This window comes from Pyxicephalus adspersus, chromosome 2 (genome assembly GCF_032062135.1).
Source record: "Pyxicephalus adspersus chromosome 2, UCB_Pads_2.0, whole genome shotgun sequence".
In the NCBI taxonomy this organism is placed as follows: domain Eukaryota; kingdom Metazoa; phylum Chordata; class Amphibia; order Anura; family Pyxicephalidae; genus Pyxicephalus; species Pyxicephalus adspersus.
The window spans coordinates 36952143-37015679 of NC_092859.1; the positions used below are offsets into that span (position 1 = coordinate 36952143).

Sequence of the window (63537 nt, forward strand, 5' to 3'; positions counted from 1 at the left end):
GCACAAGAAGCCAATCAGTTGTGCTCCTGTGCTAATAAGGAACATGCTGATGGAAGCACAGAGAAGACTTGCAGGAATATGAGCTCATTAGTCTCTGCATCCTCTTGCACTGTCCAGTTACAGGCTAGGAAAGACAAGACCTGAAAGTGTAACTTTTCTGCAGTAGAAAGAATATAATGTTCTCTCCCCAGCCAAACAGGACTGTAAAGTGTAGCTTTGTACTATGTACATTTTAGGAGTGGATAGACGGAATTCACTGGAATCATTAGCTCTACTAACACCATATAGCAAATTAGTTTGTCAGGCATTAGATGTAAGTGAAAAGCTTTTCACCAACAATAGCTCTGCATTCACCTCTGTGGCTTAGCAACTAACTACTGAAAAAGCTTGACTGCTTGACATGACCTTAGGGGTGGCCATACATGTTATGGCTAAATTTGGTTTCTTTTTTTTTCCTTTCCCCTGCTGATCCTGCCAGTAACACACTCTTATCCAAGTGACATCACTAACTCACTGTACAGAGTTGTTAATTGAGGACAGAAAGGACAATAGAACCCCTGTTGCTCTCCTCATTTCCATAACATGGGATGTGTTCTTTAGTTCGCAGGGGTTAACTGGGCAGGACTGAGTTTGGGATGATGCTGCAGAGTATACAGAACATTATGAGCTCACTGGATTACAGAATAAACCAGATTTTTTAACCCTTATTGAAAAAATATAAAAGCTTTTAAGAAAAAAAGAGGTTTATTGTTTACATGCACTTTTAGTGCCCTTGGTTTGTATTGCTTTGTATTCTAAGAACATGATATTCTCTATTCTTTGCATTCATTACAGGATAAACCAGAACCAGAGAACTTTGCATGTCGAGAGCTTTGAACTTGTTTGACATATTCAGAAGTTTTGTCTTCAAGCTTAAGAAGGCCTTTTAAACCTAACAAAGGACAGCAAAACTGTATGATTCCTTCACATGCTCTATACCTGCAAGTTGATAAGTGAAAAATAGGTATCTACCAACATATGACCAGAAAATGGGACACCATGCAGCACAAATAAAGTGAAGGACACCCCATACTGCTACATGGGTCAAGAAAAAAACAAACAAACAAATAATTTCCAAACTTTCTTTACCCCATATTAACATATCCATTGTCTCTCAGCAGAGTCAGAATATTTACAATGGCAAGAGCCCAGGATTCAGTTGATTTCAACAGAACCCAACTGCAAACTTCTCCTACAGTAGACCAGAGATAGTACAGCTGGTCAAAGTTTTCATTTTAATATATCACACAATAGCCACTAGAGATATAGATCCACTTTCTGTGCACAATATAAAAATAATTATAATTTATTACAGGAAGGATTCCTGCACAAAAGCAAAATTTAATTTATGTGCATAGATCTAGATGAAATAAACAAAGCACCCCACCATTCAAGTAGTAATACACATGCTTTGTATTTAGACAATATTTGCTCATCTTGAAGTTAAACTTTAATCCATCTCTGACTGAATGGGGAGACTATGGTTGAAAAACAATTGTCATCATACAACACACAGAAAAAGCGGATACAACCTAAATTCATTGATTTAACCAAAAAGTGCTTTTCCTCACCTCTACTTCTTCTTTTATAGGTTTAAAAATACCAAAGACAAGAGTTTAGAAGTTGTTTGAAAGGTGTAAACAGTATCCTGTTCCTGGGCAGAAAATATTATTGCTTGCTGGTTATAGTGTCTGATTGTTGTTGTCTTCTCTGATGATTGTAGTGCTGTATTTTCACACATGTGAGATAAAATGTGTGCCTATGCTATCACATACCTCCCAATTGTCTTTTATAACCAAACCCCTCTGTCCTTGTTTTCTCCCCAGTAGAAAGTTATACCTGTTTTTGTGTAAATTTATATACCTCTAAAAAAATATTATTTACTATTAAAAATGTTATTTTGCACTTTCATGCAGCCTCTGAATTATTCCAAAGGTAATATAAAAGGAAGCATAGTGGTGAAAAAAAGAACTTGTCAGCTTAACCCAGTGTTTCTCATCTTGGGTTCCATTGAACCTTAGGGTTTCTCCAGAGGTTGCTAGGGGTTCCATAAGCAATGAGCAATTTGTGTATTCCCAGTCAGTTTAAGTGACACCAATTATCTTTTTGGCTATTAGTAAGCGTGGCATTCTTCCCAATGAGCAGCAATGTAGGAGGCATTCTTTTTACTGACCACCAATCTAATATACTGTGAGCTATGGATATAGTAATTTAAGAAGGGGTTTCCCAAACCTGAAAGTTAGACATTTTTTAAGGGTACCCCCGTATTAAAAAGGTTGAGAAATGCTGGCTTAACCAATTATTTTTTTGTGTAATTTTGTATAGTCCTCAGAATTGGGGTGTGTCATTTGGCTGCATACTTTGAGCTAAAACGTGCCCTTGTTCCCTATCTCCAAATGTTGGGAGATGTGCTGTCATGTCCTGGTATATATCATCCCGTAACCACATGGGAATGTGACAAAAGTATTCCACAAAAGTTCATAGAAACTAGATAGTGAAGACTTCATGTAAATAACCATTGCACCCAAAATAGGAAATGGGAAAAATCTGGGCTTCTGCACACAGCCTCAGGTTCATCAACACAATCTTCCACTGGCGTTTAGTTTTTCTGCTATAACGGCATGTTCAGACTAGTGTAATACCCAGGGGGCATTTTCTTCCCCTGGGTACCTAGTGTTTGACAGTACGCACTCAGGAGAGGTAAACACTTCTGTAAAATGCTAGGTTTTTTCAGGCTTCTGCATGTGCCTATAATGGCATTTGGAAGCAGTTCTAAAGGCTAACAAAACAGTTCCTTCTTTTTATTTTTTTTAGAAATTAAAACCACTTGTAAAACTCGCTTGTCAAAATGTGTAGCTTCCCACTGCCTAGGATAATAGCATATGAATCTGAAGACACAAGCACTAGGTTTCATCTATAGTCTGCGTACACTTATACAAGTCTTAAAAAATATATTAAAAAAGCACAAAAGACAACTTAACAAACCAGATATTTATTATTAGCATACAGATCCAGGAAACACACATTGCTATTCTGTGGCTGGAGGTGTTTTTACATTATGAAAAGAGATAATAATCAAAGAGCAAAGAGTGGCAACTTGTATTCCAGACTCGGCTAGAGAAAAAGCCCAGTCACCAGTCATTTATTTTTTACCTAGCCATACTGCCAGTAACAAACTTCTAGGCCACTCACTATAGTGTATATATTGAGAAACCTGATATGGACTACAAACACTTCCCCTACCCTCATATGGGGTCAGTATTATTGCTTTGCAGCTTTGGGATCCCAGGTTTAAATTTCAGCTAGGAAACTATATAAATGGAGTTCATAAATTATCTCTGAATTTGTATTGGTTTCTTCTAGGGATACCAGAGGGTTAATTTGCCCTCCCCATCCTAATAAAACGCTGTATTGTTAGAAATAGGCTACATACAGACTAACAATCATTATCACCTGGGGCAAAAAGCTAGCATGTATACAGTGTGTCAATCATTTATCTGTCCTGGTGGATAATTAAACGACTGAGCGGGGATGACCACTGTACTTTCCTATAGAGGAAAACACATGCAATGTCACTCACTGATCTCCCACCCTCCTCTCCCCATAAAACACAAAAATACTGTGTGTACATTACTTATTCATCCTCCTGTTAATCTAATATGCGTACAGGGCTATAGACTATGGCAGGAGCATTAGGCTGTGAGCCCTTTTGAGAATCAAAACTCAGATATCCCACCACCAACATCACGCCTGTTATGACTGGGGATCAGCAGGAGAAACTAGAAATGGATGTAGGGAACCAGGGAATTGACCAGAAGTGTCTGCTTTCCTAATATATTTATAATTATTTGAGCAGAAGATTTCTTATCATCAAAAAGTTCTCCAGCAGCAGAAAATATAATCCTCGTCCTTTACATGTTTTTCTGGACTCCAATTATTTTATATGGACACAGGGTTGCTTTAAGGGAAACGCTGAAGTTTATTTACTCATACCAGCGTCCAAGTCACAGCTGTTGAGGTATTATGTGATGTGAAAGGACTGCAATGTGCAGCCGGTCTGCCCCATCTTTGTCTTTCAGGCTGATTAGTTAGTAAAAGCACACAAAGACACAAATGGCGAAATCTCCAAACCCACAGAACATCTATGCCAGGGGAGCCCACACTTTTTGTCTTGCAAGCTACTTTTAAAATGACTAAATCAAAATGATCTACCAACAAAAAAAAGTTAGACTTAATAACTCCTTAATAACTCTACTCGCGTTGCCTTTGAGATCCACCGGTAGATCACGATCCACCTATTGGGCGCCCCTGATCCATGCACTTACTATGTGCAATCCCATGATTTTTTCATCCAGACACCTTTTTGGTGCCCCCTGTTATCCTTTGCACAGATATCAGCAATGAGAAATTTTATGATGCAGATATAATGAGATTACTCACACTAGAATGTCCAATACAGACAAACGCCATTCATGTGCACAAAGTGAAAGTTATAATAATCCGTCATTTTTTTATCCCTGTCTGTAACTCAGCAGACAGCTAAAGAAAGGGCTTGTAAAAACTGTCACAAGGCTCAAAGTAAATACATGCATTGCAGTGTACGGTCCTAGGACTTTGGATGCACAATAGGAGCAGACAGACCTTTCAGCACTTAACACTTAAAGCTGAACTCTAGACAAATACTTAATACACAGATGAAACACATATCTTGAACTGCTTTGTTTGCCAAAGGATTTGTATTTCTGCTCATTTGGATCCTGAGATTTATAGAGCCACAAACCAAAGTTTTGTTTGGCCTTTTTCTGCACTAATTAGGTTACACTGACCGAGACAGATATTGTCCCTTCCACACCCTGTGACTGGACAGTGAAAAAAGAAGTTATACATAGATAGGCTTGAACGGCAACTTCTACAAATAGGAGTCATTTTTGGATCATTCATTTTTGGATCAGTCCAAAAGCTTGAAGGACACAGAAAGCTGTGGAACCAGGTGAATGAAGTGGCAGGGGAACACAGGAATACGTGGTTGGAGGATGGATTGCTTTACCAAGAGAACCTGTCCCTTTACCCTGAATGCCTTATTCAGTGATACAGCACTGCATAATCCAATGATACCTACCAAAATACGAGCACCAAATCTAAGTATATCATACAGACCTCCCTAAATAAAGCTAACCACGCAATCACATGTATGCTCCATCCAATCACTTTTTAATTGGTCCTTTGAAAAACAATGAATAAAGAACCAAAAAAAGAACTTGGCTTTACCTCATTAGTAAGCAGGGATAATTTCTCGGTGTGAGGTCCTTTCAATGAAAGACGTTATTACATGTTGCCATGGTGACACAGTTAAAAGCTTGAAATACATTTCACCCTCAACTCGTTATAACATTATTATTTACTATCATAGGCCGATAACATATTATTTAATAAAATATTGGAGTTTACCTGAAGAAAAAGAGTGGATCCCAACAATTCCTCTCAGTGATCTTCTTCACAAGGGAAGGATCATCGAATTTTCTAAGATACAAGAAAAAAGAATCTGTTGTTATAAAATAAGAATTAGACAAAATTTTAGTCTAGTGCTCTCTTTCTCTCTCTCTCTCTCTCTCTCTCTCTCTCTCTCTCTCTCTCTCTATATATATATATTTATACTTATAAAAACATATTATGTAAAAAGTATCACACCAATACAGAAAATTGTTATTATTACAAGAAGAACCAATTTACAGCTTCTGATTGGAATTCTGACCTAGAAGTTTCTCAAAATGGGTTCCTTCAGAGGTTGCTAGGGGTTCCATGAGCAATCTGTGCCTCTCAGGTCAGTTATCACTGACACCAATGATCTGTTTGGTTATCTGTAAATGTGATATTCTTTCCACTGGACAGCAGTATAAGAGGCACTGCAGGTAGTTTGCATGGGTTTCCTCTCACAACCCAAAAACATAGTTAGGTAATTGGCTTTCCCTCAAAATGTGTCCTTAGGCTGTGTGAATGACATATGACTATGGTGGGGACTTAAGATTGTTAGCCCCTTTGTTGGACAGTTAGTGATATGATTACAGACTTTGTAAAGCTCTGGCTAATATGTCTGAAATATGTAAACAGTATACTATATACTATAAAATATAATATGTCATAAAATGATGTTCACTTAGTAAAAAGAACAGCCCCCTTGCAAGGGATATTTCACTTGGCTTAATAAATAAGGTGACGCTCTGCTGACTTTAACAGTTTAATCATGTGCAAGTAAAATCATGTTTTTTTAGATTTCCTTTCTTAGGGTATTTTTTGCAATTTTCTTTGAATTATCCCCTGAACGTAATAATTCTCCTTAGTAACTCAACAGCCTAAGTTCCTCCTAAAAATAAAAAGTGGGTCAGAACCGGAAAAAATGGATCATTTTCCTGGCCATTTAAGTCCACTGGACTTGAAAACTGACATAAATAACAGCTTAAAAGAACCACTGCTTTCAAAAGTATTCCTGTCTGCCTTTTTTCAAATCCAACCAGAAAAAGTCCAGGTCATGATAGTTTGATCTCCCACTTCTATAACAAATAAGCCCCAATTATATTACCCAAATTTCCGCTCACCCAACCTATGCATTATTCACACTGCCTGCTTGAAGCACACATTACAGTATTTATCAAAGTGGTATAGGATCCCTAGTACTGCCCTAATAAGAAACCAATCTCCGTGTTACATGTCAAAATCTATACCAAAATACTAGTCTCTGGCTTCTATCTTTAATTGCTTAAATTGTTGAGTCAACTTAATGTACAGCGCTGTGTAATATGTTGGCGCTATATAAATCCTGTTTATTAATAATAATAATAATAATAATAATAATAAGTGGGCTTTTTTTCTGGCAGAGAAGCCCAAACACCACCATGAAAGACATACATCCTACACACTTGATGTCCACAAAAATGTGAATGATTTCTGCTGTTGATCTCCTTTCAACTGGCACAGAAAAGAATTCTGGGATTATATTTACGTTATTTTACAGGAACTGGACATTATGCCCCTGATTCATCAAACAAAATCGGATTATCGGTCGCGCATTCGTATTAGCGATCCGGAATCGCGCGCGCGATCGCGCTATTCAACAACCGGAAAAGCTCGCGCACGGAGCCGCGCTTATCCGACAGCTTTTTACTGGCGATGCATGGCAGGAATCCGGCCGGCAGATTCAGGATGCGAGTGGACGCGCGCACTCGAGTCCCGGACCGCGGTAATCCGCGATCGCGGGTCGCGCGTATTATCGCGCTTCCCGCGATCGCGGATTTCAATGATGAATCAGGGGCTATGACTCAAATGTTGGTCAGGATAAAGCATTGTACTTAAATCCACAAGCTGAAGTTCAGGTAAATGAGCACTTATCAGACCCCTACATTTGGAAAGCAGGAGTACCCTCTGCCATCTTTAACCTATGTGTATATACTCTTTAACTTAACTTTAACTCCTTAGAATAATTAGATCCAACCCAGTTATTTAGGGTCTTAACACCATATTTAAGGAATACAAAATAGCTTCCTTTATGAATGACCTTTTGCCTTATATAACCCAAACTTTTGTTTTTAAATAACCCTTCCTAACGCTCTTAAGGCCTTTGCTGAATAAAGCAATAATTCCAATTTTAATATCAACCTTGGCCCTCAACATTAACCTCTTCTTATAAATAGTGGGACAGTGAAGGAAACCAAAATTTACCCACTACCTATGCATTAAAAAGACTAGCAACTTTTCAGAGAAACCTTTGCCCAACTCCAAACTAATGTGAACTAACGACCAATCATCCGATAATTGTTAACAAAAATAGTAAACGACTGGCCAACAACGAGGAATGTCGCTGGAAATGAACGACTGTCCTGGCCGATGGGATTGGGCAATGATCGTTCGCTGTCTATTGTGTGTACAGTTGGTCAGTAATCGTGGATTTCTCCTGTACACTCATGTCACTTCCTGCATCGTTCAGACGATCATATCTAGTGTGTGTACATTATTGATGAGTTATATCTGAATGATGGTATTGTTTCAGTATGTGCAGAACTGTGCACAATACGATCGTTCAAAATAATCGTGAATATTGGTTGATAGGTCGTTAATCAATTTCTAACGACAATTATTGCACGTGTGTACGTAGCCTTATTCTTTTGAAGGCTTCTTTCTCAAACAATATTGTTCAGTAGCTTTGTGGTAATGAATCTCAAGGATTAATTATTTGCCTTAACCTCTCTTAAACATAGTGAAAGTTTGGGATACCCAGGCATCCAAAAATATTATTAAGTGTCCAAAATCACAGGGTTAATTGATTGTTTATCCTGAATACAATATTTGGATTAGTGTAGAACAGTGTTCCAGTGATCCCTCCCTTGCAACCCTTTTCTTTGTCCAACAGCTGTTCATCTGCTAATAGAAGCCATACTAAAAACATTCCATTTACCAGTTTCATTTATAACATATTCGTTCATGTTCCCTAATACCCTAGTAAGTGGGAATTTATATGAAGTCTCTCCTCCTCATTTGTTAGAAAACAAAAGAAAAACTATATTCTCATGGCATTGACCTTTTTCAGACAGGGCGAATACCTCAACCATGTTATGAGCTTTATGAGCTGATCAGCAGTAAAGCTACGTACACACGGCAGATTTTTATCGCCCGATAATCGGCATCGGCCAAATCTCGGGCCGTGTGTGCCGTGTGTACAGTCGGTGTCGTCCATCGTCCGAACGACCGACCTGCCGGATCCACGGACGATGGACGACGACCGATCCTAATGAAAGGGAAGGGGAGAGCGTGCAGCAGGGTGCCGCTCCGTCGCTCTCCCCCTCCCCTCTCCATAGAGCATGAACGGTGCTGTAGTGCCGCTCCGTCGCTCTCCCCCTCCCCTCTCCATAGAGCATGAACGGTGCTGTATGTACAGCACCGTTCATGCATCGTGCAGTCCCTTGTCGTTGGAAAGGAAGAAAGGATCGTGAAAGAAAGTTGGAAAGGATCGTGAAAAAAAGGATGCGTGTGTACGCAGCTTTAGCCTATTACAATATAGACACATTTACAGATCAGAAACTTCCTGTTTCAGTTTCTTCCTCACAATCACAATTTTCTCTGGTGCTCATGGTTAGTAGGAGAAAAGAATATAACCCACCCTTGGTAGAAGCCACATTTCCCAGAAGCGTTAGTCAGTAGGAAACAATGCCATGGAACATTGGCCAGTTCTTTTTTTTCATTATCATTGATTGATTTTTACTAAACAATAAAAAATTTGCAGGTTAAATTTTAATACATAAACTTGCCTCAAAGAACAGCATTAGGTAGATGCATATTTGTGAGGTTTTGTTGAGCTAAAGTGTTAAAATGTATGCCTTCCAAAACATTTTTTTAGAGTTTTGTTCAGGGCAGTGAATGACTACAACTCCTATTATGTTATGTGTTGCTGTCTGCAACCTGCTAGGGAGATTTCTCTTCACTTTCTGTCCTGAATACATAACAGGAAATGAGAGGAAATTGTTTGAAAATGCACAAACATTTTATTCCAGAGAGTTGTACCTTGAATTAGTGTCCCCATTGAAATATTTTACTCCACCTATCGCTCTGATGACAAATTAATATGTTGGATTTTCCACCAGGCCACTAGAACAAAAAATGGGTGAAAGTCTCATCCAGGGACAGAGAGAGAAAGCATAAACCTTGCTAAAAATAGTTTTTTTTAGTTTATCCAAAATGTACATATACTTTAACAGTGCACCTAGGTTTCCAGAAGAAGGTAGGCTGGCAGTTTTCCTCATATCCAGTAGAAGAAGTGCCAGTATTTCAGACATGTCTTTCAGGGGTTTTATGGAGGTGATTGGCTCAGTTACTGACAGCCTAGCAAGCTGTTGATTACAGCATGTGGCCCTGTATGTGTATGGTTCCTGTGGCCCCACAGTGGGGGGATTGTGCCCCAGTGTCACCCAATGTAGCACCACCACTTCTTCACATATATCACCATGATTGTTTCAAACCACTGGATAGAAATAAACCTTTTCCAGTAGGGTCTGGGACCCAGATAGGGACATTTCTCTATTTCTCCCTATCCCTTTATATATATTTTAATTCTACTAATTGTACTTTATTAAAACTCATTTGATTTGGAAACTTCTACTTTGTGATAAAGAAAAGTATTGTGTAAACTTGAAGACTTGCTAGCGCTTACAAAGTGCTAGGGACCCTCTTAGCCCCTCATGTGACAGCACAGTGTTTTGTGGTTTGCTACGGCACTCTTTGATGTATTATTGGATGGGAGTGAGCCACATGTTCCCCCATACTCAGAAACCTGATTGGCTGCAATGCAGGATCACTTTAAGTGATCTGACTGTAGCAGACTGGAATCGCTTTTCTTTAGGTTACAGGAATAGGTTTATCACATTCACAGCTTTGCGTGCTAGCTGCCATGGCAACTTGTGTGCTTCCCCAGCTGTCTTGAAGCCACAGGGGCACTGGACTACTATAGATTTCAAATGGACCTATTTGACTTTGCGAAGCTGCATAACAAAGACAAACATTCCCCTAATTTCCCCGAATTGTGCTTTCTATAAACAACAATGGCAATTAAAATGCAAACAACACACACGGCACAGTTTTAAGTTACATGCAGCTATAATTACATATAAGACAATAGAAAGCTACATTTCCTTCCTATATCTATACGGCTGACCACGACAGGCCCATTATTGTTTTTACCTCTCCTTGGGAAGGGGTGCAATAGCCCCAGCTTGGTGTGGGTGGATGTTTCTGTCTCAGATGCTGCGGATGTAAAAGCTGTATAGAGATCAGTCAGCTAAGCCTAGCTAAGCCCAACCCTTCCTGTCTAAGCACCTGCTGCACAAGTACAATCATCATACTACATCATACTATTAATACTAAGGCAGCAAAACACTGCCTGGCCTACTGCATTTCACTACCACAGAACAACATGGTAACACACCAGGACAGAAGGAAAAAAATACAAGCTTCTGTTTAGAGTAGATGTATGCAATTTAAATCACACTAACAATTGCTAAGGCTGGATTCACACCTTTCTATGCAGCTTTTTCATGTGTTTATTAGTGTTATCAACATTCACTGTTTTCATTATCAATAAACCCTACAACATGAGTAATGCATTGGAAAACATGGTTTGTTTTGCAGACGTGAACCATGTAAAACCATGGTTAGCCTGAGAACGTGTGTTAAACACATAGGTGTGAACAGGCCTGAAGAATAGCAATCAGTTGCTTAACATTTAAAATATATGGCTTGCTAAGGCTATGCAGATGGATTTTTAATGTGCACCAAGAAATACATTTTATCATATAGGTCACTTGAATGTGAGTGTTCAAATTCGATCTTTAGGGCCTTGTAAGGGTTCTTTTACAACAGTGCATTGTAGTAAAAAATTATATGCTGTTACAATACATGGTAATGCATCAAGCACGGAACATTGCTTTCTGCTGCCATTCCAAGAGGGATACTGGGAAATTATACGCTTTGATTTCATTTTGTATGGCACCTTACACACCTACAAAAAACAAAAATGTGAACTGTCTATGCCAGAGGGCCATTTTTCTGGAAAACATTGGTGCAAGTGCAATTTTAGTGGGTGGTGGATCTTTGGCTACCAATTGAAAACCAAAACGAGTAGGTTGCTTACTTTAAGCATAAAATACAGAATGTAAAATGCGTCAGCTAAAAAAAAAAACAGTGGAGAAGTGAAGAAGAAATAAAGAAGAAGTATTATTGATAAGGAATTCATTGAAGTTCTTATTTCTAACAACAAGGCCACATAATGACACCACTAAATATAACCCACAAACTGTGGCAAGTAAAAACCAATGTGTTCCAAAACAAGTTCAAAGCAAAGCACTGATTTTTTTGTTCAACTGCATAGAGCTAGTGTAAATTGGAATATTAATAATAATTTAGTAATCATTTAGCAACAGTGATCTGATCACTAACTACCTGCCAGCTTTATGTACTGTGATTAGGCTACAAAAACATCATAGCTTAATCAGATGGTGAGTGTATGCCAGTAGGGTTAGAAATCGAATTGACACCTTTTAGATCCCCAATGGACCGAAAGAACAAAATTGTGTCCACTTTGTAAAAGGCTGCATTCACTGACTTCAAAAATGGACAGTCAATTACCAGCATCCTCTTTCAGCATCCCATATTTATTGGACCAGAAACAGTATTGAGCTGAGTGGCGGAATGAGTATGCACAAGCATCTAAACAAAGTGTTTTGCTTCCTACTAAAACACATTAAAATTAATGTGACTTTTATGGTTAGGAGTGTGGCCGATGCTGCACACCCATATGTTCTTCAAAGTGAAAGAGACGTGCTGGAAGGATGGACAAATGAAAAGTCCTAAAGCTCATTCAAAAAGTAAGTTATACAATCCATGCTGCTTGCTACCTTATACCAGGACCAAACGGCTGCTTTCAGTATATATTTTTTTTGTATGCAAGTTACTTTTTTAGCCAAATTATTATCAATATTTTTTTTATATTATATAATTTAATTCTGTATTGACATGACTGTAATGTCCCAAATTTCTCTAATCGGGACACAGGCAAAAAAAAAAACTTTAATTCAGCAGTGTCTAAAGTTCAGCCTGAGAGCATTGTGTGGGAATTAAATGACCGCTGCAGGCAAGTGGAAGCATTTCCTCAGTCCTTTCCTTATCTGTTTAGGTTCTGCCAGGTCATGTAAAAGAGAGGATGACCTAACGGATGTGCAGAAGGTTTGTCCAAACTCTGGTGTGTGTGAGCCCTGGTCCAAGCTGAAAATTTCTTTACATTGTAACTTGAATGACAGTCCAGATTCTGGCTGTGCTGTAAACAATAGATTAGTTGATCATACCTGGCTGAACATGGGGAGCATGGGACCGAGTCCTCAGCCTTCTGTAAGCTCAAAATTCCACAGTATTAGTGGCTGGGAGCCCTGGGATCTAGATGTTGAATTAGAGAAATCGTAGAAACTGATCTTGCATCTTGTGATATTAGGATTAATGGTAAATGAGTATAGAAAAGGGGCATCCTTATCATATGCCCTGTAGTATGGCAAAAAAATCTGAAAGCTGGGAAATCTGTGGGTGATTGTTTATAATTTGGAAGGCCTTTTGGACAGGTCTTCTGATTCTGAAGTAAGGCAAAATCTGCTCTAAAAAAATCTTACTAACCATGTCAAATGCTCAAGCAATATCTAAATCAAGGTGCATTTGGGATAATTTAGAAGTTTTAGCATGAGATAAAATATTCATGATCTGTCTTATAATATCTGCTTATTACAGACTATTTGGCCATTGGAAGTTAGTTTGGGAATCAGCGCTGCAATTAGGATTTTGGTAAAGATTTTGTAGTCAATATTTATAACTAAAATTGAGCAAAGGTTAATTGGAAGAGTACAATCTTTACATAGCTAGAGAAGCATGAAGCTTACAAGAAAGCTGGTTGCTTTTTCCAGGTATACAGTTACTTCTAAGAAAACAGTAACCTGTCACACAATCCTCAGAAGCCACAGGCTATAAGACAATCACTTGGTTGGTGGATGCTATTAAAAATGAAGGGAACTGGTACACAAGGTGACTGAACTAGATCCAAGGAAAATAAAGGTCTCATCCAGAACCAAGCCTTTATAATGCAATAACAATTTGACAATTTGCTTCTTAAACATGCTATCTTCATCTTTAATATTCTGTCCTCACATCTTGTGATGCGGTCCCATCTCTCTCTGGCCTGCCCTGCTATATGAAATGAATATAGGCCAAGATACAACCACTGTACAGCAGTTCCATAAGATGATGAACAGGTATAACTACCTGAATGTAGCCCTAGATAATATCCCTGATATCATCCTCCTCCTAAAGAACCCACCCTGGGTCATTCATACTTCTTGGGTGACCCTGGGTGCACATGTGCAAGTCTGTAGTCACCCACAGACTACAGATTTGCAGTCTAGCAATATTATGTACCTAGGTACTTCACAATGCTATGATTCATATCAGCACTGAGCTAGAAGTTTGGAAAACACTTATATAAACAGAACTGAACCCTGAATGGATGAGATTTAGTTTGCTAAAACCATTCTTTCTACTCTTTATTGTTTTTCTAATCATAATGTTGCTGATTTCCTCCAAGCATATTTAGTCACTTCCAGTCCACATGTATGTATTAGGTAGGCTTCCTGATGGTGATAACAGTCTGTGTAATGGATGCCACCATGGCCGCTTGTAATCTCCAACATTGATTTTAGTGATTGGGTTTAAATCTATTGAGGACGTGCTGAGCTGGAATACAGCCAGAGGTTGGAAATATATTTCCCAAACCAAGACAGATCCTACGCACATCCCAGCATGGTAGATGACAAGCACAAAATGGCATTGCAATAAATAAACATATCTGGCCTCCTACATGTTGGCGTAGGTGCAACATCACACTACGCCTAAAACTCAGGGTGGAATCTGGAAAGGCAGATCATGTGGATTTAGATGATTCCATCTTGAATGTCGGCATCTAGCAGCACACATGACATCATATAGCATTGCAATAGGATGAATGGAAACCCTTGATACATAATGAATGATGGAGAACATGGACAGGGTATGATGGACATTGCAGGTTTTCTGCTGAATGGGATCACCCTACACATCCCTTCCTTGCCATACACACAGCAAAAAATACAAATAAAGCCATCAGTGATGGGAGGGTAGGGATCAGGGCCAGCAAAATGCAGCAAGAACCTCTATGACAAGATGATGTCACTTACCAGCTCAGCAGCAGCTCATGGTCCAGGGGAGGATGCAGGAGGATGCTGAGGAGGTCAGGTGCAGGCGGATGCTGCTGGCCTTTTCTGCATTTATTCTATTTTATTCTATTATTATCCAAGCGCAGTCACAGACTAATGTCTCCCACCATCCTCCGGCTCTGATCAGCTTGTGAGTCTCTCCCCTCCCCTCTCTCCCACCCCCTCACAAAGAGCCCAACATGGCTGCAGCAGCAGCAGATGGGAAGTACTGCTATATGTGCTCCCCCTCCCTTCCCACTCACAACCCCCCCAACAGAGGTCATATTATTACAGAGCATTTTATTCTAGGCATAGAACACAAGCTCATTGTGACTCTTTCATGTCCTGGTGACACAAGCAATAATGTGCATTCATCTAGACATTTATTTTATGTGCTTATTCATTGAGGACGAATAGTTCAGGTTTTGGCAGCCTGAAACCGCCGGTGAGTTTCCTTCATCTCATGGGGATTTCAGAGGAGGGTTGGATGTATTTATGATGCTCGGTTTCTGTAGATAAAATTACAATCATTTTAGAAATGTATGCCTTTTTAACATGGGGGAAACCATTGAAAAAACTTCCAGGTCTTAGGGGACCCCGGCTATTATTACTTTATCCACAGATCACAGTATATTAGTTTGGTGATCGACGGGAGGAATGCCACCATTACAGATAGCCAAAAAGATCATTGGTGTCACCAAAACTCACTAGAGAGGCACAAGTTGCCCATTGTTAAAGGGATCCCCAGCAACCTCTGGAGGAATCCTAGGGTTCCATGGAACTACTTTTGGGAAAACAAAGGAGGTCAGGTTTGTATTGCCATCTGTTCTCCCGTTGGGGAGATTCACCCTATAATTTATATCAGTGACCATTGAGGGGAAATCCAAAATTTTAGGGATGCCCTCAAAGCAAGAGGTATGGGGAATCCAGTGTTCCACTTGGGATCCCTATTCTTGAGAACAACTGTCTAAGAGAATTTTCCCTTATTTGGGCGATTTCCTTTATTTTCTGATTTTCCGGGGCAGTTTGTTTAAACCTTTTTCCTTCTTAACCAAAAACCAAAATAAAAGTGTTGTATAAATACCTTGTACTTGATTTTACTGGCTGCAAGCTTGTCCTGATGGCTTAGAGAATAATAAAGTCAAAGAAAGCCAGGCAACTAGCATTTTTAAAAAGGCGTTACTTTTCACCGTTCCCTAGCATGAACTTTGTGAAATTTTGGTCTCTTCTTTATGCAAAATTCCTTCAGTTTCAAGATATTTTTAGATTTCTTTTTCTTTTTTTAATGATATTTTTTTGTTGAATGATGGTCCTTTCTCTTGTCTAGTGGCAGCAAGGGTGAACTGAATGGTGGTGGTCATGTAATGATATGTGAGTACTATTTAGTAGAGTAATGCAATTATGCAGAAGAAGGTTTTTTTTTGCAGCCTTAGCTCATAGGAAATTGGTTGAACATTGAACAAATTTTATTACATTTTATTTTTCTATTACTGAATTATTTTTTCCTTTTAGGCTTTATACATATGTCAATTCTTAGTTGTTTCAGGTGCATGACCGCGCTCATCTGGGGCAAAAATCTGACATGTGTGGAGTGGTCTCCTGTTGTTGTTCATTAATCCGCCCTGACAGATTGGGGAATGAGCAATCATGAACAACCAATGTTCATTTCTATTGAAGAAAGCACCAAGGGGTTGCCACTCATAGTCCTTTACCCTCCATTGAAACAGAACACCACTGTGTGTATAGCGCTCATTCGTTCATATGTCATATGTCACAAACGATCATGAAAGATGACAGTAATCTTACTTGTGTACATAGCCTTCATCTACTTGGAGTTCACATATAAAAGATATTTCACATTTGCTGAAATAGAACCGATGAACTAACCTCCTTCATGCTCCCAACATTGAAACTAATGACTCAAACTGCTCATTTGAATTAGCCCTAAAGATATCAGTTGTTGTCTGATTCAAGTTTTCATGTGGTCACCGTGCCCTAGTTTAGGTCCTGTATAATGAAGAACAAACAAGAATACAGTTTTAAGTAGGTCATCACAAACTGGGGAAAAAAACAATTTTTTGTTGATGTGCTGTATAAATAATACATCTTTTTATTGCTCTGATTTTATTATCATTGTTGTTTAGATTGATATCTGTGTTGCTCTATTTTTAATCTTTATTTTTATTATATTATTCAGTATAGGTATTATGTTCTTAGTTTTAGTAAAATACCACAAAAAGCTTTTCAGACTAATACAAAGCAATGAGAAAAGTTGCTATAGCAGTCATTTATATGTTTGATTTGATTTTATTATATCCATTCAGAACAAAACAACAGCTGGGATCCAATTTGTCTTCTTTATCCTTTTCATTGGTTTTTATAAATGAGCCCTATTGTGCTGTGATCCCATGCATGATAGACACTACTCAACTGTGTGATAGGATTGTCCATAGGTTTGGTCCAGAGGTTGAATAATTAACAAATTAAAAATTGAGTGTATGTAATCCTAAAAGCTTTTATATTCAACCAAAAGCATTTTGTATTATTAGTTGAAAAAGTGCAAAACGCCTGTTGACCCTGTCAGCAATCCAAGGATCTTATTTCTTGTAGAGTGCTGATAATGCTGCGTTTGAATCTCAGAAATTATTATCCATCCTTTGAATTAGAGAAATAAACCTAACACACTTTCTAACCTAGGGTGGCAATGCTAATCCCAAATATCACGCTAGGATAGGAAATGTGTTACAGAAAGGATAACCAAGGATAATAAAGTTAAAAAAGACAGTATTTGTAAAGCTGTAGTATAATATATTTTTATTTTTAAGTTTGGATGGACTTAAACCGTAGAGAGCTGAAGTTGTGTTTATATAAAATGCCCAATCATGTGCAAGGAAATTTGAAAAAAAAAGGAAAATAGGACTTTTCCTTGCAAATAAATAACATGAACATAGCTTCCTCTAGTAAATCAGCCCCATTGCACTGAAGAATACAAGAGATGCAGATCTGCTAGGAAACATTCACCCCTGATAGTGTTTTAAATTGACAGCTGTTGGGTTGTGGTAACATTATATTATAGACACACAAAAAAGAAAAGCTCCTTTTGATATGTGACACCTCTCTAGGACATAATGCAACAATGCTAAAAGTCATTCCAACAAAAAAAAGTATAGTATTTTGTTTTGATAATAACTTTTTTCTCCTGATGTCTCCATTGGTGTGACATTGTTACCTAATTTCTACAGTTAGTAATATAATTTATTTCTGGATACATTGTTTGTCAAAATGATACAAGCCGTCTCTTGGCAACTATTTTCATATTACAGTTTTCTTTTTTAAATTCTGCCAGTATCAGCTAACAACAAACAATTAGTTGAAAGCAATTAGATGAAAACATAAAATTAATCAATGATCCATTTATTTGGAAAGAATGTCAATCAAAAATTGATGAGCCAAAGCCCTTTTCTTTGATTAGTTGATCATTGTATTGAAACTGAAACCTTATTGTGTTACAATTAATATTCCAACTGAATATGTATAAAAATCCAGATAAAAAAGTGGTTGTTACTATGAATACTTGTAGTGTGTTGAATTGATTAAATTATGTTTTTTTCAATAGCAATCGTATTATCAATACAAGATCATACAAAATAGTTTATAAGTTCATGGTTTTGAAGGATATACTAACTAGAGTTGGAATGTAACAGTTCTCACAAACATAAAAATGCTCCTTATGTGTGCCCCTTCTATCTGTAATAGTCTAACCAGTTTATATCCTTTTGATAGAAAGCAGTAGAGAGAAATTAGTTCTCATTTTCTGTTGGAGTCTTAAAGGGTATCTAAACTCAAACTAAAATTGTAACATATGGCAGTCTACCAGCTCTTAGGTGTGATGGCTGCTGTAGTTTTCATTGTTTGGGCCTTTTTCTCCCTTCATTCTTACCTGGTGATCTTGGGCTTCTCTTCTAATTTGGGCTACAAACACATCCTCCTCTACAATTCAAAGGATAGTGTTTTTTGTTAGTTTACATAGGATTTTGTGGAAAGTTTATGGCATGTTATGATATCTCAGTTTAGGGCAAAGGAAGTTACTGTATGGCAAGATCAACAAGATTTGCAGAAAAAAGGTTGAACAAATATTCACATCTATTACCCTGTAATAGCCATCACATACAATACATGATTTTCCTTTAAAGTGTATGTAAACCCAAGAACAGAAAAATGAGTAAACTGTGGTTTACCAAAGCAAAGGTGTGGTGGCTTCATTTTTTGTAAGCCTTAAAGTGGAACTGAAATACCCAAAAAATTGCTATAAGGCAAATCCTTTTTGCAGAAAGGGACAGGCAATATCCTTTCAGCAATAAATATTCTTACCTGCCTGATTGCTGCCCATCTGTCAAAATTCACTGAGGTGTGCATGCAGAGTTCTGCATTTGTTGCAAGAGATAGCTGGCAATCCCGGCTTGTCTTGCAGGTGACGGGACTGAATGAACTCCTGCACATGCATAGGTGGTATGTCATCAAGATGGAGGAAAATCACAATTTAGAACAGAAGAAGATGACTGCACCCGTAACAGAGTGGAGACAGTTGAGTATACCAGGATTTAGTTCTACTTTTCTAACTCATGGTCCTGCTAGTACATATATACTGACCCATTGTACTATATCCATGCAGAAATTCTTACCCTAGGACTGGAAGTGCATTAGAACTACAAAATTACTCCTCCTTTCATAATAATCACATAGAGGGAAGAGTGTTCTTCAGTTCACAAAGGTAAACAGAGCAGTGTAATAACAATGCTTGAGATTTGCACAGGATGTTGTATCATCATGGGTTTCTGGAGGGATCAGCAGGTATTCTTTTTGCAGACATCTCTAAAGGTGTTTATGTCAAATAAACGTTCAACCCTCACAATGCTGGTGCAGTACCATGGCATTTCTAAGATCTAAGCAAAGGCTAAGATACTACCTTTCTCTAAAATGAAGGATTGGAGAGTCTAGTTCTGTTTATAGTACATACATCCTGTGGTTTTAATAAAATCCTGTGCAAAATAAAATCAATATAAATATCTGATGTAAAGATGTTTAACAAGGCAGAGGCTAGGTGGCTTGTGGCACATCTTATGGGAAACAACACTATACTATTATTAACTTAATTGTGTGTGATTATTAGTAGAACATTGTAAAATTCATATACCGTTATAAAACAATATAACAAATTTAAATCAGCAGCTTGATAGTAAACACAATTTTAATAGAAAATACAACATGAGATTTAAAATAAATAACTATATATGTAATACATTTTATGAGATTTTGTGAATGTGAACAATTCGTTCCACTAGTCAAAATGATATTTCAGTCTTGGATTGTAATGTGTACTTTGGCAGGCAATGGAGCTAAAATGGAACAAAAGCAGGCTATTTGCCAGGACAACCAAGCTGAAAATAAAAATATTGTATTACAAACGAGGTTTTCAAAAACACATCATATACAATTTTACTTCTTTTTTTGCAATAGGACCAATCGAATAGGTAGTCCAGTGTCTTACACCATTGTTTCCCTTCACTTTTTAACTAAAGTAGTTATTAGTGCAGCAACAGACGGAAATAAGTACTGGTAGCTCCCACCCTGCATACACATATTACTGTTTGTCTTGTCTAGGGGTTTAACTATCAGTTACTCAGCATACACCTCAGTCCCATGGCACCTGTCCATTGGTGTTCTTGTCTTACAATTGGCATGTAGGTGGGCCATTGACATCACCACTTACAATGCAGGAGGACTGGGGTAACAACTGAACCGGTGAGTACTGCACTCTTTTATGGCCCCTGTAGACAAATCAAGCAATATATATTGTATACAAGAGGGGCTACTAATGTTTCTTCTTTTTATGAATAAATAAAAATGGAAGGCTCCTTTGGCTCATTTAAATGAACTGTACAAATTTCGGCAATAGGAACCAAAAAGAGCCAATTAAAATTACAATCATATATGACAATTACAAACCATTTGCGTTATGAGTTAGTGGTTACTTGAACCTTTAAATTATTAAAAGCTGTAATTTATTAAAGCTCAGCTCCAGCCAAACAGCTACATACACATTTGAAAATCCAATATGGCATCTGTTTTCTCTGCCAAAGGATTTGTATTTCTGTACAAACAGTCCTTACATTTACAAGCCCTGTCAGACCACCTTGCCAGGTAGTGACCTGAAGTTAAGGAGTACATCTTGGTCACCCCAATGCCTTTAGGCTGAGTAGTCACTCTTTATAATGATGGTTCCTTAGAATCATGGTAATAGCTAAGCAAACCTTGCAAAGATGCAGAAACTACCAACTAGCAAGGGTTTATTGTTTGGATTGGTGAGCCAGGTGGATGTCTGCACAAATATATGTAATATCATTTTATAAGCTGGCCCCAATCATTTTGATTAGGGCACAATCATCGCAGGTCTAGTGGCAACTTGAGAACCAGATTTGCTTGTAGGCCTATGTCTTACTGCACTATAAAACTACAAACAAATCCACAATATATTTTCTGATAAATACTGTATTACATATACAATGATAACTGAATTTTTAGGTTATGTGTTATAAGGTAAACATAGCAGTACCACTTCTGACCAGCAGATAGCAGTATAACATATTCCCTTGTAAATTTAAAGTGAACTTGTCCTATGAACAAACTGTAAAACCAATGTAAGTACAAGTTGACATTCAAAAATCTGGCCATCGATAATCCGGTTCCTTCAGATTTCCGGCATAGATTTCGAAGCGTATTTTCAAATTTACACTGTTTTCTGGAGGGGCTGTTTATGTTTTGATGGCACTGTACTCCAGAATCAGCTGTTGGGTCTTGCTTGCACGTGCTTTCCTGCTCATTCCTTCTCATTTATTTGCTGCTGTATGGCCCCATTTTGGATTCAGCATCCATTTAAAGGACTGTACAAGTATTCATTTTCTGTTAAATATATACAGCATATATAACCATAAGAAATCCAGAATTTTCGATAATCTGGCACTACTTAGGAACAGAGGGTGCCGGATTTTTAAACTTCAACCTGTACTTAGAAATAATCAGCAGAGACCATATATCTCCTGGCACCCCAAAATGACATCATAGTTTTTAACCATCACTTTACTTTCATGTGTCATTATAAGAGATGTCCATCACATATTGCGCTGTTTTTAAGCAATACAAACTGTGCCAAAATAAGGCAAATTGCAATCTAAATGTTGTTAACATCATTAACCAGGAGAAAGATAGACAATGAATTTCACAATTCGACAGTTCCATTTGGTGTTGTTTTCTACAGCCTTGTCTCATTCACACTTTTTGATGTCTGCAAAGCAACAGTTACAAAAGTCATTCCTGGATTCATTGTTCGTATGTGAGAGTTCACAGAATAACTGCCATACATTTTTGTACTTTGCAGCTTTATAGCCTTACAGAAAGCTGAGAGAGGCATTTTCTCAATAGACATGACTCACGATGATAGCCTGAAAACATAAATCCTGCAGGAATTGTCATCTTCTATAAAGAAGGTGGAAGAAATTACCGTAATCTATAGGGAAAACTGAAAGCCCCTTTAAGACAGAATGTTGTACCATCCTTTGATCTGTGCACCCCTAGACTTAGTGGTTACATCCTCAGTCACTTTACAATTCGGATTCCACAAGGTCTGTGATCTCTCTCAAAAGACGATTGAAACCTGGACGCGTCTCTGGTTTCTGTTTATGGATGAAGAAAACAGACATTAACGGGGCCACATAGCTGTCAATCTTTTTAAAGTTAACTAGCTACATGACATAGGGTAGATTACGTAATATACAAATTATAGTGATATCTCCAGCCTAATAAAGCCACAGTATGTACACACATCAGATAACTGTTGTTCAAAATGAACATCATTGATGTGAATGGTGGTCCACCGGAGGTTCTTCATCAATGACGACCCCCTGGACTGATCAGGAATGGCCAATCATTTAGTTTTAGTTTGTTAATGGCTCATTTATTCATCTGTCACTCTAAATGATCATGTAAGATCTTCTGATGTACATTGGACATCTCAATGGGGCTTACCTGCATGAGCAGACATTCTGGGCCGGATTTATTAAAGCTCTCCTGGCTGGAGAGGATATACTTTCATTAGTAAAACCAGGAAACCTGGAATGGATTTCTTCAAAGTCATTTACTATTTGCTAACAAAGGTTTTCTGGATCACCCAGCTTCACTTATGAAAGTGTATCTTCTCCAGCCTTGGGGAGCTTTAATAAATCAGGCCTTGTATGTCCAGTTCCTTTAGGGTAACAAAGCACAATCTTACCTGTTTTTCATGGTTTGGTGCACAATTTAAATCTCTAGTATAATAATTACATAGATATACATTATTTGAATCCCTGTCGTCTTACCTCATGCCAGCAGCTGTGCATTAGTTGGTACACTTTTTCTGTGGCCAGTTTAGGCTTGAAGAGTCTCAGACCAGCTGATATTTCCTTCACAGCATCTGCATTGCTAAGGTGCTCGAAGGGCGTCTTTCCTTCACTGAATATCTCCCAAACCAGAACACCTGCACAGGACGCACAATTGTGTTATATTAGTCACAGAGCATAAAGATTTTGTATCACATTCTATCCATACTCATTTGGCAGTGTACAAATTACAGGCGGACATCTCTTGCTTGTAATAAACTAAATTCCTAGCTCAGGGCATATGTTCAACACGGTTAATATTTTCTATGGCTGGGTCCCATGCATGCAGAACATATTCGAACAAAAAAATAGGTTAGAAACTGGACTAGAACTAGACAGTCCTGGTTTAGATAAAAATCCTGGCTTGTGTGTGGCACCTAAGGTGTAGAGTTGGACTCCCCTGGACTAGACCCTTCTGAATTGCAGGAAGGGCTGCACAAAATTATATATCTTTTGGTGGGGAACATAGTATCTATGTATAAGTTTGTTTGTCTATCTGACATCTTTCTTTGCAAATGCAAGGTGCCCACTGTCATACCAATCCAAAGGCTTTTCTGACCTGGACCAGTTATTCAGATCACGGATTGTGATTTTGATCATTTGCTCAGAAAATAATTTGGAGACAGACAAGCAACATGCTTTTTTTAAATGAAACAAAGTGTTAAAGAAAAGAAAAGAGGTTTGCAGCTCACAAATTAGTTTCAAATCTTAATTATGTATTTTTACATATTAGATTAATACATAATTACAAACAATCAAATGTGAAATTTGAACCCCAGACCTGTTTAACAATTCACAGGAATAAGGGTTGCATAAACTATACATACGTGCTCCTAATAACAAAGGTTATACAAGGAAAGAATGAGGACCGTATTTTTGTCGTATGAAAATCAATCACTACTTATTTCATTACCTTCCCCACTTCATTTTCCATGCTTTCTTTTATGATTTTTCAACACCAGCAAGTAAGTAATACCACAACTTATGATTTCATTTTATTAAGGCTAACCAATATACAAGTAGTACAAGACTTATATCATTACAGTAATGTTCTATATATGTATTAGCATTTACAAATTCACTGTTTTTCCAGTATGGTATTTTGAACAACCTATGATATGATGAATATAGAATGTAAAATGTTTGATATTTATATTTATATGTACATACAGACTGTTAAGCTCGTTAATTATCAATATCCCTAAAGAAGCCTATTCATGGCGAAATGCGTCAGTTTTTATACGGCAAAACACGGTCCTCATTCTTTCCTTGTATAAACATTGTTATTAGGAGAACGTATGTATAGTTTTGTATAATCCTTATTCCTGTGAATTGTTGAACAAGTCTGGGGTTTAAGTTTCACATTTGATTGTTTGTAATTATGTATTGATCTAATATGTAAAAATACATAATTAAGATTTAAAACAAATTTGTGAGCAACAAATCTCTTTTCTTTATTTCATTTATGCAATTCGAAGAGGTGGCTCAACCTATATCTATATTATAAGTAAGAAGAGAACTACACATTCCTTTTTTTTCGAACATGCTTTTTTAGAAAGAAGCCAGCAATGGCATCCAAATGGCATGGAGTGAATGTAATTACCAATAAAAAATTCATACCATAAGCCCAGACATCTGATTTGCTGCTGTAGCGTCCATATTGATAGACCTCTGGAGCTGACCATTTTACTGGAAATTTACTGCCTGATGAGCTGGTGTATTGGTCATCAAGTACAAACCTAGAAAAATATTAACAGCTTAGAAGGTAAAAAAGTAATGGCCAACAAAAGACTCTCTAGAAGTTAGCTAATAGTCCGAAGGTTGCCTATATCAAAGCCCAAAAACTGCACTTAGCAATGAAGTGGGAGAACAGGAAACTGCATTCTAAAGTAGGTGTGGTGTAGGCTTTATTTTTTTTTTAAGTACCCCTTGGAATATTTAAAAAATACATATATATATATATATATATATATATATATATATACACTTTTTGATCCTTGTAAAAAATGGATAAAATGGTTGCAGTAAAATCACAACATCATTGTCACCCTTGCTGTTGCTGTAGCTGCTTAAAAGTTAGCCTACTTGCTAATTCTATTAGAAAATAGCCATGTCTACCCTTTAGTTTGGCCTACAGCCCTATAAATTGACAGCATATTGCTTTATATGCAGACATTTACCATGGTAATGTGAATTCAAAATGCCTGTTAATTAGATTAGAATAAAACCTAAAGTGCTTAGAAGAACTTTAAGTCTTGCGTGGTGATTTTTTAAAAATTGTATGGAAAACTTTAGGGCAATTGAACAGTTTTGAGGATCAACGCTGATCTGGGAACCCATGTATTCATTAGTGAAAGAGAACTGACGAGTGCGTCTGAGTGTCAGTTTTACCAATATATAGGAAAGTCTTAGGCCCTGATTTATCAAAGTTCTCCAAGGCTGGAGAGAATACACTTTCAGTATCAATGAAGCTGGGTGATCCAGCAAACCTGGGATGGATCTGGTCCAGGATTGAAAACATTTGCAAACAAATAGCTAATGACTTTTAGGAAATCCATTCCAGGTTTGCTGGATTACCCAGGTTCACTGATGAAAGTGTATTCTCTCCAGCCTTGGAGAACTTTAGTAAATCAGGGTCTTAGTGTGAGTGGACAACCCGACTATTAATCTACAGGGAACCATATGTCATCAATCATGTGACATGTTAATAACAATCTTTGTCCACTTACCTGGTCATCCCAAAATCTGACACTTTAACCACTAATGACTCTCCAACCAGACAGTTCCGAGCAGCCTGTGACACAGAAAGTATTTTTTTCAGAGCAACATTATTAAAGTTTAGTGACGATACAAAAGTTATAAAATGTATAGTATAGGTTAGATACAAAGCAGCTTACATAATGTTAAATTTACAGAGCAGTAGGTAAAGCGAAGAAACCCATTATCTGACTAATCCAACATTTTGAGCTGTTTCTAAGATGGGCTGATTACATCTGAATAGCTGCTACTGGTAAATAGTCTTTCGGCACAAGATAGAAAATAGGTGAGGCAATGGCCCTTACTAGGTCTCTGTGAATGAAATTAGAGGTCTCCAGATATTCCATGCCCTCACAGACATCCTGGCACATCCCAAGAGCTGTGCTCCTTGATAGCGTCCCCTTGTTTCTGCGTAAGTAGTCATTCAGGCTGCCATGTTCCATGTACTCAAACACTAGAAAGATTGGCATTTGTTGGGTGTATACACCATGCAGCTGCACAAGTTTTGGATGAGACATCTTCCTGTAAAAAAGAAAGAAGGACATAATTTGAGATAAAGAATCAGAATTTTTAGCTGGGTGATTGATGGCATTGTGACAACATTCTGTGCAAAATGTGTCCAAGTTTGCATTTTCTCTGAATTGCTATGTTTCTTCCACACTTTAAAAATATAACTTCCTATTTATTAAAAGGAACTCTAAATCTCCAAACTTTCACCTTTAACAGAATTCTCTATGCACTGCTTTTACTAATAGCACAATGTACAATACAGTAAAGATGTGCAATGAACAATGAATGGCCACAAAAGAAAACCTCAATTTTATCTTCAAAAATGAATCATTTTTATTGGATGCTAACTGTAGTGTACATTTTGCTTTTCCATACTTTAATTAAATTGCAAACATTTAATTCAGTTTCTGTTAGCTTTATTGGCTTGTCTTTTTGTATGAATATGTTTAACGTTCCAATTTCAAACAAAGCAAAGTCCACAACTCTACTAATATCAACTCTTTGGGAAATACATTAATATTATTATTATTACACAGTATTTATATAGCACCGACATATTACACAGCGCTGTACAGTGAGTCCATAGTCATGTCACTAGCTGTCCCTCAAAGGGGCTCACAATTTAATGTCCCACCATAGTCATATATCTTCAATACAGTCTAAGGTCAATTTTGAGGGTATGCCGATTACCTTACTGCATAAGTCCACTAAATTCTTAATTGTGTAAATTTAAAACTGTTCTTACATCAAAACTTGAGCTTCCTCCACAAAGTCTTCATCTGACATCATCCCTTCCCGAATCATCTTTACGGCAACTTTTTTGGTTCCTTGCCAAGATGCCAACTTTACCACTCCAAATTGTCCACTGCCAATCTCCTGAATAAATGTCAAGTGTGTGGGGTCAATTTCCCATTTACCTGTAAAGAGACAAAATGGACTGATTACAAGACGAGGCACATGCAACAATACTACTACAGGTTTTATGTGAAATTCTTGTCTTTGATAGTTGGATGTAACCTTTACTAGATCAGGACCTAGCTACTGAAGCTAAATATGTATGGGAAATATGGTTAGTGCTGCTCTATGTTGATTTAGTTCAAGGTGAAGGCAGAATCTTAACCTTTAAAGTATAAATTGCTTTGTAAATTTTACTTTGCACATTTACAAAACAATGGTAATATGGACAAACATAATATATTTATACAGTAGACTCACCATAGCTCAGTCCAGCTGTGACAGGGGTTGTCTCCTTCCAGTAGCAGACCGGAAAGCGGAGCCGCGATACCAGACCTGTATATGTATCAAGAACATGAGGAATTAGTAACAAAGTGATGATTTTTTTATCTATATATCTATTTTTTATCATATTAAGTTATATTATTAAAATAAAAAAAAGAATTCATATATCCATACCCCCACAGTTGTGTTGGTGGTAGTTGATGAGTTGGGGTATAGTGGTAAACACAAACTTCTCAGCCACATAGTATTTCTTGGGGGTGTCATTTGTTTGTCGGATATGATAATGCTTCACTGTTTGAATTCCATCTCTGTAGGAGTAAATTAATAAATAAATGTTTAAAGAATACACCAAAGGAAAATGCTGTTTATGCGGAAAAAAAGCTGATTTGTATCATAATTTACAGTAAACTAGAATGCTTTTGGGTCATTTTTTTAGATGATCATATGTTTATGTGTTTCAAAATTTTCAATGTAACATATACAGTACACAAGGCTTGTTCAAATCTGAAATCCATGGAAACAGCTAAATACACAGCAGGTAAAATACATGTTTTATCTGCCAAAAGATTTGTACTTCCGTGCATTCAGCCATGAGATATACAGAGTTCTGCCATACAGCACAGCTGGGTTTGTGGCGTGAAGCCATATGGGCATTACAATTCAATTGTTCTGCCCCCAGCATGTAAATGGACAGTGAAGGAGCAGGAGCAGTCCCATCATCCTCATTGGTCTGCCCTCTAATTCTCTCAGCATTTTTTGTCAGCAGAATTACAGTGCAGAGTATCTAATTGGCTTCTAGTTCTGCCTATACTTTTCACAGTCTACAGTCTGTGTACAGGTTAATACCAAGATAAATTAAGGTACTTTAAAAAAAAAGTTTTAATGACTGCAAACTGCAACTGGGTCATTACTTGGACACATTCAGCTTGAGCTACTGAATCCTGTAAACAACAGGTTCCTTTTGGCAATTGTAAAGGCTGCACAGAAAACTACATATTATTCTTAAAAAACAAATAAAGCAAAAACAAAAATTTTCATTTTTTTAAGTTTTTAACTTAATAAAAAAATATGTACAAAACCATGTATTTCACAGCATATCTGACCCATAAAGGAGATTCGGTCCACCCATTTGCTTTTCAGCCTGATTACTATTGGAATTTGCCCTGTTCTTTTTGAAGTTTGGTTGGACTTTAAGGCTGGAACAGGATTCTTGGATTAATGGAGGATTATGGATCTATATGATGATAAACTATTACTTCCCATACAGAAGCATCATATGCACAGATTGTTTGTGATAGAAGATGAATAATAATATTACCCTAGAGACTTTGTAAATATCGATAAGGTGTATATTCCTGGTTGTCTTGAGTCTCGAACCATAAAAGCGCCTTCCTTGCCCTATGCAGGAAAAAACCAAACAAACAAATAAATAAAATAGAAAACCAGAAGAAGCATAAATCAATTAATTAACAATAGTGTATTTTAACAAAACTGAATAATACTTAATGATTATTTGAAAATGCAGGTATCCTCTACAATCAATATGATTTTCATTTTCTACAGTAAGGGGAGCAAAAAACAAAACCTGATTGCTTCAGGAGGTTACTGCACTTTGCACATAATCAATAAATGTCTAAATATCATCTAAATGTATAAATATCACCAGTTTAAAGAAGAGGGCATATTTAAAATACTGTGAATGCACACATCGTTATGTCAGAATCACTGCTTTATATACTACAGGATAGGTTATTTGGCAACATACTGTAAGTCTATGTAACACCAGCAAAAATAGGAAACATTTCGATCAAATATTGCTTCAAAAATTGCTTTCCAAAGATTCTAATAAAAAAAATGCATAGAAAATAGAACTTGCCTGATCAATTAGAAGCTTTTCAGCTTGGTTCCTGCTAATATTTCTGTTGTACCATCTAAAATCAAAGAGGCAGATTAACACATATATTCCAGGGCAAATTTATAAAATTAAGTATAACCAGACAGGGTAGGGGCAGGCAAATGGAGTGCAGAACCCCAACTAAACAAGACCAAGGAGAATACAATCTTCTAAATCACACAATAAAATGTCCTTATTCCTCATTTTTGGCTGTTGGGTTGAGTAAGTCAATGTAATAAGTAAGTCAATGTTGAGTAAGCCAATGTTTGACCCTGTATAAACCTGTTCTGTAATATTAAGCAGTATGTGCACATTAATTCTAGATGGACGGTCAGGCCAGTGGCATATGGGAATAATTTGCGTGGCCTCACCCAATAAACAAGGAAAAGTGAAAGATAAATAAAGAAATATATGGTTTCTAACATGCATAGGTAAATATTTAGAAATCACCGCTGGCATTTAAGGATAACTTAATACTCATAAGCATAGCACATATATTATTACACTATACTACATTTTTCTTTTTAAGTTTTTTTTTTTTCTGTGGCTCACGTTGGTTGATAATACTGTTCCTGCACAGGCACAGTCTCAGTTGGTGTCATCACTCTAGGACAAAAAGTCCTATACAGACTTAATTACCATGTCAAACTGAGAAGTGAAAAGCCTGTAGAGAGAAAGCAACTCCCCCCACGAAGCCGAGGGTGAGCTACCCGGTCATTTTTGGTGGTTTGCATAGCTGGATTTATTAGAATGCAAAGTCTAGAAGCTACAGGAGGTGAGTACCAACCAAGTTTGGAGTAAAAAACTTCTAGAGGGAATAGTGAATAAAGAATATCAGTGAGTATCTGTATAGTCTTATGGATTTTTTAGCATACTCTAATAATATTATTGATATAATTATTATTATTATTATTATTATTAATAAATCAATAAAATAAACATTAATTTATTATTCCACTTTGGTTCCCCAAATCGTTATTACGGCAAACATAGCCCCTGTTCATAATGCCCAAAAAGGCTTGGAAAAGTTGGGTCATGAAAACAACGTTAGTCTTTATATGTCCAGACTTATATCCGTATCTATGACCGGTCATTATAGTTATATTTTCCAAACACAGTGCTAGTACTTACTCATAGCCCAGCAGACTGTCTTCACTTTGCTTTGCCAAATAACTGCTTGGAGCATATCCCACATGCCTGAAATAAGATATATAATTGTATTATCATGCTTCACGCTCAGAGGCCTTTATGGAGAAAAGAAGATGATTGCTAAATGTTAAAGTATAATTCTAATTCTTTGGTTCCACATTCAGGATAGCCTAACGGATCTGGAGCAGCCTTTGTTCCTGCTATCTGTAGTGTAAGTGTTGTAAGCACATGTACGTACCTCACCAATGATAATCTGTACTTTGTTGACCTTATACCCAGCCTTAAAATGTATTAAAAAAAAACTCAATACAAATGTGATATATATTGCAGTTTACCAATCAGTAGATCATCGGTCTTTAACTTGACCAGGGAATAGCATTAGGGACCCCTAAAACAATCCCCAATTAAATTTACAATGAGGAAGGTAGTGTGACGTTTGTTGTACACTTTCAGATCCAGAGAAAATGTATGAAAATCTACTAGTGCCGAGCTACTGCCGCTTAAGCCAATGTATTGGCCATAGGTAGCATGTATGTTATCATTCATTTCTTATCCTGAACTGTGTCTGATCATCAGAAACAATGGTCATGTCTGTTACAAGTACTGGGACAAATATTGGTGGTCTTAGAAATGGAAAGGATCCTTGCGTGGAATTTAAAAACACCCCTAAATTTTGATGGCATTGCTAGTTGGACGTTTACCTCTAATGCGGGCACCGACATTGGACAAGTATGTGGCTAAAGGAAATCACAAAGGTACCAAAAATGATGCTGGATTTAAGTCCTAAATGAACAGCATAAATGTAAATCACCTTTATATATTAAGAACCCTGAAATTCCTGACACCCAGAATTGATAAAATAATTGTCAGAGCTCATTAGTATCCACTTACCCATTTTTATCCTGTACTTTCCACCAGTGCTGTTCAGAAGTGTCCACTAACAGATACTCTTCCCCTCTGCGGAGTGCCAGTTCTTCCGAGTTTTCTGTTGTGTAATCGTATAAAGCCAATGACCAGCCTGACTGAGCAACACATAGAAAAATGTATTTAAACCAGTGAATACATTTACGTGTCAGATAAACATTTTCTCAGTGACAGGTGAATTGCACAGCTTCCTATTCTTAGGCAAAAACGATTTTTGTTGTCACTCCTAACTACATAGTTGTTTAGACCTTTGAAGGAATGGCAATAAAAGGTTATGTTGCCAATGGTTTGGCATCTTGAATAGGATTCAAATACACCACTAGAACACACCAGTAGTTGGACAAAAATATGGTAGGTGTCAAATCAACTGGTAGGGACAACTTAAATTTGAATATCTAGTCTAATACAACATAAGGCAATATTCCTTACAGCACACAATTGTATGCATTACAGAACATAGTGGTGTGATTGAGCTCACATGAATACTCACATACTACTGTGATTCAGGGACATTGCTAACAAATTTTCAATATAAAATGAGTCTTGGTAACAAACGTACATGAAACACTCACCCTGTTATCATCTGGAGTGGGAGGCAGAGGTTTCCCTTAAAATAAGAATAAAAAATATCATAAGAGGGGAGTAGAATGTTAAAAAATATTTATAAACAAAATATGGTCCATATGGTGGATTGAACTGAAAAGCTTTAGCTTCAAAAAAGAACAATGTAGTGCTTTTTAAAATAGTCCTACATTAGTGTACATAAGAGTAGATCATCTATAGGTAAATTAAACTTTTTGTTTTTACAGAATATGTTTTTATTGAAAATGTAAAAAATAAAATATGTAAAATTCAAAATGTGAAATTCAAAACAGTTTTATCTGGTAAAGCTCACATACTGAGCCTGATTTATTATATTTCCCAATAGCTGGAGAGGATACACTTTCATTAGTGAAGCTGGGTGATTCGGCAAACCTGGAATGGATCTGGTCCTGGATTCAAAACATTTTCTAGCAAATAACAATTAATAAAGAACAGGTTTGCTGGATCACCCAGCTTTACTGATGAAAGTATATCCTCTCCAGCCTTGGAGAGCTTTAATAAATCAGACCCACTGTTTTCCCCAACTGATGTCTATTATTAGGAGGTCCACTTTTCATTAGCTTTGAAAGTCTTTCTGTATAATATCACGTGGTGCACACCAGAGTCAAAATACCTAAAATCTAGCCTAAGGTATGTTATTTTTTACATTTCAGACCACCCTGTTGGAAATGTCTTACAATATAATATATACGTAAGAAAAGCCATAGAACTGATGTACTCTGTATGTTTTTTGTCTCTTTTCACTTTTTTTGCTTCCAGACGTTTGTCCTGTTGCATAACAATTAATGTACTGTCTGGTGATTTAGAAAAATCCTGACGTAAAGCCTAAGATTTCATAAATATTCTAGGAATGTCGTTCCACAAAGAAAATGTAACTGCAATATTAAATGGAAAGCTTTGTTCTATATAGTGCTGGGTTATTTCTCCAAACAAAGTGTCTTATTATTACATACATTGTATTAATCTATATAATGTATTCGCATAGCACATGGGACAAATCAAAGCTTTGAGCCTCTAAAGGAGCACATACATGCCAAAGGGTCAGTCTGGGTGAAAGCATATGCCAGACAAGTCTCAAGAAATAGGACCTGTGTCTGTGGTCACTGCCAATTGCTTACATACTCCATGCTGCAGCCACTCCACATTTCCTTGACTGTTTCTGACCCCACACCTTCTGATGATTGGCCACTTTCTGTTTAAAAGCTTCACATGAACATGGTCATATTGTTTGTGATAGCATAGTGTTGCACGGATTGATAGGGTTTTCATTTGTTCCTGATGTTGCCAATTTTGATACCTCTTGACCATTCTCTGTTTGCTGCCTAAATTATCCACCTGGCTGGTTGACTTATAGTATAAACTTTTTTTTCCTCCTGGCCTGAAACTCTTTGATTGCTTAGAATATTTGTTTAAATCTCCAACTTTCTGGGGTTGACCCCTGTCCTTGTCACCTGGACTCACCCTAATGAATCCTTGGTGTTATCCCAGACCTCTGTACATTCCTCTAGCCCTATTTGTCCAAATGGGTTCCCTGGTTGCCTGCCAATGCTCGCTCTCCCTTGAGTACACAGTACTAGAGCCAATCAAGTGCTGGATGGTGCAAATAATCTTCAGACATTGAGTGGATTTGAAGATTAGTTTCTGGACAAAGCATTGGCACTTGACCTTGGGTAAGTGTTATAATCTCTCTTTGCCCTGTTGAGAAGAATTTCCTATAACTTTCCAAAGATAAGCGGAAGGTTAGGTGAGATGTCTTCAATGTCAATAGATATCTTTTTTTTAAGTAACAGAACTTTATTGGTTGGTTAAGTTTTCCCCTTAGGCTTAAGGTGCGTACACACTTCCAATTTTTATCGTTCCAATCGAATGACGAACGATCGATTGGGCAAAAAATCGTTCGTAAAAAAGTAACCAACGACGCCGATGAACGAGGAAACTCGTTGGAAACGAACGACCGGACCGGCGGATCGGATTGGATGACGATCGTTGAACATCGTTCGTGTGTACGGTCGTTCGTTGATCGTCCATGTTCAGAGCATGCGTGATGAACGAACGTCCGTTCACTTTCCTGTCGTGCACATAGTTCCTCTATCGCTTAAACGATCGTATCTATTGTGTGTACAATATCTACGAACGATCGTGTCGTTATCTCTATGTGCAGGATCGGTGCTATACGATCGTTCGTATATATCGTGCAGGATCGTTCGTCGTTCGTTTTCCAACGATAATAATTGGAAGTGTGTACGTAGCTTTAGTCTACATGGACTGTTTCCCCACCGTTGCTTGCAACGTTTAAAAAATTAAAACGCAGGGTAAACATGCCTAAAACACGGGAAAATGCTTGAAAACGCTCCTATTGAACTCAATGAAGGCTTTTACAAGAGTTTTTAAGCTTTTTATGAAAGCTTCCATTGAAAGCAATGGTAGCTTTTAAATCGTTTGTAGCAGGACATTGGAATCTGGAAGCCCCCTTTAATAAGGAGACTCCCAGATCTCCACCACCCCACCCTGGGGAATGAATACAGGGGTACATGAAACCCCTTACTCATTCCCTGAAAGGGTTAAAAATAAAAATTTTATAAACGCTTATGTAAAATCGCTGCAATTGGCGGTAAAATGCGACAAAGGAGTTTATCAAATCAAGCTTTAAAATGCTTGAAAAAGTGAATAAAAGCTTATATTAATGTGGTTTTATATGCGTTTTTTAAACCGTCCACGTAGACCCAGCATTACTTCTTGTTCTTGAGACAGCTCAAAAAATATAGATATCCGTTGGTATCAGTCTTAGTAACAATAGTCACCAAGTTAAATAGAGAGAGTAAATCTCTTGTTAAGTTCCTCCTTTTACAACTCAATAGCATTTTTAAGGCCCTTTGTGTAATAAAGTACAACTAAATGCTTCTGTATGAAAGTCTAGACAAGTCCCAAGTCCAGTTATTTATTAATAAACAACACTCACACAATCAAAACAAAATGACCTGTTCTTCACTCGATACTTGTGACATCAAGAGTGTAGCTGCACTAACTGCAGGTACTATGTAATTGTTACTCCCACTACTCACAAACCTTAAAGCATATATCCATTGGGAAGGGTATTGTTTAGTCCTACTGACTTCTGAGACATTTCTATTGCCAAATGGCAACAAATTGATCAACTTTAGAAGGATCAGTAAATTGTCACCTTGTTTTTAAAAGTGTGAAGACTTTGAATCATTAATGAGCACTGAAGAGCAGGCTCTACCAGTCTACGAAAACCCTTAAAGGCATGAAAGTATATTGTAAAGTTTTTTTTTCAAGGCAGTCAGTACACTAGGAGGAAGTGACTTGTGGTTGTAGGTTCAACTCACCATTGGTGAAGCTACAGCAGTTAAATAAACCAAGTTAGCTGCTCACTTCCTGGCATATTCCTAACTCCCAGGTGGCCCTGTTTTAATGGCAACATAAAGATGTATTCCAACTAAACATCTAAATAGGCAGTTAAGATTCATATACGTTAACTATGTTTTCTAAACAGTCTACTTTTCCTTGTTATTGGACTTGCAATTAGTTACAATGAAAGTTTCAGCTTAATGGGACATTTTTTGTAATAAAATTTCGCCTTTTTTACACAAAATGCAGTACAAATGAGAAGAGAAAAAAAGGACAAAAATAAATGGTAAATACAGTTAGAATACTAATTTTTTTCACAGTGAACACTGTCCAGGTCATTTCATGTAAAAATGTAGCGCATGTACAGCGATCCCCTGACCAGAAACAACCACTGTCATTTCCTATGGCCAACATTGCAGCGGTGTGCCTTAGCACCCCCCTCCCCTTCAGAGAGCAATGCTGTGTGCACGTTTGTTTGTTCAACTGTCACTGAAAACAATCATAAAACAAAAAAAGATTTCCAGTAACAGAAATTTAATGTGTCAGTGTAGCTTAAGACTGATAGCATTGCAACAGGTGTTGTCAAATTTGTGGCACTTATACTTGTATAAATATAATTTATATATAACATTTTGAATATAACAGTTATTGTGGCGAATATAGATTTTTAAAGCCGAGTTATCATAACAATCTTTGACCGCCTATGTTCCTTCTAGGGAAATTCCACCCCTCCATTTTTCATGGCGACATTTATAAGAGGGACTGAAAATGACTGAAAGTTTTACAAATGTCACCAGAACAAAAGCTAGGAGAAGTCTAAACACCTGTTTTAGTGAAAACTGCCTCGAAGAGGATCTCTCTGATTCTCTGGGACGAGAAGTATAGGAGATTTACTGTAATCTCTCCAGGAAAGTTTTGGCTTTAGATAAACTTTAAATCTTCTTTTGATTCACTGGGACTATGTTTGTACACTGATAACAGTGGGTATAAACCACAATCATTTCACTAACCAACATCATTTCCTGAGTATAAATTGCCAAAAACGAGCAAAACTGTAAAAGATCCTCCAATTATAATTATAAACGTGCAGGGCTAGTCAAAAAGATGGTATGAAATACTAGGGCTATAGAATAATACAAAATACACATACACAATACATAAAGATCCTAAACACACCAGATGACTACAGGAAGGTGATTGCATATGTGTATAAATTGTTATAACAACACTCAAAACAGGAGTTATGAATCACATACTGTTACATCAGCACTAAGTCCCCATGTGTTTGGCATAGAAAAGGTGGTCTGTAGGTGATTTCCAGTTTATTACACAATATAAAATTTAAGAGTAGTGTGTTATTTTGACATATTGAGCACACATATATATATATATATATATATATATATATATATGGAGAGAGAGAGAGAGAAACATCTTAATAGCAGGGCAGATGAGAATACAAAGGCTGGAGAATGACAGTAAGGTGGACATTAACCACCACACTTCATCTTTTGTACCAGTTTACCTAAACCTGCAAACATAAAAGCTAAAATGGGCCTTCATATTAGTAAGCCCAGAATCTACTTATAAACTGAGTGTCATACCTGTTTCAAAATTACACTTAAAAGGTTTTGTTATTACCTAGCATCAATTTATAAGTATATCTTTATCATTGTGAAACAGCTTTTGAATTTGTATGACATATTTAAGAAATCTTTAAAGTGTTCTGTTTTTTACAGAAATGTTTTTAAGTGCATTTGTTTTATCTCCAAATGCTCCTAAAGAATCAGATTATGAAAAGCCGTGAAACACATGGGTGTAATTTTGAGGAACAATGCTCTCTAACTAAGTGAAACTTTGAGACACATTGCTGTATATTTAGAGCATACGATTTTTAATTTAATATTTATATTTGTGATTTAAAATTTGTGTTTCTTTTTAGAATACATTTTTTTTTTACTTTATTTTAAATGTGTGAAGGCCTGAGGCCTTAAAAATCCCATTTCTTGTTTCACTTTCTTGTTTCTGTTTATTCAGTCATATTAGAGATGTGGCATTCATATACGATTTGGAAACATATGATTGTTTTTTGTTTATAAGGTATTTTCAGTATAGGATACAGTGAAGTTTATTAAATCACCCCATTTTTTCTATTATTCTACCTACAGTAGCTCACCCTATTTATCAACAAGTCTCTAATACTGCAGACTCTCTGGCCCTGATTTATGAAAGCTCTCCAAGGCTGGAGAGAATACACTTTCAGAAGTGATCTGGGTGATCCAGAAAACATGGAATGGAATTTTAAAAATCATTTTCTATTTGCTAGCAAATGTTTTGAATCCTGGACCAGATCCATTCCAGGTTTGCTGGATCACCCAGTTCACTTCTGAAAGTGTATTCTCTCCAGCCTTGGAGAGCTTTCATAAATCAGCGTCTCTATCTCCATTTGTGAATACAGGTCATAAAAAATTGAACCATTTAGTTTTTCTGTTATTTGTTCATGGATACTGGTTTGATGTTCTACATAAAGAATTGGACTCTTTTATGCAGTTATCAACCCAACTTTAGCAGAACCCATTGCAGATTACATGATATACAGTAAGCCTTAGTTTACTGCAGGTATTGGAATAAATTTATCCGGGACAGGACAAGACAGACTATCATGGGAGAACCTGGGTGACCCAGTAGGTTTTATGTTATAAAGACCTACTTGTCTATGTGAATAAGCAAAATAAATAATTGTACGGTGACTTTACAAAACCAAACACAAATTAAATAGTTCTCCAAAAAACAAAACAAAAAAAAGGCAAAACAATTAATTCTTCACACTTGTTATGCATTTTCTTTCATTGGTTACTATTGTATGTCAGACCACATTCATGCTTTTCAGCAACAACAAGCAGATTTCTTTATCACTTCCTGCCCCCTTTTGGAAATTCCCTGCTTAACCATCCGTTACTCTATCTGATTCTGAAACCATCACTAGGTCCCTCGCCCTCGCTTCACTTTTCCCATCTGCACCTTCTGAGAACTATTACGTGTTCAATCTCTCCAGCAGTTCTCTGTTGCTAGTACAGTGCCAATCTGTTCTTTCTCCAATGCTTTTTCTTTTCCAATAGTTCATGCCACATATTTACAGAAATCAAGGCAACACTTATTATAGGCATACAAAATGAAAATCTGTTTTAACACACTGCAAAAGTCACAATCCAAAAGAAAACTAATACATTTAACCTTATATTGTCAGTTTAACTTTTCATGTAGGTAGTATTGGATAGGTTAAGAACTTTTGTCAGGTTTTAATTGCTGTCCCTGTTCAGCAGATACATCTTCATGACCACTGTCATTGGAACAGGAAATGCTATAGTTGTCACCTGAACACTTGTTCCAGTGACTGTTGTCAAAGGTGAAATTTACCTTCGTTTTGTGGGGGAAATGCCACTTACTTATTCTCACTCTGGAACAAAAGTTATTAGAAGCCACTAAGAACTAAGAACCTAAGAGAGTTTCTAACCCTTCTATTCTCTATCCACTTTAATGTAGTCTAAATATTTAGTGTAGTATATACAAAGAAACCTATGTTCTTGTATAGTTATACTATCAAGCTGTGCCTGGGCCAAGGGCTTAACAAAAGCAATTGACCTAAGGCCACCACTCCAAGGTAGGCCATCCAACCACACTGCATGTATGGCCATAGGTCATCTTGTCTGAAGATATACAGAAGTACCTGCAAATCTCCCATGTCACGTAAGACCAAAAATAAGAGCACAGAACTGTGGGATCATTTAGCCTCTTGCTATATTATCAGCTTCTTTTGTTGCCGTTGTCACTGTAAAGTAGATTCACTTTGTCTGTTTCTCTAAATGCCCACTTAGACTAAGAAAAGAAATTCAAAATGATGTCTCCAAAAAAGGTAAGGAAACCTTCCACTGGGGTCAACTTTTCCAACAACAACTCTCTAAAAATGGAATTTCCCTCACTTTGTAAACTTTTGCTCCCACTTTTTGTCAATAGGACACCAGCAAAAAATAAGCTGACAAGGGGCTAACTATTTCCTATTCTATCCAAAATGAAAAATATAAAGTTTAGTATACACTTTAAATCGGAACTCGAGCTGGAAGTAATAAGGACATTCCTCCTAGACTGAATAGTGTTTAATTAATATAAGCCCAGCACATGTAATGATGTGCTCCCCATACAGGTATGTAAATGATAGTCTCACAGCCCACAGAAATTAGTAAAATAATTTAAAAAGAATAATTTAGCCATACGATGCAGTTTCTCTAAATGATCAGAAATGCATTCTCATAGATTTTGTGACTCTACCCACAACTGCCATCATTCTGAGAACCTCAATACTGACCCTTTGCTGAAGTAATAAAAAGTTTACAACCTACTCTGTCTACTACTCACAACTGGAAAAGATGTTTCACTATTCATGCAAAAACAGTACAGTAAGTTGTAACCAAATCAGTATTTTTCTGGTTATATTTAAAATAAATGTTCAAAAAACTCCACTTAAAATTTTTATTTATGCTAGACAATTGATCTGAATAATTTTAAGTCAGGTTTAATTTATACATGTAGATGTTTTGTGAAGCTGTTGTGTTAACACAGGTATGATTGTAACAGATAGGCCACATACCTCATGATCTTTATTTAAAACATTATTTATAAAGTTAACATTATAGAAAAAATCATTTTCCTGCCATCATCACGTCTTTTCTAATGCGTTTTACCATATGGCAGCCCTATCATAACGTGAAATGCGTCAGAAGGGGTGATGTGTCTGGTAGGATGGTTCTCTTGTACCCACACTGTCAATGTTCTCCTGGCTGGACCAGTAACAAGTCAATGGATAGCATGGGATTAGCAAATGTGCTGCCTGTCGGGTATCTTGGTTGGTGGTTAAAAACCATGGGTGTGGCAGTTTTTCAACTTTAAAGAGTTTTACCCAGTTAGGTAGTTATCCCCTTACTTCCTATTTTGGTGATGGGTCACACAGGGAAAGGAAGTGATGGAAATCCCAATAAAAGGGACATAAGCAGTAATAAATAAAAGCACTTTTCTTAGTGTTTGTTGGTCTTTCTGTCTTTCATGGAAGTAAAAATGCCCCTCACCTTCCCACTTCATCTATATATGTTGTGTACTGGTATCTTAGGTAAGTGATCCATTAAGGTCAGCCGAAATTCTGATTCTTAACTGACTCCATGATTACCCAAAAATAGTTTTGGCTACATTTTTGCTCCAATATAAGGGTATACTGGAACAAATGATCTGATCTATGAAACCACACTTTGCCAAGCAGACAGTCAACTTGTAAAGAAGACCTCTAATTTTTTATCATATACTGTAGTATTGACACCTCCTCCTAAGCCATGCAGCCCCTGGCAATACAGGTTGGGGAATCAACAATTAATTTAGGTTGCAGAAGTTTCAGGTTGTTGTGTATCAACAACCAAAACTTAAGGGCTGAATATTATTTGTTATATGGCATTGACTTAAAAAAATGGGTTGGGGAATTGGCCCAGTTTGCACCAAATTTGGTGTCAGGCAAATTGTTTCCTATATCACAGTATATAGAAATAATACAAGCACTGTACTGTGTATAGATAATAAAATCCATCATCAATCACTGTTTTTTAACATTCAAGTTAGCATATAGAATGCATGTTCTACATACAAAGTGATACTTACAGCCAATGGTGGGGTCATATAGTGAGCACCCCACTGCCATCTTTTCTGTCTGGCAGCAACATCTCCACCGACCCTCTACCCAAAAGTTGGGGTGGTACTTGGGAATGAGGCAGTGGTTGTTCTTGGTCACTATATATTAAAAGAAAGTTTATATTAGTCATCATTTTACCACATCCAGTGGTTTACACAACAGTGGTTTTAGGTTTAAACAAACTTTAAATTGCTTCTGCCACATGTAACCCTATTAGTAAAATGAATCATAAAAAAACAAAAATTAATAAGTGTATTTAGAAACAAAGGCATTAGATGAACATAAGATGGTTTTGTAATCTTCCAATGAAAATAAAACTGCTGTAATATATAGGTAGTGTTTAATGCCTTCTGTTCCTGTGAGAAGTGTTGAGGCTGTTATTGACATTTTTGTGTTCTGAAAGAAAGAAAGCTAAAAACTGCAGGGTAAAAAGTTCCATGATTATACTACAACTCAATTTCCCCTTTGTGAAAGTAACTATATTCTTGCAGTGTTATAGCTAGAATGGTGCCCACTTCTGTCTGTCTGTCTGGCAATAAAGTGTGCCCGGGCACTCCAGATCACTATTCAAAATGATCCACATTTGGCATCAACCAAAAGCTAAAATACCAGTTAGATAGATCTGACAGGAAGCCTGCAGTTTTATCTTATTGAAGAACGTCTGCATATTTCTCAGGTTCCTGCTTAGCATCTTGCACTGCCAACTTCTATGGTCTTTGTACTCAAAAAAACATCCTATACACAGGAAGTAACATTGATACTTTTATTCTGTAAACACGGACATGTGTTCGGACGACATTTTGTACATTCATCAGAAAGACACAACAGCATTAGGTTTGATATAGGATGTTCTTGATAAATGGCCTCATCTAAACACTAATCAGTTTTCTATATAACTAAATAATTCTGCACTTAGAAGAACAAGAAAAGTCTGATTCGCCAAGGGCAACCAATCAAATCTATAAATTTAAATTTGGGCAGAAAAAATAGTTTAGGATCTTAGATTGCTGTGGCAAGCACCTCATCTTTATAATCCATCCATTTACACATCCCTATTTAATGTACAGCGCCACGTAATATGTTGGCGCTATATAAATCCTGTTTATTATTAATAATAATAATAATAATAAAAATATTAATACACATCACTTCCATTGTAATGATAGTTCAAGTAGCAAGAAGAGAATATATAAAGAAAATTGATATTGGAAGCATATTGTGCCTGTCAAGAATGTATTCTTGTGTCACAAAAAAATCCTCATTATGTCCTTTCCTGGCAACATGCAGAGAAATCCACAAACATCAGTAAAAAAAAACTTTGCACTAAACTTAATTTTAAATTTACTTTAGGAAGCAGGCGTATCCTTGAGTCTACAAAAAATGCTGAGAACCAGGGGCATGTTGTAATTGTGGGCCACAATTTTCATAATGCATGTAGTATGGCACAGCCTTGTAAGTCATTTTTAGCATAAAAGTTTTAAAAACATTTTATTTATAATTGTTGTCTCCACCTGTGACCAACCTTCTTAGGTTTAGTCTGAATCAGGTCTGATTTGTATTATGCTGGGGAGCTTTATCTCCTCTTTTTTTCAAAGTAACTACTGTAAGCAGAAAATGATGGGGAATCCACAATTATTTTGCTGCCACTGGAACAGGAGATATGGGAAATCTTCCAAAAAAATATTTTTAGGGGAATATTCTCAGAGTGAAAAATCTGTCACCAGAACAGAAAATTATGGCACATTTCCCCGCAGAGCAAAAAAATAATATTAATCATAGAGTTTCTATTCTCTTCCTACTCTATCCAAAACTACTATAATATATTTTATATAATAGGTACACTGGAGTAAGGCTTGGGTTATGGTGAGCTTTTGGAGTAAAAAGGTGGCACTAGTTTAGGGTTTGGGGGTGGGGTGTGTGACGAGATTGGGTTCAGCTACAGACAAAATAAATTACATTCAGATTTTTTTTCTTTTTTATTAAGTGATTATTTACGAGATAATGATCTATGTAACAAGGCTTAGTAAACATATGAAACTTTAAGCATAATTTTTAGGACAACAGAATGTAAAAAAATATATATTATATAAAAAACTTATAAAACTTATATAAATTATATAAAACTTATAACCTTCAATGCACATGGTTTGTATAGCTGTAATGAGGTAATGAATTCCCAGTGAATGTACGGTATGCAATTTTACAATCCAGATCATTAATACAACATTTTTTCAAATATTACATGTATTGTAAAGGGTTCACAACACAGACTAATAACTTTAGGTTTAACTATTGAATTACCAGAACCTCATAAGCAAACAATTCCTGTGCCAAATATTGGATATAAATGTTTACTCATGTACAACGTCCTACCTTCTTTCAAAGCTAGAACCCACTGCTGCCGGCTTTCTTTGTCTGGTGCAAAGATGTACAAAAAATAATTCTCATGGAGGACCTAAAGAAACATACAAAGTTTCAGATTTTAGTATTTAGTTACAAATGCCATGCTAAAAAAATGAATGCTTAATAAACTATTTTTTTTCTTGGAAAGCAACAACATCCTGAATAGAAAAGTCTGTGTCCAGTCAGCATGGGAGTCGGACCTGGGGAAGCATTGGCCTCTCTTCAGAAAATGATAGACCCATTGCTGAGTTAAAGATTAAGCTCTTCATGCAGAAACACAGGCTTTGGTAAAAGTAGATCTATAAATCTGAGTCGTAAACAGGAGGTGTGATTGGATCTATGCAGAAAGGCTGCAACTTCCATATTGAGTGGGTCCTTTTCATAGCATGCTGGCAAAGCAGATTGTAGTTTTTACAGAAAACAACCCAAAGATCTATCTTTTGTTCTGATACAGGTGGAATGTATTTTTAGAGATTTGCCCCTGATTTCTATAAGGAGGTCATTATTGGATGTGAGAATGACTTTCACATTTTCACAAACTATTCTTTCCTATATCACTGTTCTAAACACAATACTTTTGATCCAAGGAAGCATGCACAAAATTAATAAAGCAGAAGCAGGGGGATTCTTGCACTTCAGGTCCTAAGGTACAGCTTCTTCTGCAGCAAGGTGAACAGTGAGTTGCACCATAGTGACATTTCCTTAAACTACAATTCAGAGGGAGCAATGCCCAAAAGGATCTTATATTGCAGACATACAGATCTATATATATATATATATATATATATATATATATATTGTTTCAGGAGAAATTCAAGGCAAACTTTAATAGTAATGGCATAATTAATGTTTTTAGATGTTTTGTATATGACAGCATAGTCTTCCTTTTTTATTTTACCTCCACCTTAACGCTGTCTTTTATTCTTTCTACATAACTAAATGGACACAGCTATCTATCTAATATATCTATATATCTATTCATAGATATATGTAATATCATTTGTGTACTGCTTTGTTGGAGAAAATGTGAAGCAACATAATTACCTGAAAGGCATACTTGTTTTTGCAGGCAATGCTGACATCGGTGGTGACAATTTCAACACATTTAATCTGGGCCACATCAACAAAACCTCTGAGGCTACGGACTCTCTGGGGACAGAGAATAATATTTGCAATGTTACATTACTGTATTACATCATTAAAGTCAACTTGTACCAAAGATACCTAGGAAACTATTGAAACTAGTGGATCAACACAACAGCCAAACAACTTTTATTTTAAATAGAAAAAGTTGGAAACAGCAGCCTATATATTTTAAAAAGAATTGGTACCTGGTGCTATTCAAGTCTTTGAGACACAGTATGCATTAGATTTTCTATGGATTGTCATATCATTTTGATATGATACAGGAGAGAATCATCTTTATCTAGTCATCAGAATGTACCAACCAATTCAAGGTATTTTAAGTATGGTATTTTAAGTGACACCTCCAGTGTCCAGTGACTCATATAATTGTGGAAAGTTTGAGTGGTCCGTGTGAGAAAAGAGCAGCATTGTGATCTGGGCATGGGAAATTGGCAAGACTGAGAGTAGATGTGAGAAAATGCAGGATCCAAAGTGGTCTAGCATCTTCAGTAGGTGTTCAGAGTCAAACAAATGTCAGTGTGAAACTTAGTTCCACTAGCTTGCTTGACAAACTGACAGAAATACTTATGATAGTCCCTAACCAATTTAATGATTTGATACAATGCTTCCTTAGATTTTATGATGGAGAGGGGACTGTGGATTTTGTAACGTAGCAGACTACAAGAAAGTTTAGGCACTATTTTATTATTAATATTTTAATACAGTTATATAGAATATAAAATATCTTCAATCAAAACTATTCTTACTATTTTTGGATAGAGTATCCCTGCTGGAAAAATATAATCCCCCAAAATTCTGGACAGTTATAACCTATTCCTTGTCCTGTGGACCACTGGATGGTGGGATAGGGAGAAGATCAGGTGCTCCACTGGACAGATCTAACCTCAAACTCTAGCTGGACCTATCTAAGTTAAAAACTTGTCCTGTGGACCCCTGGACAGATCGAATGTGTTTTTTTCTGTGGACCGCTGGACAGATCTAACTTTGTTGTTTGGCCTGTGGACCACTGGAGAGATCTAATCTATTTGTACTGTGGACCACTGACACCAAAAGGAAAAGTTAGGGCACCTGTACCAGTACCAATTGCCAAAGCTTGGAAATTCTCTTCCTGTCGTGACAGTATTAACAAACCATCAGGTGAAATTAAAGCACTCAGTGGGAAACAAGGCATCCAGTACACCCAGAAGTATGCCAAATAGAAGATTCTCTACAAGAGAGCGGCTGGTTCATGGCTGCTTGAACCAGCTACTGATGGATGCTAGGCAAACCCAATTTAGGTTACTACTTGAGGTCCACATACACATTTTTAAACCTTAATGGTGGAAGTGGAGGCACCAACCCAGGAGTAAGTTAGCTTTGAAAGAAGCATGTTACTGGAATAGAATTGTATTTGGAATTGAATATTATGATGTAGCACTTTAGTTCTCAATTACCATATTTCTACCACAACCCCAGGGGTAAAAACTGTTAGACAAGTATATCAAAATCTGAGTTTTGACATCAATCCACATCTCCATGTTTTTTTCCTGTCATGTTCCTCTTAGGGAGAATCTAAATGAAAGTAATTTTCTTGCTAAAATAAAACCACTAAATAATGTGTCCCAACATTGGAGTCTTTCCTTCACCACCAATGTCCACAATATGAGAAATGCCACTTGAACAAGCTTCAGAATTTGATGCAATGGATGCATGGGATCTCTGGTACTCGCTGTTTACTGTGATTCCCTTTTCCATTTTCTGATTCTGCTTCACTTGTGTGTTCTACCAGAATACACGGGGCTGGAGGATGAAGTAACTTAGTATAGAGGACACCAATAAACAAATTCCACTGGAAGCATTGTGTTATGAACATTCTTCAACTGTCCATTTTTCTACACTAATTTGGTGATCACTGGCACGAGTATCGAGACTAGTATGAACTTAATATTCTCTATTGATGGACACATCACTTGGCAATTTTATTTTGACAAAAGTTTCTTTAATAAGTCTTTACACAGTTTCTTACATAAAAACTTATGTGTGGCATACTTATGGACCTGCATGTTGCTTAGACTATAGGTGGGCCATAGCAATCTAATGACATTTGTTAGTCTACAAATTTTCTGCTGGACCAGGAAACAATCCTATAGCTATTGGTGAAAAGCCACCCAAGACATGTCAGCGGATAAAGTAACTTCACAAACCTTGTCTAAAAAATAGTAATATTGCTGTGCAGGTGCCCGAAGAGAGCCTTTACCACTCCATTCAGGGGCTTAAACCCAAAGAGGTTTGAAATATGACCACTTCTGTTGAAAATTTCCAGCAGCCAGAATACATTACTAAGGGTAAATGGGACTGTGGCTGTGCATACAACCAACCTGACATCTTTGGTGATTCCACGATTTAGTGAAAGGAGAATGTGCTCTATCCTACCGCCATCTTGACTTTTATTTGCCACAATTTAGTAATAGAAACAGAGTAGCTAGAGACATTGTAAATAAAAAAAAATGTAAAGTAATATTCTATTTCAGGAGACAAAAATTAAATATACATATATTCTCTATAATTAGCAATATATACAATTCCAGAGGTCCATTACATTTTTTTAATAACAATGTCACATTATTTCCCACTATTGTCTATCACTATTGTCAGTACCACTGTACTGCGATTACAGTAAATACAGTATAATAATTGTAAAATTAGGCCATGAATCATTATGGGGTAGATACAATTTTTATTTTTGTGTAATATTTCATGCAAAACATAGCTAGGCCTTCCTAAATTAGAAGGTGTTTACATATTTAGTTTATCAAAAAAGCCCAAAATACTGGGATTATCTCTCATTTTAGAATATCAGGTGAGATGCAGAGTATTAATTTTTTCTCCTTTTGTAAACTGTACATCCAAAACCAGACTTACATCACACATATAGCTGAATACTAAAGAGCTATTTAATGAAAATAGCAAACAGCTGTTTCAGGTTTGAAACAATGGCTTCCAATGAGTAGGTCATACCAGGTTATGATAAACTGGGCTAAAATGGATTAAAACATCTTCCTCTAAACTAGTACAGTGGAGCCTTCTTTAGAACAGAATATAGTTACCTGTTTAATTCCAAAAACAAAACCCAGCAAAATAGAATGATTATTTCTCAGTAAAGATAGTAAGTGATTCCATAAAAAATCTAGTATATTTAAAGAACACATATGGAAGAAACAATACATGTTTTTGTAAATTAATGAAGATAGATAAAAACTTAAGACACACCAATTTAAGTAGGCAGTTAGGTTTGTATGGCCAGCCAGTATGGCCCCCTTTACTCACCCCATTACGGTGTTCATAGTAGTTAAGTGAGGTTGGAGTAAGGATGAAGACCCTTGACTTAAAGTTGGCTGGAGAAGTCCTTCTTTTTTGCTGGGATCTCTTGATGAGCACCTGTCGTAATAGGACTGAATGATTCATCTGAAACATTGAACTCGGCTCCGCTGTGTCACAAGAGGGCCATCGGCTGATCATATGATCGTTGGTATCCATTTAAAGCAATAAAGTATTCAATCCAAAGAAAGCCTAACAGATGATTGCGAAAAATTTAAACATGATGAGGTCTGTTAGGAAATAATTTCAGAAAAATGGGGTCTGGAAGAAACATAGACAGTGGAGGAGGAGCTCATGAAATGTTATCTGCAGATCTATGAGCAGAGTCAAGGTGTTAAACATGAGATCTAAGACCTCAAGCTGTAACCACATCCTCTTTACTGAGCTGCTGCAGTGTAGGTTTGTCATCAGTAACAAATAAACTTCCTACTGAAAGGTTATTCATTCCTCCTACTGAATGTATATCCATATTGTAAATGAGTCAAGTAAATTGAGTAAATCTGATTACGTGGACTAGAAATAGATTCTGCTTCAGGTTTGTATAGGTAAATGTCTTTAGACAGCAGCCTCCAAGGGGAGTTTGCTTCTTGGATCTACTTTAATGCCAAGCACCTGCTGCTTTTATTGGCTAGTGAATACACTGATCAATTGATGACCAAAAGAAAGTCATCATGCCGACTAATAAAGTACCTATTTCCTTTAGTGAGCTAGAGATGGAAGCAGGGGCTGTACATATCAGGCACCTGAAAACCTGAAGAACAGAAGCCAGGTTACCATTGGTACCATTGGTAAGGACATTAAGGAAACACACCAAATTTGTACCTATTAGACAATATTAGCACATGTAACTGAACCTCCTATGATCCCCTGCAGAACAGCTCTCAGGATTACTCTATATTAAGGATGCAGGTAAAGGTTAACTGCACTCCTTGCCCACCAGGGTTTAAATATCTTTGCACAGAAGAAACTGAGAATATGCTTACAAAAAGAGATGACCTCAACAGCATGTTTCTGCTCCTTCACTGGCCCTAATGTATTAAAGCTCTCCAGTGCTGGAGAGAATACACTTTCTTTGGTGGAGCTGGGTGATCCTGCAAACCTGAAATGGATTTCCTAACGTCATTTATTAATCTGTATTAAACGTGAATCTTCTCCAGTCTTGGAGAGCTTAAATAAATCAGGCCCACGGTCTAATTGAAGAAAGGTAGGACGTATAACCTCACTACAATGATGACTGTGAAGAGATCCAAGACCTGGCTGCACTGCATGTGGCAATAATTATTTTAGCACATTTCATGCATGCATTTACATATCATTGGTGGCTTTTTTTTAATGCTACATAAAATTATAAAAAAGTGTCAAAAGTAAAGTTTGAAAACCCCAAACTGGGGAGAATGGGGAAGTGTTGCTAAACATAATGTCATCCTAATTTTCAACACATTTGACAAAAACAGATCAGTGTCCATCTTAGAAAGAATGCAGATATACAATAAAGCTTAATTTACTCTGGGGACTTCGGAAAACATTAAACACACCCTGTTGTTATTCGACTTGCCAAAAATGTATTGATCTGCATGATACACATCTGTAAGACAGGACCCATAGTCAGACTGCTCAGTAACAAATTCAACTTCCATCATTTTAATGGAGTTACAATACTATAAAGTGGTTACATGAAACAAAACATGATTATATTATAAGGGTTACAAGATCCAGAAGGCTTGCAAACACTTTGTTCTAAAAGAATGTTGCAACATAAACCTTCCAAGTTTGGTGCCTTCAAAATTTCTCGAAGAATTACTTGTTCTGTGAAAGTATGGATCTACCTAGAGATGTTTGCTAGAGATTATAAAACACCTGCAACACCTCATCCAACCCCTGAATTAGGTAAGGAAATATTAGACAGGTCTCTCTACTGATTACCGCAGTATCCAGGGGAACTTGAAAAAGTTTTGCATCTGCAAATGCACATGGAGCACTTCTTTACTGTCCAGCTGTAATGCGCCTGGGCACACAAAGCACAGCCAACTCTAGGAAACCTTTCATCAAGCTTTATTGCGTAGTCAGAAAACAAGCCAAAGCTCACAGAAGGTCAGTCCGATAAGCATGGTACAGACAGATGAGGCAAAGGCAGGTCAGGAACAATCTGAAATCAGGGCAGGCAGAGTTCAGGCAGAATCAGATATCAGACCGGGTTGCTATTGGTGATGACACAACAGAAGTCAATAGGATAACCAACACACATAGAACGCACCCAAGCACACTGTCACACAGAGGCTTATAACGGGCAATGGGGTTCAGGACAGGTTCTCCTTAAATGGGCAGAGTGCCGAATGACCTTGCGCCATTTGATTGGAGGATCAACTGAATCCCCTGCGGCCAATTCAAACTAACTATGTCCCGCCCCGCAGCAAGGCAGCTGAGTGCCTCGCCCCCAAGGAGTACAAGAGGCAGGCGTGGTAGCATGCACACCTCTTTCAACAGCACCCCTGGGACATGCTATGCCTTGCATGCCCGCAGGAGTGCTGAGAATTTGAATATCACTGTCCATGTCCATGGGAATGCTGGGGATGCCACCTGGCCGAACAGTAGTTAGGCCAGAACGTTTCCCTGCGCCGGCAGGGAGAGACGTGCTGCGAGCAGGGCAGCAGCCTCAGCCACTGCCAGCTGCAGCGGCATCTTCCTCGCTGCCTGTGATCCCCATGGACGCCACGGGCTCGCTGGACAGGTAAGTACCGTGCACCAGCACTGCGACCGCACACTGTCCACAAATCGTTGTTGTACCTGTATATTTTCCATTGCTTCTCCACTTTGTTCCACTGATTTCCACAGCTGTTGTGCACTTCTCCACTGATCACTGCTGTACCTGCACACTGCTCAACTAATCATCACTGCTTCTGCATATTTCTTCACTGACCACCACTGCACTAACCGCCATTTCACACATGCACTTCTCCACTAACAACCACTGCATCTTAACTAGCTATCACTGCCACGACACTCTACTACACTGCTCACCACTGGACCCTTATACCGTTCTACTGACTCACTGCACCCACGTACTCTTTACCTGACCATCAGTGTTCCCATGTATTCGACCACTATTGCACCCATACACTCCAAGTCCACAGTGACTTTATAATTTGTTGATCTTTGCTTTCTTTATGTCAATAAGCTAAATGTGCTTCAATTTTGTTGCTGCCAGACAAATAGATTTAATTAAAAAAAAATGACCAGGGACTTAGTAAGGTCTCTAAATGTAGAAGAGGAAGTACTGGCAAAAATTGACATGTAACATTTATTTCAATGTGATCTGGTGCACTACAGTGTGGGTGCATTAACATGTGTTGTATTATTATGTTTGGGTGCCCTGTGAAATGCACCACCCTGAATTGTGGTAAAGTACACTACAATGTAGTTTACTGCATATGACTATAATGCATAGGTGTGACCAGGTCCTGAATAATTTTTCAATGCATAACTAACTAAATAATACCTAACTTCTATGAGTGTGGCTTTAAACTTTTTATGGGTGATCCTTGCTTGGAGTAAAATGTTTATTTCCCCAAACATATAATCATAGCTCTCCCTTTTTCCTCCCAACATGCATTCTGCCAAACTAAATGGTGTCATTGTTTATATGCAAATTTTGACATTTTGTAAAAGTCAGAAGCTAAGCCCTCATTTCTATTACAAACCACCTTCCCTTGCGGCTGAAGTATGCAAAGAGCAGTGACCATTGTTGTAGTGACGCACATTTATCCCTATGCTTTGCTATCTTTTGGACAAAATAGGGCCTGAGGGTACACTGAAGAGAAAGTGAATAAGTGATTCCATTGGTTGGTGTAATAAGTATATAAATATCTCTTTTTGTCCTGGTGACCAGTGTCCCAAGTGATGGTAAATCCACAAATTTGGAGGTGCCACAAAAACAAGAAGTAAGGATACATTTTTAGTGGAGAAACCTGTTCTGGTGACAACATCAGAGAGCCAAAAATTTACTTACAGGGGCAAGTATATTTGCAGCATTCTACTGAGAGTTTAGAACGGGTTGAGGGGGTGGAGGGTTTTTAAAATTCATTATTCATCATTCATTTTACACATTAAGTGCTTAGAAAAATATATTAAGCACTAGTAAAAAAAAACTGACACATCTTCCAATTGAATCTAATGATTTTGGGAACCTTGGATAAAAACATTTATAAATTTAGCAAACAATTACTATAGGAAAGTGTACATTGGAAAATTCAAGTTTACACCATAGCCTTAACTCAAGTATATATCGTAAGTGTATTGCTATACATTTCCTGGAAACCATATTCTTAATCTTATTGCAATTTTTATTTATTTTAATACCTATTTTGATTGCAAAAGTAGAGTACAAGGATTAATCAATATTTTTAATATGATTTTGTGACCTGAACAAGCAAGATGAATTTGTGAATGTATATATATTAATCTTTCACAGTGTGTCACAATACTCTCCGCATCCCCTGAAGAAGTCCAATAAGGGCGAAACGCGTCGAAAAGGAGATACATGATTGTACCATCCAAATATTATCCAGACTTTTTTGTGTCGCAGGTGTACCTTATTTATATGTGTGACTTTATAAATTAAAGTTTATCTATAGTTTTTTTTAATAAATCTTTTTGGAATAGAATAAAGCCAAACTATAATTTTTTATTGAAAAAGCCTTTTTGAGTGCCATCTTAACAGCCTTCTGTTTTATTTTCCTTCTCTTTTTAAAATCAGTAATGTACGTATTATAGGCTGGGCACCCTTCAGATATATCTGCTTCTTTCCTATGAAATTCCCTTATGACTTTTTCTTTCTCATTTTGGCTCAAACAATTACTATAATTAACTAAAATCTATTTTAAAAGCAAATCTAAACCAAAATACTAAAGTCTCATATGTTATTTAACTTTGCAATCCTAAAATCATTTTTAATCTTTTACAATAGAAATCTTTCTTTAGGAACAATGACACTTGGTATGCCTGCCAAAAAGGCCCTTGCTTAGGTATGTCCTGTACATATATAAAAATATATAACATGAATAGTAAATATTTTACCTGCAATAACATATGTAAATCCAGGAAGTCTTGTAACCCATCCACCCCCTCCAGACAGTACAATTAAGTCTAGGATTTCAGCTGCAGCTACAGTACTATAATACTATAACTTTAATATTCTTTCCAGCTGAATGGACAGAAAGATGTTTTTGCTACGGTTCCACACCATCTTTGACCCAGGATCATCCCACCATTTATTATAGCAATCTTTTATAACGAAGGACCCCTTAAAAACTGTAAACATTTTTTGTATATGTCTAGGTTCAGTCATGTGACATTCATCTTCATTGCAAAGACTTGGATCTCGGCAGCCTTCTACTGAAAGTTCAGGATGGGGCTGAGCTTGATGTACTGGGCTCACAGGAAGGTTGAATCAATCTGAAAGAGAAGTGGCACCTGATTGGTGAGCATACAGTACATTACTAGGAGAGGGAACAGCTGGAGCTGCTTTGCATATGTTAGTGCTGGTCCCTTATGTTTTTTATGTTCTTTCTGTTTTATAATTGTTTATGATCTTTTGGTATTTTTTATGTCAAGTACCGGGTATTATTACGGTAAATGTACACTAGTGAGTAGTGTTGATCGAACAGCTGAGTGTTCAATTCAGCAGCTTTTCGATCGAATAGCCCGATATTTTTTGGTTAATCGAGTGTTGAGTTCTAACACCAATAAAATCTATAGGGGGGGGCTTTGTAGAACTGCTCCCCTGATTGCTCTTGGAGCCCTAGCGTAACTGTAGTATGTATTCATGAATAGGGATTCTCTATCCAAGATCACAGTGTTCTTGAATAGAGAATCTCTATTCAAGAACACATACGGAACAGCAGTTCATCTGTGACCCCAAAGTTCCCACGGTCACCGGGCTGTACTTATCAGCCCGGTGATCGTGAGGACTGAACTGCAGATGAACTCCTAATGGAGAAACCCCATTGAGAGTTCATCTGCAGTCACAGCTGATTGAAAGCACTTGCGTGCCTCCTATCAGCTGTGACCGCAAGTTCCCACGCTCCCCGGGCTGTACTTATCAATGATAAGTACAGCCTAGTGACCATGGGAACTGAACTCAGATGAACCGCTAGTGCCCGGGGATCGCAAACAAGAGGATTCCCAGGGCTGCAAAGGAATCTTCCTGTTTGCGATCCCCGGGCACTAGAGGTTTATTAAGTGTCCTGGGTTTAAAGTGGATTCTCAGGGCTGCAATCATTCTTGCATCCCTTGGAATCCTTCTGTTTGCAATCCCTGGGCACTAGAGGTTAATTAACCTCTAGTGCCTGGGGATCGCAGTGGAACTGCAGATAAACTCTCAATGTAGTTTCTCCATTGAGAGTTCATCTGCATTCACAGCCGATTGAAAGCACTAGCGTGCCTCCTATCAGCTGTGACCAAAAGTTTCTACGCTCCCCGAGGCTGTACTTAATAATAATACAGTTACATAATAAGTACAGCCCGTTGACCATGGGAACTGAACTCAGATGAACTCTCAATGAGAAACTCCATTGAGAGTTCATCTGGAGTTCGCCTTTTTTTTTTAAAACATATTTTTAAACACAAATTCGCAAGGCGAATTCTATGTTTTTTGGGTCGGGTCTGCACGAAATCAAACCGCCAATTTCAGGTCGAATATAGGGACAACACAAATTCGAACACCAACACTACTGGTGAGCTCTCAAAAGTGTAGCAGACATCATTAGGTGATTAGGAGGTGACCATCCAGCCTGCTAAAGGTAAATGACAAGGTATAAGTAAGAATGATTTAACGCTGAACTTCAGCTGTACAAAAAAATGCATACTCTCAGTTACTGTTTTCATACATCCTTGTACAGGTGGACCAAAGGTGACAAGTTTCACAAGTACCACCCAGCTTTCCTCCTCTTTACCTGGTATAGAAAATTATGGGTAGCTGCTCAAGTGTACTTTCTGAGACTGTGAAAATGAAAAAAATGTGGTGAAGGGAAGGCTGCAAGACAGAGGAACTACTTTAGTTTTTACTAGTTTTCTCATTCTTGGAATTTAACTACTTAGTAAAATAATGTTATGCATGCAGATGTGTAATTATTTAAGGAGGGCATGACAGTATAGTGTAATAATACAGTCTATTCCTACTAACAACTTACCTGTCTCTACTATCCCACACCACCCTATTCACCTGCTGGAGCACTGAATAGACAGCTTAATGTATGTAAGTTCCTCTTGTTTATGTTTTTTATGTTTATGTTTAGGTTTATGTGGTTCATTTACTAATAATACAGTCTATTCCTACTAATAACTTACCTGTCTCTACTATCCCACACCACCCTATTCACCTGCTGGAGCACTGAATAGACAGCTTAATGTATGTAAGTTCCTCTTGTTTATGTTTTTTATGTTTATGTTTAGGTTTATGTGGTTCATTTACTAATAATACAGGCGGTTCATGGTGCAAAGTAAACAATACCCTTTCAAGTTTTGTAATTGATGAAGCTCTGCTGACTCCAACTATCCATTTCTGTGCAAAGAAAATCCTCTATTTCTGACTTCCTTGCATATAATTGTATAATTTTTGCAAAGTAAATTTTTACCACATTTACTGAGCTAAGTGAAATATCCCCTGCAAGGTGATAATTTAAGTTGGTATGTAAAAAGCTTTAATTCCTTGAATACATCTATTGTCCAGTTCTATCTGATAAATAAGTTGTCTATAGACACAGGAGATCAGCAAGACCTGTAACCAAATGAAAACCCCCAGGTATCAATGATGGCATGCTCTAAAGATACATTACAGCAAATGCAAATGTTTTAATTGAGGGTGAGCAGAGTAGCAAAAAAAAAGTACACACCAGTATGTTTTATGTTTAGTATGCTTAAAATCCATTACCATAAACTTTATTGGAGAGTTGAGTCACCCAAAAATCAGATAGAGCTTACACATTTCTGCTTTGCATTAGGGCAACCTATGCAACACAATGGGCAGCCTATGATGTAAATGGTGATTTATATGCAGGTGTTATAAATGGCACTTCAGTCCCAAAACAAAAATTGCATGTTCCTACAACACAACAGTGTGAATGCAACCTTAGTCATTGTTCTATTTTATACGTCCCCTAGCAATTAAATGTGGTTCCACCTGTGGACTCATATCAATACAGGATATTGAGGAGAGAAACCACATCCGGTGAAGGGGAAATTGTTGCTTGGGCCTGAGAGAAGTGAAAAAGAAACTTTAGAAAAATGTATGAAGTTTTCTTTTAGGAAAGAATTTTCTATACAGTGACAGGTGTCTTCATTTTTGTAGGTAATTAAAAAGTATATTTTTTTGTTTTCAGATTTTTTTGTAACCTGGGTGGGAAGAAAATTCTAGGTGGTGGCAGTCCCTGAATTATGACCCAACTCTTCAGTGACCATCCAAAAACAGGCGGGTGGTTACTAAAATGTGCCAGGTGGTGCGCCCAGCTAAAAGGGGCTGGGGAGAACACTGTCCTATCAAACTGAGCTGCCTTGTGAAATTGTGTCTATCTGAGAGGGCGTGTACAAGGGGGCATGCACAATGATATCTGCAGCACAGTGTGATAGATGCGTTGTCAACAACTCACTGTATTCAAACCTCCATCTCCTATACTGTTGGTTCTAATGACTTGAAATTTTCAGGGTACACAGGCTACCCTTCACCCTTTTAGTACCCTAGAATTTCAGTCCCTTAGTTTTAAAGAATTTCAAGATATGGGATAAAAAGTTTAAAAGCTTGTGAAAATACAACTTTGGGGGCGCTGTTTCAAAACTAAGTGTACCCAGGGTAGAATAAAAATATATATATTGTATATATAATAATTGACCAATTTCCCTGATAAATCATGACTTCAGGATCATGACTAAAATGTTAGCCAATAGACTATACTATCTCGAGAAGGTTTCCTTAGATTCTGCCAAGCCTCGGACCAAACACCCAGACCTGTCAATCTTATTTCCTTGGTCACTGCGAACTAAGACCATGGACCCCAAAGAGAAGCTATGTTACTCTTGATATGTTACTGTTGATTGTTACTCTTGATTGATTCAGACAGCCTTTGATAGCTTGGTATGGGACTATTTGTTTCATTTATTAGCAGAAAATGGACTTTCGTTCCTATATCACTTGCCTTTTGTCAGTTCTCCATGATACACCCTTAGCTTATGTAGTTTTACAGGGGTATTGCTTGCCCTGGTACCTGGTTTAGAAGGGCAAAAGGCAAGAACGGCCATTGAACCGTTGGCCATAGCACTTAGGCACAACGCAGATATTAAGGACATTTTTTTGTGGTCAAATTGAACACAAGTGCTCCTTCTTCACGGAATATGTTTTTATGTACTGCTCTTCTCCCCTAATTACACTACACAATTTGCTTCATCTTTTAGTCTTATTCGTTTAGTCTCAGAATTACACATGGACAAACTAATTCAATGGCCCTTGATATGAATTTACATAGTGGCCTTCTCAAACTAGGCTCACTTAACTTACTTAACTAACTTATGAGGCTCTTCTGTACAAGTTTCCACCTTTGTGTCATGGAATAAATGTATAAAATGAATAGAATTGGGGAAAACATTAGGTCCAGCTGTACAGAACACCAACCAAGAGAATGAAGTGAGTAAATTCATCTTCTGCAAACACTTCCTTTTACATTTCTCCGGCTAAACTTTCTGGCCACAAAATTCCAAAAAGTTGGCAGAAGAGACAGAAAGAGACACACAAAAGGTATCACAGTTTTCACAGCTGAGATAATTCCTCACTGACTTTTACTTCAGTGGATGATCAATATAGCACAGTGCTTTTTGTCTTTATACATATGCCTCTTTGTGGTCATAAACATTTTTTATACATTTTAATCGTTTATTGGAAAACTACTGCAGGTCTTAGTTGGCACCAATTTAAATGTGCTGCCTTGTGGACATTTTGTTTACCCTAGACATAACAAATAGACCACAACTTAGGTCTTTCTGTTTTATATAAAAGTCATTTAGGATGTGTAGAGATAAAGACCTGGACCCCAAATAGTCAAATATGTTCTTTATTCAAAATAGAAGAGTATTCTATGTATTTCCTGGCCTGACCACCAGGTGTCTCTAGAGCTCGATATTGTGTATTTTTGTTATTTTGTGTATGTATTTATACATATGCTAACAATCTGGATTTTAGTAGAGCAATGCTGCCATCTTGTGGGAATTTTGCTTATGACAGTATACTTACTATTGGATATTACTAATAGGTACGCATGCAGAACACTGTTCCAGGCCTAGTAAAAACCCATAAAGCAGCTGTTGCTGGGTAAGACCACATGTCTGCATCCAACTAGAACACTATCATTGAACCACTTACCTAAACTTAATCAACCAAAATGTTTTACCACATAAGTGTATGTCCAGCCAAAAACTAGAGCAGTGTGGTCTTCTATAGATTGCACAAAGATTTTTTTTTAACCTGGGAAAAGAACCAACACTGTAATAAATGTACCTGGGGCCTAATTGCAAAACAGTTGGATATTCACAATGTATCTAGGATATTCACAATGTAGCTCCTTATCTAGCCAGATGTAAACTATATAGATGTTGATTTGTGGTTGTGTCCTCTTCTAACTTGTGGTATCTAGAATAGTACAGTCAGCACATACCTATTGATATATAGTTTGATTTTTCACAATGTCTGTGATCCTGAAATTGTGTTTCAAAAAGGGTGCTGACAGTGAGCACATATCAGGTCAAAGGAGGATTTAGTGAAAGTTTTAGTGCATTTTAGGTTCCTGAAGTGCCAGTGCTGCATAAATAGCTGCTCTCTTTTACTATTGAGCAGTTATAGGAAGCATGGTGTAGGTCCTATGGCCTTGGCGTGATGGGTGGCTAGGTGGCAAGCCTGATGATATGACATTGTTAGCAATCCTGCAACATTGCCGCTGGTCTGATCACCTCATTTTCTGAATCCCATAAAGTGTGCATATCATACCAGACTGACTGCAAAAACATTTGCTATTTGGACTATAAGAACCTTTGGCAGTAGAAAACGGACTGGAGGCAATGACATGGCATGGCTGATGATGTAACACTGATATCAATAATCATGATTCATAATAAGATGGCTACCCATTAAAGACCAATGAGGAAGGAATAGTTAGAAGTCCCATTAGCTTTTTATTGCAGCCAAAGTTACAGATGGGAAGGTGTATCTCTATATTGGCCCTGGTGATTGTTACCAGGTCAGAAGCTAAGGGAAAAACCAAAATTTTATAGTTGGCACAAGAACCCTGGTGATAACTTCTAATTGGTATACTTGTTGCAGTGTCTAAAAAGGGGGATTTTCCATACTTTGAAAGTTTTGTTGTGTCCCTTGATTAGAATGTAAATATTGTTTTAAAGCTCTAAACCTAATAATTATTGCCTAAATACAAAAGCCATGTGTATTCTTACATGAACCTTGGTGTGATTTGTGTATTTCTTTCAGATATGTGTAGCAATCCAGTATGAAACTTTACCTTCGTGTCAGAGCTTCCTGTAAAAAAGACTGTTTACCATCACTCCCTTTTCTTTGTGCAGAGTAACTGGTCTTTTATCCGCCCCCCTCCAGTTTATCGCAGGCAGTCTGAACTGTGCCGGCCCTCCCACAGCTCTGCTATCCACACAGGTTTTGTACTTCACAGAAATAATGTCACTGCTACTTCTATACAAGGTCACATCTAGGATAGAAAAAGGTGCACACATGGTGTATTGATATTTTTTATGGCTATTGAGGAATCAATTTCAATGGGGGGAGGAGGGGGTGATCTGGGGAATTGAGCTTTAAGGTAAGGTCCTCCTAAAACAAAAAAGTTATAACTGTGGGTGGGTGGGTGTAACTGAGTGGGTGGTGGAACCTCTGGCGAGTATTTAGGGTTTTCTGTGTCTCCAGCACATTATATGTAGAATTTGGTCCAGAAAGTGGAAGCAGCAAGTTCAGCACAAAGTTGTGTGGTCACCCAGACAAGAAGTGAGGAGATGTTCTTGATGGGAATACAGATTACCATATCATAATGAAAGAGGATCTGTCCCTTACCTGCTCTCCAAACTGTAACAACATAAAGTTATGATCATGCACAACCATTAGTCCAGTCACAGAGGGATGAAACCAAACAAGTCCTGATTCTTACAATGCAAAGCTATCAGTCAGATGATTTAGAGATGACCAAGCATTCCTATGTGCCCAATATCTCCGATGTATAGATGACCAATTTCAGAAGTAGTCATTTTGCTGCTCCCTTCATGAGCTCCAGTCATGAGATAATATCACCAATCTGCAGGCAGAAGGAGGCATTTCCTCAGTCTCCTCCAGTGATCACTTGGTGCATTGTAACTTGTAACATTGTAAAAGGCCACAAGGTGAGTGGTTTCAGCGGGGCTGACCTGTCTCAAATATTTACATGGCATTTACATGATTGTGTCACCTCTGAGAAGAAGCTGCATGATACCTAAACAAAAAGCAGGAATAAAGAACACCTCTTCTCAGACAGGCTGACATGATCAACAAGTCTTTTTTGAACATTTAACTAAGGGAGATCAGTGGTATACTGTATGTATATGACCAAAAAGGGACCAGATAAAGAAGTTCATTGCTAGGGTGTAGATACAGTTATCCCGGAATGTCTGCCTCTGGTGAAATCAGGGCTGGATCGCCCACAAGGCAATCTAGACAGGTGACTAGGGGCCATTTGGGTGTCCAATGGCCTGCTTGTAAAAGGAATCCCTGCCAACAATAAATAGTAAAAACACCCATAATTGCACCACTCATTCCCAGTAGGGTTGTCAGAAAATCTGGCTGTACTGTGCAGGCGCGAAAATGGGATTTCATGGTTGCGCAGTAGGACCAGCAAAAATCAGGGCACTACTGTGCAGGCGCAAAATTCACTTTGGCATCTGTGCAGTAAAGATGTCAGAAAAATCAGGGCTTAATGCACAGGAATCTAATTTATGTTTTCTGATGTATACCACATTCATCAGTCTGTATGTTTTGCACTCATTTGTTACTATTTGACATGACCACTAAAGTAACTTTAGCAGAAAAAGTCACTGTAACCATCAGAAATACAGATAAGGTGTCCATCTATTACCCAGTTTACTAAACATGAGTATATTTTATGAACTCTAAACAATTTCAAAATAATATGAATAATATTATGAACTAATGTACCTACACATAGGTAAAAGCAATGTAAAAATCCTTAAAATTGATTGTCCTATAAAGTCAACTATAAATAATCTATAATGCTAATGTGCTGTCACTATATACTTATCATATTATCCTTCAACTCTCCCATTTCATGTGGTTTTTAGGATTGGAGTATGTTACCCAGGATGGGTAGTGCCAGGGGCCCAGGAGAAAATCCCTTTGGCTTAAATACTTTTCTTCGTAATAAAACCAGAAGTAAAAAAGCTCGACAACAGTGATGTTGGGACAGACTGAACCACACAGCAGTAACATTATCCTGACATGGCCAATTTAGCTGGCCAAAGTTTTGGCTCCAGGAAGAGTAGTGGAAACAGATAGCATGACCAGCAACCGAACATAGACAAGTGAGTTTCAATTAAAAAATGCTATCAGGCTGGTACGTTTATTGTTTTGCGGAAGGGACATCGCTTGTCCCTCCTGCCTGGTCACATATTTTTATAGGTTTAGTTTAAAATTAAATTTGTAGTTCAATACATACATACATGCTAAATGAAAAGGTCTACCCATATGATACCAATGTTTGCTTACCATAAAACTTGTTTGTGGTTTGCAATCCCATGCCATGCAAATGGGATGCCAAAAATACTGTTTACTCAAAAGACTGGACGGTTAAAGCTGTAGTTTTGAGTTACAGTGAAATGTGAAATCTATTTATTCTTCTAACCTAATATCCTTCCTACAACTACTAATCCATTAATGACTTCTTAACACCATGATAATGATTTAAATCTCCCGGAGAGCTGTAATTTGACAGACTGATGTTTTTACCATATTGCTCTAAAAGACTCATAATATATATATATTTATATATATTTATTTATTTACAATGGTCACCTGATGACATTTAGCATTCCTGGGAATTCACTAAACAACCAACTGGGACAATCTTTATTTCCAAAGGGGAAGGATGTAGCGGGATGCCTTGTCCTTCCCATTTTCCTTCTCTGTTGAACTGCATGTGTGTGTACAGCACCTGTTCCTTCTGCTGTCAATGGAAATGCTCAAGAAAGATCATTCCCAGTGACAAAATAAACCTTCTGTATCCATTTGAAGATTATAATGACTGAACTTATTTGAAAATTTTAATGACTGAACCTAATAAACACCTCAGACAGACAGAGCAAAACAAAAAGATGGTGATATCTGTATGTGAGAGGCGATCTGAAAGTTAAAGAAGAAGAAACTGTTAATGGTACATGTGTTGAGACATTATGGGTGGGGTTGCATATGGAGATGCCTAACACACAGTTAATTATTGGAGTCTGCTATAGACCCAATAGTGTTAAAGAAGATAAAGAAAATCAATTACTTGCACATATGGAAATGGCTGCACAGGCTAGAACAGTTGTAGTAATGGGTGATTTAAAGTACCCTGACTTAATAGCCCCAAATGGTAATTTTACTCTGCTGGGCCTATCATTTTATGGTATAACAAATGTAGCAGTGACCATAGTATGATGTATTCAACTAAAAATGTAATAAAAAAAAAACATTAACAGAACAAATGTTCCATTATTATGGATCGCTCTCAATGACTCGGTCTAGGAGACAATATTGTCCTCAAAGAACACATAACAGAAATGTGAATGTTTCAAATCTGTTCTACACAAACACACTGAAAAATAAGTGAATCTGAATCTCCTCGAGCCACTTCTGATAACCAGTTTTAAATATTAAAGCCCCACACTGTCACTCACAGTTCCATCAGCCAGGATTTGCTACAGGGGTCCTTTCAGTCATGCTCCCAATGTTTTATTCTAAAAAACACTGTTGTCTGGTAAGTACACCTTACTACTCACATTCACTCAGATTCCTCGAGCCGTTCTCCTCGAGCCACTTCTGGCAACCAGTTCCAATTTCATCTACTA

General features: G+C 37.3%; 2 protein-coding genes across 3 annotated transcripts in view; both read right to left on the minus strand.

Moving 5' to 3' along the window:
• The window catches only part of CYFIP2 (cytoplasmic FMR1 interacting protein 2), a 49203-nt gene extending 34220 nt beyond the window's left edge, over nt 1-14983 (minus strand). Inside the window, exons 1-2 of one of the 2 annotated variants that reach the window (XM_072400441.1) lie at nt 14826-14983; nt 5488-5559 (exon numbers count right to left, since the gene is read on the minus strand). The gene's annotated coding sequence lies outside the window, so the exon portion shown is untranslated. Of the gene's footprint in view, nt 1-5487; nt 5560-10761; nt 10844-14825 lie in introns of those variants that run through there. The other variant, XM_072400442.1, reaches the window with a different exon arrangement.
• A 5096-nt stretch (nt 14984-20079) lies between these two features.
• On the minus strand, nt 20080-48694 carry ITK (IL2 inducible T cell kinase). Its single transcript, XM_072400443.1, has 17 exons — nt 48343-48694; nt 44935-45039; nt 43861-43942; nt 41457-41585; nt 32360-32394; nt 31755-31885; nt 30846-30911; nt 29697-29751; nt 29139-29218; nt 27995-28128; nt 27797-27871; nt 27327-27498; nt 26377-26593; nt 26044-26108; nt 24935-25053; nt 23255-23412; nt 20080-22573 (listed from the first exon to the last, which is right to left on the minus strand). The coding sequence occupies exons 1-17, from the start codon at nt 48550-48552 to the stop codon at nt 22502-22504; spliced, it is 1905 nt and encodes a 634-aa protein (XP_072256544.1). The 5' UTR covers nt 48553-48694; the 3' UTR covers nt 20080-22501.
• Nucleotides 48695-63537: the final 14843 nt, after the last annotated feature.

Bases quoted from the DNA above. Each gene is read 5' to 3' on its own strand.
- ITK (XM_072400443.1), bottom strand. From the start codon at position 48,552: ATGGATACCAACGATCATATGATCAGCCGATGGCCCTCTTGTGACACA. The intron at 29,219-29,696 runs GCAAGTTCTATT...TTTCCTGCATAG, and splicing joins AAAAGCTTCTAATTGATCAG to GGCAAGGAAGGCGCTTTTAT. The intron at 26,109-26,376 runs GTAAGGGCCATT...TCTGTGTCACAG, and splicing joins ATTTCATTCACAGAGACCTA to GCTGCTCGGAACTGTCTGGT.